Here is a 64,987-nt window from a genome sequence, read left to right as displayed (position 1 = left end):
AAGTCTTCAAGAGTTCTAATTGCAATTCATATTTCTGATATTAAATTTGCCCCATATATTAATACTCTAACATATTTAATTGAAATAGAAAACTTACTTTGTTGGTCTTTATTCCAATTTGCGATGCACTTGATCTGACTATGTTAGGAATCATTGGTCATTATCTATCTATCTATCTATCTATCTATCTATCTATCTATCTATCTATCTATCTATCTATCTATCTATCTATCTATCTATCTATCTATTCACCCACTGCCAGGATTGTTTGGTTCTCTCTCTCTCTCTCCTGCCCCCAACACTGTCGTATTCACCAGCTGTTGTCAGATCCCTTCGCTGGATGTCCTGAGTTGCAGGGGTCTCTCTGCAGTTCCTAGCACAGATGGGCGCTCCCTGCTTCCCTCCTAGGGCAGGCTTGGGTGAAAGGTGATGGACTAAATGGGATCAGGGACTGAAAGACACTCCCAGCTGTTGAGCTGATCCTGGTTTGTGCCAGCTTCAAATAAGGTCACAGCCCAAGATATCCCTGCTCTGGGGCTAAATAGCTGAATCTGGTCTCCAGGGCTGTGAGCCCAGCTCTGCTCTCACCTCAGGAGCAAAGCATCCTGACAACCTGCCCTAGTTGACCCTAACTCCCCAGAGGGGGAACAGCACCTGCCCTGCATCTCACATGATGACAGCATCTCTTGAAGGACCTTTAGCTAAAAACAAGGCAGGGCTGGATCACAAAGGGGGTCCCCACAGGATGGCAAAATAAAACAGATATTTGTAGCACAGACATGGGATCTACAATAGCTAAGAGCCTCTTGGCACCAGAGTCTCAGTTGGCCTGGAATAGCCTGTTCCTTCATTAACTCCACATAGTCACCTCTAGGGGAGCAGAGATGTTTTTCTCCTGCATTGCACCAGCAGCTCTTGGGATGCAGCCACCAGAGGAACCCACAGCTCAGGCTGCCCTGGCTGCTTCAAGTTCCTCACTAAGAGACAAACACTAAAAACTAAGGACCAGGTCCTGGGCTGGTGTAAGTTGATACACTTCCACTGACTTCAGAGTAGTGAGGGCTATTTACACCACTTGGGGATCTGACTCATTGACTTCCAGGGAGCTACATCCATTTACACCAGCTGGGGATCTGGCCCATGACGCAGTTTCCAACCCATATCCTTTGCCTGTGAAACTGAACCAAAGAAGAGTCAAACATTCGTAACCAGGCTCCTCTTTCCTAGCTCTTTGTCCACTGGGATGAATTACAAGTATAACTTGTAAGGGTGACAGAGCGATTCATTCCCACTTGGGACAGAACTGGGGACAGTGTTGTGGAGATTTTCTGCATCTGATCTTCAACTTTTATTGGGATGAATAGCCCAGGTCTTTTTCTTTCTTTCTTTCTTTCTTTCTTTCTTTCTTTCTTTCTTTCTTTCTTTCTTTCTTTCTTTCTTTCTTTCTTTCTTTCTTTCTTTCTTTCTTTCTTTCTTTCTTTCTTTCGCAGTAGTAACATTGTTTTCTTTCCGGCAGACGACATTAAAATAAAAGGCTCCTTTGGCTACAGATGCACTGTTTAAAAATGTGTAATTTACACGAGACATTCATGTCAGAGAAACTGATGAAATACAAAGAGCCAGAGAGTAGAAATCAGCCCGAGACCGATTGGAATCAGTGGTTCCGATCCTCAGCAAGTTCAAATCAGGGTAGCTCCACTGAAGTGAATGGGTCAGTGCCCCAGTTTCTGTAAATCACCTCTAGCTGCCTTGGACTCAAAGGGTCCAGATCCCCAAACAGCTGTTGTGTAAATCAGCCCCAGCCCCACTGAAGTCAATTAGACCAGTTCCTCAGTGAATGTAAATTGGCAGAGTGCTATGGAACTCGGCCAGGTTACATGAGCTAAATATCAGTGCCGTGATGTTGAGTCTTTTGTTTGTTCCTGTCTCTGAGATTCTCATTGCTGAACATCACAATCCCATCTCAATGCTCCTGGAATATTCCAATAGCAGGGTTCATAGAAACCTGCAAGATGGGTACCCAACCAGTAAGTGAACTGATGAATATTATTACCATCACAGCAACGCCCTTCTAGTTGAGGTTGCAGCATGACTTCTGTTTAAAGGTCCTCCTTTCTTAAAAAAAAAGAAAAGGAAAAAACAGAAGACATGCTTAGTCAGATTCTTTTGAAATTTAATGTGCCTTAGGAGGGTGCAGGGTAGGATTAGTGACCTTAATATGGGGTCATTTGAGCCAAGGGTTGTGGAGATATGAGCCCCGTTACAAGTTTCTAGGTTTTGTTTATTTTGCTCAAAGCTAGAGATCAAACTATTGATGTGAGGCAGGTCAAACTGGTCTCAATCTGTCTCATTTTACCCAAGGTAGTGCACGGCCCCCACTAAATCTTGGGGGACCCGAAATGAGAATGGAATTTAAGAAAGTCTGCGTGTTGGATTGTGCGCTTGTGCCAATGCAGAAGGAGGGCTAGAGGATTTCCAGTCCCGCCATTTAGTATGGTTTAAAGCTCAGTTTCTGGAAGTGCACTAGAAGCTGAATGGTTACTCGGATAGCTTTGAAATTTGGGTGCCTCCTGGTTTCCCTGGGGGGAGCGTATCAGCACCAATGACCAGTGGGGGAATACACAGGGATGCCATTAACGTCTCTCTGTTTGAACTGGGGTAAGACAGCTTGGAAGCCCCAGCCCATGTTTGTAGCTCTCTCCGTTCCTAACTGTGCAACACTGGACTTCATTTCCTTCCCCACCTACATTTCCATCCATACAAATGTCCTTTGCTTGATGTGGCCACCTCTCCATGGAATGGGGAAAAAATGAAACAAAAACCTGTGAAGTGAAGAAATTTCCTTGGAGAAATTTGCTCTGCTGAACACACGGCGTGCACCTCTATGATCAACCCCTGGAACTGCTGCAGTCAGCGGGATTATTGCTAGTGACGGCAGTGGGATCAGGACTGGGCCTTCCCTGCTATGTAAGAGCTGAGGGTTGTGTGGCTGACAGAAGAAGACTATTTCTATCAGGAAATTGCAAATTAATTTGAGATGGGCCCAGCTCACCCTCCGTCGCCCCCCCCCCCCCAAACTCACTCTCCTGCTGGTAATAGCCCATCCAAAGTGACCACTCTCTTTAAAATGTGTATGAGAGCAGGAGAGTGAGTTTGTGTGTGTGGTTTTTGGAGGGGGGTGGGGGGGGGAGAAAACCTGGATTTGTGCTGGAAATGGCCCACCTTGATTATCATACACATTGTAAAGAGAGTGGTCACTTTGGATGGGCTATTACCAGCAGGAGAGTGAGTTTGTGTGGGGGCGGGGGGCGGAGGGTGAGAAAACCTGGATTTGTGCTGGAAATGGCCCAACTTGATGATCACTTTAGATAAGCTATTACCAGCAGGACAGTGGGGTGGGAGGAGGTATTGTTTCATGGTCTCTGTGTGTATATAATGTCTTCTGCAGTTTCCACGGTATGCATCCGATGAAGTGAGCTGTAGCTCACGAAAGCTCATGCTCAAATAAATTGGTTAGTCTCTAAGGTGCCACAAGTACTCCTTTTCTTTTTAGTAATAGGATGAAATTTCACAGTGAGAAGTGTAAGGTTATGTATTTAGGGATTAATAACAAGAATTTTAGTTATAAGCTGGGGACGCATCAATTAGAAGTAACGGAGGAGGAGAAGGACCTTGGAGTATTGGTTGATCATAGGATGACTATGAGCCGCCAATGTGATATGGCCATGAAAAAAGCTAATGCGGTCTTGGGATGCACCAGGCGAGGTATTTCCAGTAGAGATAAGGAGGTTTTAGTACCATTATACAAGGCACTGGTGAGACCTCACCTGGAATACTGTGTGCAGTTCTGGTCTCCCATGTTTAAGAAGGATGAATTCAAACTGGAACAGGTACAGAGAAGGGCTACTAGGGTGATCTGAGGAATGGAAAACCTGTCTTATGAAAGGAGACTCAAGGAGCTTGGCATGTTTAGCTTAACTAAAAGAAGGTTGAGGGGAGATATGATTGCTCTCTATAAATATATCAGAGGGATAAATACCGGAGAGAGAGAGGAATTATTTAAGCTCAGTAGCAATGTGGACACAAGAACAAATGGATATAAACTGGTCATCGGGGAGTTTAGACTTGAAATTAGACGAAGGTTTCTAACCATCAGAGGAGTGAAGTTTTGGAATAGCCTTCCAAGGGAAGCAGTGGGGGCAAAAGACCTATCTGGCGTTAAGATTAAACTCGATAAGTTTATGGAGGAGATGGTATGATGGGATAACATGATTTTGGTAATTAATTGATCTTTAACTATTCATGGTAAATAGGCCCAATGGCCTGTGATGGGATGTTAGATGGGGTGGGATCTGAGTTACTACAGAAAATCTTTCTTGGGTATCTGGCTGGTGAATCTTGCCCAAATGCTCAGGGTTTAGCTGATCGCCATATTTGGAGTTGGAAAGGAATTTTCCTCCAGGGCAGATTGGAAGAGGCCCTGGAGGTTTTTCGTCTTCCTCTGGAGCATGGGGCACGGGTCACTTGCTGGGGGATTCTCTGCTCCTTGAAGTCTTTAAACCACAATTTGAGGACTTCAATAGCTCAGACACAGGGGAGAGATTTTTCGCAGGAGTGGGTGGGTGAGATTCTGTGGCCTGTGTTGTGCAGGAGGTCGGACTGGATGATCATAATGGTCCCTTCTGACCTTAGTATCTATGAATCTGTGAATCTATAAGAATGGATTCTCCTGTCACCCACAAAAGGGGTTCCTGCAGGGCAGGACTGGTGCACATTGGCAAGGGGCAGGATGTGGAGGAAGTGTATCTAGCCACAATCTCTGCTTCTACATGTTCTTTTGAAAAATAGACTTCAGGCTGAGGTTTTCAAAGGAGCCTAAGGGATTTAGGCACCCAAGTCCCACAGTGTTTCAGCTGGAGTTGTGCACTCCTGACTCCTTTAGGCACCTTTGAAAATTACAGCTTTCAGCCTCTTTCTGCCTCTGATCTGGCTGTTTGATGAAGAAGGAAAACAGAACAGGCAGGGGAGGGGACAAGGAAGAAAGCCCTTTGTCCAAAAAGCAGGTCATTCAGTGTTATCAGTGTATAGTCTTCAGCCAATAAAACATCTTGTTTCAGCCCTGAGTGTTCAACATGTTGCATACAATTTCCTCCATAAGCCCACAGAGCGAAATCCATTCCTGGTGTAACTCCCTGGAATCCAGTGGGCTCTCACCAGATGAATTTGACCCAATCTCAAGTGTTTTACTACTGAATCCTCTGCAATGCCCACTGAGGATAATCACAGCTCTGCGCTCCCAGTCGGCGTTGTGCCCAGGGAATTCTCCACATGGCCTGCGTCCTCTATTCTATTGACACCTGAATCCCTGAGCCTTTACACACTCTGCAGAATTTAAACACGGAGACATGAATGGGAAGAGATTGTGCCTGATAAAGTGTCCTGAGGAATGATGACACGTCCTGATATAAACCTCCACTGGGTCAATGGAGGAGATGAGGAGTCAGATGTGGAAAACTATCTAAAGTTTTAGGTATTTAGAAACCTAAATACTCAGCTGGGTTCCTACTGGGGTCCTCAGATGTGCCTAACTCCCATTGATTTCATGATTTCCACTCATCTGAGCTGTCACTAATTATCTCCAACTGGGCAGTCTTCTGAAGGACCAGTAAGCCAGCTCGGACTTTTGAAGCCCATCTGGACAGTGCAAAGGGGAGTTCAGTCTCCAGAACACACTCATGACCTGCATCTTCAAAGAGATTGTGCCAACCTGCAATGGGGACATTGTCTGTCCATCCAGCTAGTGGCGGGTTTTGTAGTGACAGGGCAGATCCATGACCTCAGATCCAAAAGCTCCTCTCTTGAATGTTGAGGAATTTGGGATCCCAGCGTGGATTAGAGTCTTGATTTGGACCCATCTCTGCTTTTCTGTCATGTGAATGCATTCTTGCTTAGGGGAATATTTCTTCTTTCAGCCTGAGTAAGCCTAGATGCTATACCCCAGCAATGTCCCAATCTTCTTCCCACTGGAGTCCATAGGCTCTCCATGAGTTCTGGGTACAGCTGGTTGGGAATTTTCCACTGGAACAATTTTCTAATGTGAAATTCTCTTTCACAAAATCAAAATTTTCCATGAGAATATTCTCTAGTGTCACCTTGGTCACTCCTGTTCTCTGCCTGTGGAACACAATGGTTTAGTCTCCCAAAGACTGCAATGCTGAGTTTAACTAAGTCATTTGACTCAATGCAGGGGTATGTGGGTGAAGATTAGTGGGCTATGGCATACAGGAGGTCAAAGTGGATTATCTGTCAGTCCATTCTGGCCTTCATGAAGTTATGAACACTGGATCATTGCTTTCAGAGATGACTTAAGGTTGCCTGGGGCCCTGGGCCGGAGCAAGTGGGGGGCCCTGGAGCTGGAACCATGGCCCTGTTCCGCCCCTTCAACCCATGGCCCCACCCTGTTCCACCCCTTCCCCCATGGCTACAACCCCTGCTTGCTCCTTTTCGGGGGCTCCCCCACTGCAGCCACGAGACTGGAGAAGCTCTATGCCAGTGCCAAGATGGGGAGCGAGAGCTCCCAGGGGCCACAGTGGGGGAGATTTTTCCATGGGCTCCAAATTGGCCGTGGGCCAGGGCACAGGCCACGTTGGCCCGTGAGGTAATCTGCCACTGATTGCTTTCACAATATATTTAAATTGCATCCAAAACCCTGTTATTATACATATATATATATATGGTGAAAGTTGGAATATGCCCGATTTGTGGTTGCTTACACAATCCCCCATGCATCAATGTTGTGCCCTGCATGAGGGAGGGGTCCTGGCAAATCGTGCTTTAATGGAAATGGCACAATACAAACTACCCGCATTGCTCAAGTGTAATTGAAGATGCAATTTACAACTGGCATTAGATCATAGTTGACAGAACTGCAGTTGACTCTCCAGGGTGGTGTTGTCTCTGCAGGAGTAAGGGAAATTAAATTCAATAGATATGACTGACACTGAGTATACACTTTGGGACAGATTTTACCACCTTTCTTCATGTTGAGTAGCTCTATGGATTTTAATGGGACTGCCCATGGAAAAGGGAATTCTCAGTGTGAATAATGGTGTCAGACTCTGTTGGTTAGTAGATAAAGAGATACATATTCACAGCATCACAGCACTGTACGCTGTACACCATTCACACTCAGTGCTCAGTAAAGAGAACAGTCAGTACCTGAAAACCAGTAGCACCTATGGCTGGTTAAACATTTTCCATCAAAAGATTTATGGTGGAAAATTGGACTTTTTACTAAATGATTTTTTTTTCAGAAAGTGTCTAATTTTCTCTTGAGAATTGATTTTTCACTGGAAAACTGAAATCCTAAAAACCAAAAATTTTGAGCAAAAAAAGAGAGAGTTTTTCTAAAGTTTTTGGCAGACTTTGACCCCAAAAAATTGGGTTTGGGATTTCAAACAAGCAAACAAACAAAACTGTTATGAGGTTTTCTTTGAAAAGTCTAAATTTTTCATGAGAAAATTGTACACACACACACACTCAGAGATGACAATTTGTGACTAGTGCTGGTATCAGAGAAAGGAGACAAAACTGGTATGTGCCAACACAAGGAGAGGAATATGAGTTTTGATACATCCTGAAACTACCAATCGGTCCCCATTCACATCTAGCTATTTATATATACTAACCACCTGGCTGAAGAGTTATTCTTTCCTCTCTCGCTTGCTCTCTCACCCAGTGACTCCTTATCTATTTATCCAAAGTGTAACAGGTTCAATGGAAGAGACTGGGGAAGCTCCACATCAGAATACCCCACAGCTCAGGGGTTAGACACTCAGTGGTTAGGACACAACCCACATTTTGAATGGGAATAGATCCAATGGGTGGTCTCTGAGTACACGTACCAATTGGGCCCCACACATGAGTTAGCAGACAAAACCCTATCTTCCCTCCAGATGGTGAATTGCTCCGGGACTGAGGTGGGAGACAGGTGTCTGGACACCTGGGGTGTGGCTGTAGTTTTATTTTAGCTTTAATATAATTAAAAGACACCTATCCGAGGCCCTAGGTGCCCTAACGTGTCATTACTAATACAATACAATCCCAGCTGCCTTAAAATAGTAATTTCAGCAGAAACTCAGTCATCCAGAGAGCTACAGAACTCTTTCTCACCCCTTCATCATTGTGGGAAGCAAACTGTCAGATCTGTCAGAAAACCCAGTCAAAGAGAGAACACATTGGCCTCCCAAATACATGACAAACTGCTGAAACAGCCATGTAACCAATCATTTCCCTTCCCCCAAAGAAGGGGGGAAAAAACAACCCTGAAGCCAAACTGACCAACTGATAAAACCAAACAAAAGCCAGACGAGATAGCTTTTACAACCTGGCCCGGTACCCACTTATACAGTCACCCATCTCGTGAAAGCGGACCCAATCTCTGGGTGCCACATACTTCCAAGGTAATTGCGTCTGGGTAGAGTCTCATCGTCACTAGCTCTGGGGCTCTAGGAAACACTGCCAAACTCAGACCTCTGGTCTGACGCCCTTCCCTTGGCCATTGGAGCCCACTGTCCAGCTGCCTTACAACTCAAAACCAGTGTCTGAGTTCTCCCAAGCCCCCAGACACCTACACACACTCTGCCAGAGCTTCACCTAGGTTGTGCTCATGCTAGGCTTCTAGTTGAACCCCTTTAAGAAGAATATGATAGGAAGGCGAGGAACATGTGTTGAGCCAAGGGATTTCTTAACCACAGAAACTTTATTCATTAAGCCCTCAAGAGTTACAGATCTTCAAAAACAAGATGGTCCTGAGACATGCCCTCCCCTCGTTTGATCTCATCCATTCTGTAAGTCCGAGGTTGCAGGCTGAATCCAAGCAGAGTTTATGCCCCCAAAAGGAGAAGACACAGCGACCTCATGAAGTCCACTAGGGACTTGATTATGGCTATTCATTTGAGGTGGAAGGTGCTCAGAGAGTGTGGTGATGGGTGGCTGTACAAAAAACTTGATAGATAGATAGAGTCTGATCTTATCTACACTGGTGTAAATCTACAGTAACTCCCCTGACTTGAGTTGTGTTTGTCTGCATTTTTACCAGTCTAAATACAGCTTTCTGCATAAGCAAATGGCAAAGCATGTTCTCATGGAGATAATAATGTCATCAGAGGATTACATGTATAAAGAAACATGGAATGAAATCACAACCAAAGGGAAAAAATGGACAGATTATTTCTGGTGAATAACCTCCACCCTATCAGTTTCCTCAATGCAGCTTTGATCTCCTTGTTCCTCATGCTGTAGATGATCGGATTCATCACTGCTGGCAGCACGGAATAGAGAACAGCCACCACGAGATCCAGAACTGAGGCTGAGCTGGAGGTGGGATGACTGTAGGCAAAGGTGGCAGTGCAAAAGAACAAGGACACCACAGTGAGGTGAGGGAGGCAGGTGAGGAAGGCTTTATGCCGGCGCTGCTCAGCGGGGATTCTCAGCACTGTTTTGAAGATCTGAACATACGACACAATTATAAAAACAAAGCAGCTTAAGCCTAAACACACACTAAAGGCAATAGTACCAGTTTCACTGAGGTACAAGTCAGAGCCGGTGAGCTTGAGGAGCTGGGGGATTTCACAGAAGAACTGACCCACCACGTTGCCTCCACAGAAGGAAACTGCAAACGTGATCCCAGTGTGCAGTGCAGCGTAGAGAAAAACACTGATCCAGACACCAGCTGCCATTTGGACACAAGCTCTCCTCTTCATCACTCTCTCATAGTGCAGTGGTTGGCAGATGGTGACGTATCGGTCATACGCCATGACGGTCAATAAAACAAGATCTGCTGAAACAAAAAAGACAAAGAGAAAAACTTGGGCAACGCATCCAGAATAAGAAATTGACCTGGTGTTCATGAGGGAATTGACCATGGATTTGGGGACAATGATAGAGATGGAGCCGAGGTCTAGGATGGACAAATTCATCAGGAAGAAGTACATGGGGGTGTGAAGATGGTGGTCGAGGACAACAACTGTGATGATGAGAAGATTCCCTATCAGGGCTGCCAGGTAAATCACTAGAAACATGATGAAATGTAAAATCTGCAGCTCCCGAACATCAGAGAATCCCAGGAGAAGGAACTCGGTCACAGTGGTTCGGTTGGACATTTTCTTCCTCAGTGTGATGTCTGGGGAGGGAAGGAGAAGGGCAATGGTCAGGATTAGAGTGCCAGAGGAATTGATCCTGATTCTCTCTCTGCAGTATCTCATGATGTGAATACCAAGGGTGCACCGCACCATCACTTCCATCAGCCAGAGCACTAATCAGGTGCACTACCACATTAGTGAAAACTGGATTATTTCACTTAAAGTCAATGGAGCTGGGTCAGTTTATGCCTTCTGAGGCTCTGGCCTTAGATAAAATGCAGTATGAAGGATGGGACAAAGTACAATCCAAATCCAACAATTCTAGCCCAGATGGTTTCCTAGTGTGACAAACAGCAAGCCCACAACTTGGGCATGAAACTAACATACTAAAATGACAACAGCCTGATTCCCACTTTCCAGAGAAATACAACATTAACTCACTCAGCTTCCTATGTGGCAGCTCGTCTGTGATGATTCCTCCACACAGACGGCCTGCTACCTCTTTCCAGATTGATTCATGGTACCAATTCTAGCTGTACTTCCATCTCAGTGTGATGATGGGCTAGGAGCATCGCTCAGTTACTGCTAGGTTGAATTGTTTCCCTCTGTGACTTTGTGTCTGTGCTGTGCAGGTCAGTAGCAGTCAGGAGACTTGGGTTCCAGTTCTTCTGACTGGAAGCTCTTAGAGGGGTGGACCGTGCCATACTATGTGTATGTTCTGTGCACCGCTCAACAGCACTGCCATTTAGGTGGCAGCAATATCGGACAGCAGATATGGTGCTAGAGCAGGAGATCTAGGTTCTAATCCCATTGACCTTCTGTCTCTCCTTGGGCAGTGTCAAGATAGAACGGTTTTGTCTGCGGGCTTCAACTCCGTCTTTTAGCTTCACAGTGCTTAAAATATATTCTGTGGGCTATCGACTTTGCTTTATTCAGTTTAACCATCCTGGAGCTATCCCTTTGAAACAGTTGCAATAGAGCGAATGGGTTTGAAATTGTGGTTATTAGTGGAAAATCTTAATGTTTCCCACCTTGGTGCAAAACTAAGTTTCCAGTTGTGGGTAGACAGACATTTTCTGCTTTAATTATTTCAAAGGCAAATTGGGTTTTCAATTGAACACATTTTCATGGAAAGTCTCTGCTATCCTCAATATATATTTTGTTTTTCCAAAGATAGCAGAGGTTAATTTTTTTCAGTTTTCAGTTAAAATTGTTTTCTTCTCAGTTGCCACGATGAAACAAACGTTTGAGTTTTCACAATTTCTATGGACAATCCATTTTTGCTGCTGAAAAATAAGCAAATAAAAAAGTCTGACTGGTGCTCGGTATTTGATTAAATTGATAGTAAAACTCTTCAAGAGTTCCTCTTGTCATGCATATTTATGTTCTCACATGTGCCTTGTATATTAATACCCTCACATATTTAATTGAAATAGGAAACTTACCGTGCTGGTCTTTGTGGATTTTTTCCCAACTTGTGATGCATTTGATCCTCCTCTGTCAGAGAGATAATGTTCAGATAATCCCATCTGTCTATCATGCCCCCATCACTATATTATCCAGAAGCTGTTTCCTGAGTTGCCGGGTCTCTCTGCAGTTCCTAGCAGACAGCAGACTCCACAGATGTGTGCTCCCTGCTTCCCTCCTTGGATAGGCTTGGCTGAGAGGTGATGGACTAAATGGGATTAGAGACTGAAAGCCCCTCTCAGCTCTCGAGCTGATCCTGGTTTGTGCAGGCACCAGGCATGGTCACAACCTGGGATGTCCCTGTTCTGGGGCTAAATAGCTGAATCTGGTCTCCAGGGCTGTGAGCCCAGCTATCATCTCACCTCTGGAGCAAACCACCCTAACAACCTTCCCTAGATGAACCTAAACTCAGGGAACAGCACCCTCCCTCGATCTCACACAATGGCAGCATCCCTGGAAGGACCCTTGACTAAAATTAAGGCAGGGCTGAGCCTCAAAGGGTATCCCAAAGGGATTGCAGAATAAAAGATATATTTATAGAACAAACATGTGACCTACAATCGCTAAGCCTAGTGGCACCAGAACCTCAGCTGGCCTGAAATAGCCTGTTCCTTCATTAATTCCACATAATTACCTCTGGGTGAGCAGAGATTGTTGTTGTTTTTGTTCCCCCCCATCCCCTTTCTCCTGCATTGCATCAGCAGCTCTTGGAGTACAGCCACCAGAGGAACCCACAGCTCAGGCTGGCTGGGCTGATTGAAGTAGGTCATGAAGAGCAAACACTAAACACGAAGGACCAGATCCTCAGCTTGTGTAGCTAGGGCTATTTTTGCCAACTGGGGATCTGGCCCTTTGATTTCAATGGAGCAATGGCTGATTTACACCATCTGGGGATCTAGCCTGTTATATAGTTTCAAATCCATATTCTTTGCCTGTGAGTTTTTAAACCAAAGGCGAGACAAAAGTTCTGAACCCGTCTGCACTTTCTTAGTTCTTTGTTCCATGGGATTAATTACAAATGTGTAACTTTTAATGTTAAGGAGTGATTCATTCCCACTAGGGACAGAACTTTGGAGGAACTCAGGGTTGCTAAGATTTTCTGTATCTGAACTTTCACTTCTATTAGGATGAATGGCCGAACTTTCTTTCTTTCTTTCTTTCTTTCTTTCTTTCTTTCTTTCTTTCTTTCTTTCTTTCTTTCTTTCTTTCTTTCTTTCTTTCTTTCTTTCTTTCTTTCTCAGCAATTACACTTTTTTTCTTACTGCATTCAACACTATACTGAAAGGCTCATTCGACTGCAGGTGCAAAGCTGCATGGCATTTTAACAATGTTTAATTCACACTGGTTGTGGGTATATCAGGGAGATTGAACAAATATGAAGGGCCAGGTCCCCAGCTGGTGTAAATTGGCATAGTGCTGTGGAGCTGTTCCAGTTTACACGAGGTGAATGTCTGTACTGTGGTGCCTAGTTTGATGTGTATTCCTCTATCAGTGTTCTCATTGTGTAACAGCACAGCCCCGTTTTAATGCTCATGGAGCATTCCAAGGTCATAGTTTGTAGACAGAAATCTGAAAGGCGGGTACGCAGCCAGTAAACGACCTGACCAATATCAGAGTGATGCAGCAGAACTAGTATTGTATAGTACAGTATTGTATAGGGTTGTGACTACCATTTAAAAGTCGGCTTTCTAAGACCTCTAACATTGACATGCTTAGTCAGATTCCTTTGAAAATCGGTGTGCTTCCGGAGGGTGCAGGGTAGGGTTAGTAAATTGAATGGTCGGTCATTTGAGCAAGGGATTATGGAGATATAAGCCATGAAAAAATAGATTTTTTTTTTCGAAAAGTCATTTGAGCTAGGGGTTGCAGAGATAAAATGTGCTTTTCTAGGTGGGTTTTTTTGTGCAATGCTAGAGCTCAAACTTTTGATGGGTTGAGGGTCAAAAGCGTCTCAGTCTGTCAAGTTTATTCACTCTATCTTCAGGGGATGCAGGCTGAATTTAAGAAAATGTTCACTTTTTACAGTGTGCATGCCCCAATATGGAAAAACAGCCAGAGGGTTTCCATTGCAGCCATTTTATATGCTTTAAAGCTGAAACTTTGTAAGTGCTCTAAAATCCGAACAGTCACTCAGATTGCTTTGAAGTTCGGTGTGCCTCAAGGGGTCTCAGGGTAGTGTTAGTGATCCAAAACTGGGGTCATTTGACCAAGGGGTTTCCTGGTTTATAGCCAGTGGTGTAAGTAGAAATCATTCCTTGACGGTACTGCACTCATGGGAGGGACAGAAGGGGAGGGGGGGCATGTGACCTCCTCATGTGACCCCTCCCCACCCTCAGCCCAGGGCCCCCATGCTCTTCCCGTCTCCTGCAACACCTCCCCTTTGTATATACAAACATCAACATGCTTAACTTCTCACTTTCCACCTACATATGTAGTATTCAGTCTGTTTATATGGAATATGGGAGTTGGGTGAGGAGCCATTTCAGCATATGTAGGACTTATTAAAAGACAAATTTTAAGTAGAACTGTATCCTAAACTGCTTTATGGTTTTGTACCCAAAAATTGCATTTCAATAGGGATTCAACTTTCTTTATAGGAACAGAACAGACTCCTGAAACTCTTAGCAGTCCACAGAAGTGGTCCATAGTCATGCAAATAGTCCCATTGTCTTCAATGGGATTGATCAAATGATTAAGGGTTTACAGGATTAGGTTCCAAGTTTGTAAATTGTTCTGGATGAAAACTGACAATGCCTGAGCTGTCAGATCAGAAGGAGCTTCATCCGAATAAAGGTGGGCAGATGTGTGATAAGTCTTAGCTCCGTTGCAAAGATGAGGAACATCTTTTCAGCAAAGTTCTTGGCAGATTCCTGAGGCAGCTGGCTTAAGGCTGTCAGTGTTCAGCATTATAATCTTCACTTATAGTTCTCTCACCCACAAAGCTGGCAATGAGTCATTTGTTTTCTTTGTTTGCTGCTCCAGTTCCAGTTAACAAAATCCATGTTAGACTAGTTTGGCTGCAAAGAAGAATTCTAGGTACACTGGGGGCAACACATGTTTCCCATCAGGTGGCAGAACTGGGCTGGCATCAGAATCCAAACATCCTCTGGTCAGTGCAAGCAGAGGCATTCCTCTGATGATTTGGACTCAATGTGATGCAGTATGGATGTCATGGATAATTCAGACCAATGGGGAGAAACAGAATAAAAAACACTGTTTAAATACCTTCCATCCCTCCCCTCTTGAGGACTCCTGACCAATGTTACCACATAAAACTTATGATAACAAACTTAAGCAAAGCCTTTGTTTGTTAGCATATGTATTGTGCTGTTGAAGCCATTTAAATAATGAATGTCCTCCCTAGCTGCATTCTGCCCCTTTCAGGAGCAGAGTGCAGCCCCATGCCTGCTCCAGAGGCAGGGGCAAGCCCCAAGTCTTTCCGGTACCTGTACCTGCTAAAAATCTCTTGCCGGTACTGCGTACCAGCGAGTACCACCCTACTTGCACTCCTGGTTATAATCCCCCCAAACAGTTTCCTGTTGCTGCCTTATAGGTATTATACGGAGAAGGACTAATGACCTCGTTGAGATTGATGGCTGTGAATTCACCCTTCAGTTAACGTAACCAAGGATAAGTTAATCACAGGCTCTCCTTAAGACAAAAGGAGTGCTAGAGCTCATGGCAGGATGATAGCTGGCTCTTCAATCCTTGCCCTTAGCAGTCCCCTGCCGCACCCAGGCACCAAAGTGCACAGTGTGGAGGGAAGGAAGGGCTCCCCCGTGGAGGGGCCATGGACTCTCCTCTGAAAGGAAGGGGCCCTCACTGCCATTCTATTATGTCCCCAGCTCATTCTCATCTCTTCTCATCCCACCCTGATTTCAGCAGCTCCATCAAGCCAAGGGATCTGAGCCAGGGGCCACTCCTGCTCCTGGCACTGAGGAGTGGGATGCTGAGGTACATGGATATGGGTGTTCCCCTTTCCTTCTCTTATCAGGTTGAGGTCCTGGCTCCTCATTGAAGGCCTGGTTTACAGAGGTGTTGAGGGCATGCAAACTGCTCTGACTGGAACTAGAGTTTTGATGGTTGTGGCATCTCTGCAATTCAAGCCCTTAATCCATCCTGGTCATGGAGTTGAATTCACCTCTAGCAAGGCACCTGCTCTGACTCATTCACCTTGCTGCTTCCCAGACATCGAATGGTGATGGGACAGGAGTGACTTTTTGGGGCCTAGAGGCGACAGCACCTGGGTCCCACCCCCAATCACCTGAGCCTAATCCAGCCTCTCGCTTTATTCCCATCAGCTGGGCAGCTTCCCCAAAGATGGAGAAGGCTAGGACCAGCCCAGCCGGGCTGAGGTGCAGCAGGGGGTCATAGATGGCCAGCAGCGCCACCTGCAGGAAGGATCTTCTCTGCCTTTCAGAGAATATCTCTCCAAAGACCTAAAAGCAACAGGGCACATTGCACAAAGCCAGGCTCCAAATTGGGGGGCTGGGGCAGTATCGCCCTATAGTGGCCCCAGTGGAGGTCTCAGGTAGCACTCCCCACCCCACTGATGTTGCCCCCAGCCTTTTATAGGGTGAAGTAATGAAGCCCAGGAGCTCACCGTGTCCTCGACCCAAGGCAGGGCTCTTCTGCTTCCTGACTCGCGATGGTGCTGGGAAACCCCCACTCCCACTCTGTGCTCCCACAGGGAGCTAGGAATCCATCTGCAATCATGCAATAGCTGAGCGAGTCTTTCCCAGCTCATTGACCCAGTGGCTCCCCTCTCAGAAACTCGGCGATCAGTCAGGGAGATCCCTTGAGACACAATTGTCCATTGACTCACCCACCCAGGGGATTCCCTTGGTGCTACGTAGCGATAGATCCCTGTAACACACACAAGCCATGGCCACTAGTGAGGCTCCAACCCCGGCCCCTCGCGTTCTGTTAAGCACCAACCACAGGGCATCAGGCTGCATTGGGGATCAAGAACCTCTAACCCCTGTGAGACCCAGGAGATGGCCCTGAGAAGAGCCACTGGCTCCTCCCAATGGAGGAGGGCCCTTGGGGAATCAACCCTTCTCTCCCACGGGCACAGATTGTTGGAGAGGGGGAGGGAATTGTCATGAATCCTCCCTGCACCCCAGAGAACTGCAGACACGGGCAGGGATTCTGAACCCCTGAATGATGAACAGAACGTCAGGAAGGAGACAGGTCAGCCGTGACTGACCACCTATCACCACAACCTCTGATCTAGTGAGACAGTTATGGGGCATAACCCAAAGTACATGGACATGAGAGCACAAAGTACATGAGAGCAGCAAAAGCCCTTCTACAGCTCTAAAATCAGGGAGTCACATACTCCCCCACGTCATTGAGTCTCAGCCCCATGGGGAGGAGAAGGGGCTCATTTTTACAGAACATTCACCTATCGACGGACTGTCACCTGCCTCCTTCTACCACAGCACATCGGCTTTAGTCTGACTTCCTGCACATTGCAGGCCACAGAATCTCACCCACCCACTCCTGAAATAGACCCCTAACTTCTGGCTGAGTTTCTGAAGTCCTCAAATCATGATTTAAAGACTTCAAGTTACAGAGAATCCACCATTTACACTATTTTAAACCTGCAAGTGACCTGTGCCTCATGCTGCAGAGGAAGGAGAAAACCCCCCCAGGGTCTCTGCCAATCTGACCTGGGGGAAAATTCCTTCTCCACCTCAAATATGGTAATCAATTAGACCCTGAGTATGTGGGCAAGACCCACTAGCCTGACACTTGGGAAAAAATTCTCTGTAGTAACTCAGAGCCCTCCCCATCTAGTGTCCCATCACCAGCCACTGGAGATATTTGCTGCCAGCAGCCACAGATCGGCTACATGCCATTGTGGGCAGTCTCCTCATACCATCCCCTCCATACACTTATCAAGCTCAGTCTTGAAGCCAGTTAGGTTTTTTTACCCCCACTGCTCCCCTGGAAGGCTATTCCAGAACTTCACTCCTCCTCCGATGGTTAGAAATGTTGGCCAATATTTGAGCCTAAACTTGATGGCCAGTTTATATCCATTTATTCTTGTTTCCACCTTGGAGCTTAACTTAAAGAACTCCTCTCCCTCCCTGCTATTTGTCCCTCTGATGTATTTATAGAGGGCAATCATATCTCCCCTCAGCCTTCTTTTGGTTAGACTAAACAAGCCAAGTTCTTTGCGTCTCCCCTCATCAGGTAGGTTTCCCATCCCTCGGATCATCCTAGTAGCCCTTCTCTGCACCTGTTCCAGTTTGAATTCATCTTTCTTAAACATGGGAGACCAGAACTGCACACAGTATTCCAGATCAGGTCTCACCATTATCAGTGAGATGTGAGTCCAGCCAAAGATATCCCTCAGCTCTAAGGGTATTTCATTGCAGCAAATGCGGAAGGTTTAATGTCTGAAGAGAGAATTCTTAAAAGCCAAATGCAGGTGAGACAATGAAAATCAGATGACCCAGGTCGCCTCTCAGCTCTGTTCAGAAAACGGGGCTGAGCTAGGGTAGCTGGCAGGAGAACGTCACTCAGTGTTTATGTTTTCACATTAATTTTGTATTTGGTGGCTGGCCTGGGAGATGAACTTTTTCCATCTCTGACCCTGATTCTGAGCCCTGCAGGGCTCCAGGGTACCTACCTAAAATGCCCTTTGGAGAACATAATTCAATAAATTCCCTTGGCAAAGCTTCAGTGACTCAAAGGAGTCACTTTAAAAAAATCTTTAAAAAAGAGAAGAAAGAGGATCCTGGGAACTACAGGCCAGTCAGCCTCACCTCAATCCCTGGAAAAATCATGGAGCAGGTCCTCAAAGAATCAATCCTGAAGCACTTGCATGAGAGGAAAGTGATCAGGAACAGCCAGCATGGATTCACCAAGGGAAGGTCATGCCTGACTAATCTAATCGCCTTTTATGATGAGATTACTGGTTCTGTGGATGAAGGGAAAGCAGTGGATGTATTGTTTCTTGACTTTAGCAAAGCTTTTGACATGGTCTCCCACAGTATTCTTGTCAGCAAGTTAAGGAAGTATGGGCTGGATGAATGCACTATAAGGTGGGTAGAAAGCTGGCTAGATTGTCAGGCTCAACGGGTAGTGATCAATGGCTCCATGTCTAGTTGGCAGCCGGTATCAAGTGGAGTGCCTCAAGGGTCGGTCCTGGGGCCGGTTTTGTTCAATATCTTCATAAATGATCTGGAGGATGGTGTGGATTGCACTCTCAGCAAATTTGCGGATGATACTAAACTGGGAGGAGTGGTAGATACGCTGGAGGGGAGGGATAGGATACAGAAGGACCTAGACAAATTGGAGGATTGGGCCAAAAGAAATCTGATGAGGTTCAATAAGGATAAGTGCAGGGTCCTGCACTTAGGACGGAAGAACCCAATGCACAGCTACAGACTAGGGACCGAATGGCTAGGCAGCAGTTCTGCGGAAAAGGCCCTAGGGGTGACAGTGGACGAGAAGCTGGATATGAGTCAGCAGTGTGCCCTTGTTGCCAAGAAGGCCAATGGCATTTTGGGATGTATAAGTAGGGGCATAGCGAGCAGATCGAGGGACATGATCGTTCCCCTCTATTCGACATTGGTGAGGCCTCATCTGGAGTACTGTGTCCAGTTTTGGGCCCCACTCTTCAAGAAGGATGTGGATAAATTGGAGAGAGTCCAGCGAAGGGCAACAAAAATGATTAGGGGACTGGAACACGAGTTATGAGGAGAGGCTGAGGGAACTGGGATTGTTTAGCCTGCAGAAGAGAAGAATGAGGGGGGATTTGATAGCTGCTTTCAACTACCTGAAAGGGGGTTCCAAAGAGGATGGCTCTAGACTGTTCTCAATGGTAGCAGATGACAGAACGAGGAGTAATGGTCTCAAGTTGCAGTGGGGGAGGTTTAGATTGGATATTAGGAAAAACTTTTTCACTAAGAGGGTGGTGAAACACTGGAATGCATTACCTAGGGAGGTGGTAGAATCTCCTTCCTTAGAGGTTTTTAAGGTCAGGCTTGACAAAGCCCTGGCTGGGATGATTTAACTGGGAATTGGTCCTGCTTCGAGCAGGGGGTTGGACTAGATGACCTTCTGGGGTCCCTTCCAACCCTGATATTCTATGATTCTATGAAAGGCTTGGTATTCGGTGGGCCCCCTGTGTAAGCAGCTAGATCGGGTCTCAACCCATTTGCATACCCAGTAGCTGCAGCTCTGGCAGGGTGGGAAGAGCCTATTTTCATCTAGATGCGGTATGAACTTTATTCACAGCTCTTAATGAGCTCTGAAAGCCCTTTGTCATAAGTCGTTGTCCCCTCCATGTTCTCAGATAGTATCAGCTCCCACTGATGCTCTCAGAAAAAAAGTCACAGGGTTAACTGGGATGCCCATGCATTTCAGCACAAGAGATTTTTACCACACCATAAGGATCAGAGGACATCTTGACTCAAGAGACACCAACTGACTGCTACAGGCATGTTTACTAATGTGTAACTGACCAAGGGCTGGGTTCTGAGCTCAGTGGCATCAGTGTGAGCTCTGATTATGTTCTCCCAGATCTCTTTCCACTCTAAAGCATCCTGGAATCTGGTCAGGGCTGGTAGTTTGTCCCTTGTCCAGAAGGGGCTACGTATTCTGATGTATTGCTGGGGGTTGGGGGAAAGTAGGAATGGTCAGGACACATTTTTATTTATTTATTTATATTGTTTTTTTCATGGAAAATTTTGACCAGAATGAAGAGAGACAAGGTGGGCGAGGTAATATCTTTTAAGTGACCAACTTCTGCGGGTGAAAGAGACAAGCTTTAGAGCTACACTGAGCTCTTCTTCAGTTCTCTGAGTAAACTTGAAAGCTTGTCGCTTTCACCAACAGTAGTTGGTTCAATAAAAGCTATCACCACACCCACCTCGTCTCGCTACTATCCTGGGACCACCACGGCTACAACAACACTGCCAACGACAAGGATGGAAACATTTTTGTTTCTGTCGAATTTTTGGGTGGAAAATTTCGATTTTTGTAGGAAAAACCAAAACACTGAAAATGTCCGGCCAAGCCTGGAAAAAAAAAATTGCTTTGGGGCCACAAAAATTTGGTGTTGGGGGTTTTCGGTTTTCTGACAACAAGTCTTTGAAGAAAAGCCGACACTTTTAGTGAAAAGTTTAATTTAACAAAAAACCCAGGTTTCTGCTGGAAATGAGTTTCCACGGAAAATTGTTGACCAGCCTCAGTGAAGATCCCAGAAGCTGACAGAGATGGTGCCGGGTGCATCTGGGCAGCACCGTGTCTCTTCCTGTGTGTGCAGTGGCTGAGGCAGGGAAGCAGCTCGGAAGAAGTAGCTGCCGGGTCTCTCTCTCCCTCACACCCCCTGCCCTGCTGCTGTGGCTATAATGGGAGAACACTATGAGAGGATGCTTAATGATAGAAACATGCCATATCTTCCAGGCAGAGACTCCAGAACAGTAACACGTAGCTCTTACTTAGCACGTTTCATCAGTAGAATTCAAAGCACGTCACAACTTTCCAAGTATTTCTTCTCCCAGCACCGCTGTGCAGCAGGGAAGTGCTATTTGTCCCCATTTCAGAGACGGGGAACTGAAGCCCAAAAAGGCTAAGTGATTAAAAGTTTGGTCAGTAGAGGTAATATACTTTGACATCTGTAAGGCTTTTGACTTGGTACCATGTGACATTTTGCCTAAAAAAACTAGATTGATAGAAAATTGACATGGCACATGTTAAATAATTGAAAAACTGGCTAATGGATAGACTGCAAAATGTAATGCTACACGAGGAATCATCACAGAGTGTGTGTGTGTCTAGTGGCATCCCACAGGGACTGGTTCTCTGCCCTACACTATTGAACACCTTTATCAGTGACCTGCAAGAAAATATAAAATCATCAGTGGCAAAAAGCTTGCAGATGACACAAAAATTGGGGTAGTGATAAATAATGAAGAGGATAGGACAACTGATTCAGACAGATCTGCATCATTTGGTAAGCTGGGCTCAAGCAAACAATGTGTGTTTTAATACCGCTAAATGTAAATGTATACATTCAGGAACAAAGAACGTGGGTCAAACTTCCAGAAGTTACTGCAGAGAATTCTTTCCCAGGTGTCAGGCTGGTGGGTCTTGCTCACATGTGCAGGGTCTAACTGATCACCATATTTGGGGTGGGGGAAGGAATTTTCCTTCGGTTCAGATTGGCAGAGACCCTGGGGAGGGGGGGTTTGTCTTCCTCTGCAGCATGGGGCACAGGTCACTTGCAAGTTCAAACTAGTGTAAAAGGTGGATTCTCTATCACTTGAAGTCTTTAAAACATGATTTCAGGACTTCAGTAACTCAGCCAGAGGTTAGGGGTTGTCATAAATATAAAGGGAAGGGTAAACCCCTGTAAAATCCCTCCTGGCCAGAGGAAAAATCCTCTCACCTGTAAAGGGTTAAGAAGCTAAAGGTAACCTCGCTGGCACCTGACCAAAATGACCAATGAGGAGACAAGATACTTTCAAAAGCTGGGAGGAGGGAGAGAAACAAACGGTCTGTGTCTGTCTGTATGCCGCTTTTGCTGGGGATAGAACAGAAATGGAGTCTTAGAACTTTTAGTAAGTAATCTAGCTAGGTATGTGTTAGATTATGATTTCTTTAAATGGCTGAGAAAAGAACTGTGCTGAATAGAATGACTATTCCTGTCTGTGTGTCTTTTTTGTAACTTAAGGTTTTGCCTAGAGGGGTTCTCTATGATTTGAATCTAATTACCCTGTAAGCTATCTACCATCCTGATTTTACAGAGGTGATTCCTTTACTTCTATTTCTATTAAAAGTCTTCTTGTAAGAAAACTGAATGCTTTTTCAATGTTCTCAGATCCAAGGGTTTGTGTCTGTGGTCACCTATGCAAATTAGTGAGGATTTTTACCAAACCTTTCCCAGGAAGTGGGGTGCAAGGGTTGGGAGGATTTTGGGGGGAAAGACGTGTCCAAACTACGTTTCCCAGTAAACCCAGTTAGAGTTTGGTGGTGGCAGTGGATATTCCAAGGACAAAGGATAAAATTAATTTGTACCTTGGGGAAGTTTTAACCTAAGCTGGTAAAAGTAAGCTTAGGAGGTTTTCATGCAGGTCCCCACATCTGTACCCTAGAGTTCAGAGTGGGGGAGGAACTTTGACAGGGGTCTATTACAGGAGTGGGTGGGTGAGATTCTGTGGCCTGCAACGTGCAGGAGGTCAGACTGTATGGGGAGATGTTGGCAAACCAGTAAAGTGCCTGAAACCAGTATTGCTTATTGCTAAAAGCAGCCTCAGCTTGACCAAGGCAGGAGGAGAGGGGGTTTTGGTGCCACAGAAAGGGCAGCTTGACCCCCCCCCCCGTCCTTCCTGATAAGAATTGTGTTGAAGTGGCTGATACATGCATTTTAGAAGAGCAGGATGTGCCCCAGGAATGTGTCTAACAGGGTTTCCAGGCTGCAAACTCTGGGGAAAAAACACACCTGGTTAATCAATAATCAGAAGAAAACCTCTTGTTTGACTATTGAAACTGTTTGCTTAACAAGTTTTCTTTAAGGGACATGTCATTGTGTTACTAATGTATAAAATAAGGGAGAAAGTTTGAGGTAGTGGGACTCTTCGGGTCTGTACTCTCCCTCTGGATACATCTTGTGTTTCCCACCGGCAGCCGCTGTGCCACTCAAGAGCCACACTCAGCTTCGGTAATTATCGAGGATTGGGGGTGTTTGACTAACCTGTTGTGGACGTGTGTAAGTGCTTGAGACTAAGTAAAGTTTAAGTGAAAGCACTCTTGTGTTGTCCTGTTTGTGCCAGCCATCTATCGGTCGGAGGGCCGTGTCTCCCCTGATTTATTTCCTGACACCACCTTGCACAGAGTAAAAGTTACCAAGAGCTTTGAGTTGAAAGAACCCCGGCTAACAAGACAAGATGATCGTGATGGTTCCTTCTGACCTTAAAGTCTACGAGACTCTGAAAAAGATTTGGGGGCCATGGTGAAAGTCAACAGTGCGATGCTTTGGCCAATCCTTTGATGTATAAACAGAGGAATCTTGAGTAGGAGTGAGAGATTATTTTACCTCTGCACTGGTCACTGGTGCAACCGCTGCCAGAATACTGTGTCCAGTTCTGGTGCCCACAGTTTAGGAAAGATGTTGATAAACTGAAGAGGGTTCAGAGAAGAGTCACGAGAAGGATTAATGATTGGAAAACAAGCCTTATAGTGATAGACTCATGGAGCTCAATCTATTTAGTTTAATAAAGAGAAAGTTAAGCAGGTCACAGTCTGTAAGTACCTACATGGGGAACAGATACTTAATAATGGGCTCTTCAGTCTAGCAGACAAAGGTATAACATGATCCAATGGCTGGACATTGAAGCAAGACAAAACCTGACTGGAAATAAAGTGTACATTTTTAACAGTGAGGGTAATTAACCATTGGAAAAAATTACCAAGGGTCATGGTGAATTCTCCATCACTGTCAATTTTAAAATCAAGACTGGATGTTTTTTTCCCAAAAGGTCTGATGCAGGAATTATTTTCATGCAGTTCTCTAGCCTGTGTTATGCAGGAGGTTACAGTAGACGATCACAATTGTCCCTTCTGGCCTTGGAATATATGGCTTGCCCAAGGTCACATAAGCCGTCTGTTGCAGAGGAAGGAAATTTTACTCAGGTCTTCCAAGCCCCCAGTAAGCACCCAAACCATTGACCATTCTTCCTGGCCATGTGGGCTATTACATTATGTGTGTGTGGTATTATTGTGTGACAAACACCAGCCCCACAGATGCTCAAACAGGCATAGGAATTGCTCAGATTCCTGAATGGTGTTTTAAATAATGAATAGCTGTTTAACCTGACCAGAATCAAAAGGTGCCAAATTGACTGTTGGGTCTAAGCATGTCTAGAACTTCCTGGCCACTGCATACCTCAGAGCTGAATCTGACCAGTGAGTTGATTCACCCCTAAATTAGAGTGTGGAGAACTGTTTCTTTCCCAGCTTGTACCTTCCCCTGAACAATCTGCTTTGGACCCTGTCTGGAGACCAGGCAGACCATGTCTCTGATCCACAATGGCAAGTCTCGTGTTCTTCTTAAACCACAAACTGCAGAGACACAAGCAAAACTATTTGGCCAAAATTCAGCCCTAGCACAAGTAAGGTGATTGCCTTTGGCTTCAGTGGGACTGCATCCACTTCTTCTATGGGTGCAGCAGCCCCCCATATTCCATGTAACTGTGGAAAATCTTCTGCTAGAGTTCCAGCGTTTAGTCCAGATTACATTTAAACAACCCAAGGTATGCTCTGCTATTACGTAGAATACAGGGCATAAGCCAGAGGCTCATGCAGCTAACGCTCATGGATTTCATTGAGATATTCATCCTAAATGTTCCCTTTCTGAATTCCATTTTGATAAGGGGTTGGCACTACACAGCGGTCACTGGGGCAGGCTGTGAAGGGGACAGGGCTGCATAGGGGTAAGTGAGGTAGGGTGTGAGTGGGACGGGTCTCCAGAGGGGTCATTGAAGGCAGGGCGTGAAGGAGACGGGGCTGTGCAAGAGCCACGGCGTCAGAATTCAGAAATGCCGTGACTGTTGTTAGGATATAGATATTCAGGCCTGTCTGCAAAGGCCTGTACTCTAAGAATTTAGGTGTATTCTTATCACTTGGCTAGTTAGAGGTATAAAAGAAAGAATCAAGATCACTGTCTGCTGGTGTAAGGGCCTTCTCTTACTGTGACAGTCTGAGGCCCTGTTCTTAGGCTAAGGCCTTTGGCTAAGCAGCAGAGGCAGCCATAAGCTGGGAAGCGAAGGGTCACATCCTCACATTCCAAACTAGTCACATTGAAATAAGGTGCTATTGGGCTGTTAGGCACTATCAGGACAGGATTGTATTCCTATCACCTCCAGAGAAAGGGAAGTGCCTAGAAAACGTAAAAGGAAACTTAGTTTGATAGCATCCTGTCTGGCAAGAACTCACTTATCAATAGCTGGGATGTGAAATCCTCCCTTCTGTATTGTTTTGTCATTATAGTTCCCACTTTGCTGTTGTTTGTCTGTATAATCTCTGTCTGGTTCTGTGATTGTTCCTGTCTGCTGTATAATTAATTTTGCTGGGTGTAAACTAATTGAGGTGGTGGGATATAATTGGTTACATAATCATGTTACAATATGTTAGGATTGGTTAGTTAAATTTCAGGAAAATGATTGGTTAAGGTATACCTAAGCAGAACTCAAGTTTTACTATATAATCTGTAGTCAATGAGGAAGTGACTGGGTGTGGGTGGGGGTGGGCATGTGGGTGTGTGAGATGGGAACAGGGAATGGGGGTAAGAAAATTGGAATCATGTTTTGCTAAAGGGGGAAATGGGAACAGGGAATGGGAGTAAGGAAGTTGGAATCATGTTTGGCTAAGGGCAGGAATGGGAACAGGGACACAGGTGTAAGGCTTTGTGGTGTTAGAGCTGGGAAGGAGGATACTAAGGAAGGAAACTGGAATCATGCTTGCTGGAAGTTCACCCCAATAAACATTGAATTGTTTGCACCTTTGGACTTCGGGTATTGTTGCTCTCTGTTCATGCGAGAAGGACCAGGGAAGTAAGTGGGTGAAGGAATAAGCCCCCTAACAACTGTAGAAACGCTATTTATACTGCATATAGAAATTATGAAGCTCATTTCTGTGTCTTTCGTCTTGAAATATAAGGGCTGATTCTGCCATAAATGAAGGTGTGAGTTCAAGACAGTGGGTTTGCCCAGGGTTAATTAATATGGATGAATGATTCCGAATAGCAAATACATTTGAAAAAATAGTTGGCTGTGATGGACACATCATCCAGACATGGAGGCAACATTGATCACTGGTAATGACTGCCGGAAAACAATTCCCACAGCTCTAACAGTAAGACAACGATAGTTAGGGAGATTTATAAAAAAATACACAGTCACTTTCACCTTTCAAAGTCCAATATTATTCTTTTTTCCTGCAGAGCAATAACTTTAATCATATTTATTTCTCTCGTCTTCCCTTCATAACCCCACCCCCTTTGTAGAGCATCTCCCAGGCAGGAAATGTCCAACCAAACCACGAGGTCTGAGTTCCTCCTCCTGGGATGCTCTGATGTTCGGGAGCTGCAGATTTTCCATTTCACAGTGCTTTTAGTCATTTACCTGGCAACCCTGATGGGGAAATCTTCTCATTGTCACAATCATAACCCTTGACCGCCACCTTCACACCCCCATGTACTTCTTTCTGGACAACTTATCCATCCTAGACCTCCGTTACATCTCAGTAACCGTCCCTAAATCAATGGCCAGCTCCCTAACCAACACCAGACGGATCTCTTTCTCTGGATGTGTCTGTCACCCTAGTATTTTGGTTGTGTGCTTTGCTGCTACAGAGATGGCCTTCCTCACGGTGATGGCATATGACCGCTCTGTAGCCATCTGCCTTCCTCTGCCTTACAGAGAAATCATGAACAGAAGTGCATGTATCCAGATGGCAGCTGGTTGCTGGGTCAGCAACACAATCTATTCATTGTTTCTTAATCATAGAATCATAGAATCATAGAATATCAGGGTTGGAAGGGACCCCAGAAGGTCATCTAGTCCAACCCCCTGCTCAAAGCAGGACCAATTCCCAGTTACTGTTGATACCTTCAGGCTGCACTTCTGTGAGTCCAGTGCGATCAGTCAGTTCTTCTGTGACATAGCACAGCTGCTAAAGGTCTCCTGTACTAATATACATGACCATGAAATTTTGCTTCTTGTCTGTTGATCAGTCTTTGGCTCCATGTTCATTATTTCCATGTTTGTGTCCTACATTCACATTTTCTCCACTGCGCTGAGAATCCCTTCTGCACAGGACAGGTACAAAGCCCTTTCCACCGGCCTGCCCCACCTGATTGTGTGTTTTCTTTATTTATGAGCACCACCATGAGTGCAAAAATCAATGTCCTCACTGTATCTGGACCTGTTGGCGGCTGTGTTCTATTCCGTGATGCCACCACGATTGAATCCCATGATTTACCACCTCAGAAACAAGGTGATAAAACATGCTTTGGGGGAAATGATAGGAAGGATATTTGTCATGAAGAAAAATTAATCCCTTCCCCCTTGCTCCTAGAGATTGTCCAGATAACTCACATGATGGAATAAAGCCATTCCCATGTTTCACCAGGACTGATTGACCATTTCAGACCCTCATAGATTGCAAGGGACTATTTTGATCATCTAATCTGACCTGTTGCAGAACACAGGACAGAGAATTTCCCCCAGTGATTCCTGCATCTAGCCAGTATTTTGTGGTTGAGGTAGAACATATATATATATATATATATATATAGATGTAAGCAGTGTCAGGATGAGCTCCACCCTGACATCTGGTGGTGAGGTGTGGCAAGTTGTGGAAAAGAACTTCAGGGGCCAATCTCATTTGCATAGGCACACCCACCCCGCCTAGAATGAGGCCATAGCTGCCCAAATGGTCACTTTGGCTGCTGTGGGATCCCCAGTGTCTCTGTTATTGGGGCAGGAAGAATAAATAGTTATTACCCTGATTATGGGAACTGTGCCTGGAACTGTACTTGGCCTTTTGTTAAGATGGAGGGACTCACCATCAACTAAGTGGCACTCGCTAGGCAAGGGTCATGGGTTCCAAAATTCTGTGAATTGGGAGAGGCTGGGGACAAGTATTAATACTTGGTGGTATGGCCCCCTTGGTTAGGGCTTTACATGCTAATTGCACTTCCTCCTCTCTCCACTGTGGACTATCAGAGCTAATTTTGATTTCATTAGAAGTCTAGTTACAGGCTGCTGAGCTCTCTTTGGGCTAACAGTGCACCAGCATTGAGGCTCCCCTACTACAAGCTGAAGTCACCAAAGAGCTGAACTGACTAAGAGTGTTGTGTTAAGTAGTGGGGGAGCCTGAAGATATATTGCAGAGCAGATTGTGAGAGGGCTGGAGTGCCTTGTGGACAGGCTGGTGGAGCAGTTCGTGGGACGGCGGGAGCTGCTGCTGGGACGCGGAGCAGTTCGTGGGACAGCGGGAGCTGCTCGTGGGCCGCGGAGTGGAGCTGAGCGAAGGAGTTCGTGGGGCGGCTGGCAGAGCGGAGCGGAGCAAAGCGAAGGCCTATGGAGCTGTGGGGTGGTCAGCTTCAGATCATGTAAGGTGCCTCTTACCCCCGTCCCATCTCCACCCAGGTTGGGAGGTAAAGCTCTGCAGATCAACTTTCGAACTCTGGGGCTGCCCTGACCCGGGACAGAGACTTTTGGGTCATTGGACTTTTGGGACTTTGGGTGATTTGGGGTTGCTGGACTCAAGAACCAAAGGGAAAGGGCATGCCCCAATTTGCTTGGGGTGGGTTTTTTGCTCATGGGTTGTGTTACGAATCCTGTTGGTGGTGTTTCCCCAACATAATGCCACATTGTTTCTCTCTGTTATTAAAAGGCTTTTTGCTACACTCAGACTATGTGCTTGAGAGAGGGGAAGTATTGCCTCTTGGAGGCGCCCAGCGGGGGTGGTATATATTTGTCCCAGGTCACTGGGTGGGGGCTTGAGCTGGTTTGCATTGTGTTATTGGAATGGATCCCCTAGATATTGAACCCGGCCCTTGTTGCTGCCAACTCTGACGGGCAGAAGGGTTACATATATATTTAGAAAGACATCTTTGTTAATCTGTATCCCTACATGTGATTTAGGAGCTGTGTGTGTTGGTCTAAGAGAAGGGATCAGACAGTTCCAACACCTTCCCCCACAAACTAGGTACAGTCACAAAACCAGTGATTGCAAGCCATTAAAGCTGTATGGTGTTAGGGGGCTTATTCCTTCACCCACTTACTTCCCTGGTCCTTCTCGCATGAACAGAGAGCAACAATACCCGAAGTCCAAAGATGCAAACAATTCAATGTTTATTGGGGTGAACTTCCAGCAAGCATGATTCCAGTTTCCTTCCTTAGTATCCTCCTTCCCAGCTCTGACACCACAAAGCCTTACACCTGTGTCCCTGTTCCCATTCCTACCCTTAGCCAAACATGATTCCAACTTCCTTACTCCCATTCCCTGTTCCCATTTCCCCCTTTAGCAAAACATGATTCCAATTTTCTTACCCCCATTCCCTGTTCCCATCTCCCCCTTTAGCAAAACATGATTCCAATTTTCTTACCCCCATTCCCTGTTCCCATCTCACACACCCACATGCCCACCCCCACCCACACCCAGTCACTTCCTCATTGACTACAGATTATATAGTAAAACTTGAGTTCTGCTTAGGTATACCTTAACCAATCATTTTCCTGAAATTTAACTAACCAATCCTAACATATTGTAACATGATTATGTAACCAATTATATCCCACCACCTCAATTAGTTTACACCCAGCAAAATTAATTATACAGCAGACAGGAACAATCACAGAACCAGACAGAGATTATACAGACAAACAACAGCAAAGTGGGAACTATAATGACAAAACAATACAGAAGTGAGGATTTCACATCCCAGCTATTGATAAGTGAGTTCTTGCCAGACAGGATGCTATCAAACTAAGTTTCCTTTTACATTTTCTAGGCACTTCCCTTTCTCTGGAGGTGATAGGAATACAATCCTGTCCTGATAGTGCCTAACAGCCCAATAGCACCTTATTTCAATGTGACTAGTTTGGAATGTGAGGATGTGACCCTTCGCTTCCCAGCTTATGGCTGCCTCTGCTGCTTAGCCAAAGGCCTTAGCCTAAGAACAGGGCCTCAGACTGTCACAGTAAGAGAAGGCCCTTACACCAGCAGACAGTGATTTTGATTCTTTCTTTTATACCTCTATCACTAGCCAAGTGATAAGAATACACCTAAATTCTTAGAGTATAGGCCTTTACAGACAGGCCTGAATATCTATATCCTAACATATGGGTCCAACCACCCAGAGAATGGCACACGCAAGATGGGATATAGATGCCCCGGCTGGATATTCCAGCCTTCAGAGGCAGAAGGAAGCTTCCACACCACTGAGCAATACCGTACGTGGGTCCAGATGCACAGGGAGGATGGGGACTTTCAAAACCCCCAGATTTCTCTGGAAGAGGGAGACCGAATCACAGCGAGAATATGAGACCAGGCTGGGCCTCAGAAGCTTCTTGGCTTCCTAAAAGCATGTGAGTTGGTTCATGTCTTCTCCTGTAACTCAAGAGGGACCCATCACACTCAGCTTGCAGAGAAGCATGCATTTAGATGGGACTAAATATAGTGTCACAGTTCCATAGAGTTTAAGGCCAGAAGGGACCATTAGATCATCTAGTCTGACCTCCTGTATGACACAGGACATAAAATTTCACCCGGCTAATCCCTGTATTGAGCACAATAACATGGGTAAGACTAAAGCATTTCCGTCCTCAGCAGACTGACCTTGTGTGAGCCAGTGATGAAGTCGGAATTTTTGCAATGTTTTTATGAATTCTGTGGGTGCCTCAGTTTCCCCTATGTGCAGCACTGTAACCCAGTGGGGGGAAAAGCGTTGGCTGCTGGGAGAAGTCAGGGCTGTCATCTGGGATCTGACCAAGGAGAGATGGAGAGAGACAAAGAGCTTGAACAATGGGGTTCACTACAGCTTGGCAAGGCTCTGGGGTAACCAGAAGGGACTTGGACCATGTTATAACCTTCAATTCTCTATGCTAACCTAAGGACTTCCTGTGCTGCTTTCCAGTCCTTCCTTTGTTGACAACGATGTTTGAGTGTCACTGCAAATGCTTGGTGAGGCACATTAATCCTTGAAGAGTGGACAAGTCTCTACCAAGAGTCTATCTCCGATGGACTTGCTGAACAGAGCTCACTGTGTGAAGCAGGAGGGCTGAAGCCCCAGAGGTTCATTCAAGGAGGTGGTGAGACTTAGCCTATGCAGGAAGAGCGAGATCTCTCGGGGCTGGAACACTGAAGAGGTTCCTCCTAGAGATTGTTCCCAAGCTGGGGGTGCAGCACCGATCCTGTGGATCTGTGACAGAGCCACAGGCAGAGAACAGGAGAGACTGAGGTGTCACCAATGCCTGAGGCCCCTGCAAGAGCAGGGAATTGATTAGGTGCAATGTGCCCAGATGATCCCAGCAGGTGACCCGGGCCCCATGCTGCATAGGAAAGTGAAAATCCCCAAGGTCCCTGACAATCTGAGCTAGGGCGATTCCTTCCTCACCCCAAATCAGGTGATCAATCAGGCTTGAAGCATGTGAGCCAGACCCACCAGCCAAGGAAAGGATTTGCTGGGCAACCTCAGAGCACTGGTCCACCCCATCCAGTGCCCCAGCTCCAGCTTCAGAGGAAGGTGTGTGTGTATGTGTTGGGAGGCGGGGGGACGGACAAACTCAATCAGACCAATAGTGCATTGCGGGGGAAAATCCTACCTGACCACTGTAGGTAAGCAGCTGAAGCCATGAAGCATGAACTTTGATTAGATGTGCGGAGGCTGTTTGTTCTTTTGAAACCTATTGTTAAAGGTTTGTTCCAATTGCTAAATAAAATACTTTGTTTTAAGATGGGCGTCGGTTAATTTCACTGGCCACAGCTTCCTGGAGTGAGGAAACACAGGTGCCTGAAAGCCAGTTAGACCTGCAGGGTGATAAGCGGTTGGTATGTAGGATAGAGTACCTAGATCCCAGTCTGACAGTGGAAGGAGCGTGAGATTCCACCCTGACTCAGATGAGGGCAAGAGTCTCAACACCTGAGGTGGGTGTTTTCAGAGAGACCAAAAAGCAGACTGAGGTGTCTCTAGCCCAAAACCAGCCCTACTCTTGCCATAGCCATATGACAGTGTCACCTATCAGGAAACTACTGCAGGTCCTAACAACAAGGATCCCAGGGACCAATTTCAAGTCATGAAAGATGAGATGTGGCCTAATACCCCTTGACTTCAAAGGGAGGAGATTAGGCGCCTGAGCAATTGCTCTAGGCACTGCTCAGCTAGGAAATGTCTGGAAAGGAAATGCCCTTCTCATGATGTGGGCTTAGGATGTGGAAGGTTTGATGTCCCAGATTTCTCTCCTCAGTACTGCTTGTAACAGGACAATTCACAGAGTGAAGCACTCAGGGAGAAGCGAATGGGGCCAATTTCATCCAGTGGGTCTGCAGCAGACCCAGGAATTAAACCTACAACTCACAACCTACGCGGTCTGACCAGCATGTCTTCTAACAAATCAGAGAAGCCCAAGTGATTGCCGTGGACACAGGGACTTTAGCTAGCGCATTTGGGGCTCCACCATTTGAGCCCAGCAAATGAGCTTTGTATCATCTGCAAACTTTATTAACACACTCCCACTTTTTGTGCCAAGTTCAGTAATAAAAAGATTAAATAAGATTGGTCCCCAAACTGATCCTTGAGGAACTCCACCGGTAACCTCCCTCCAGCCTGACAGTTCAACTTTCAGTAGGACCCACTGTAGTCTCCCCTTTAACCAATTCCTTATCCACCTTTCAATTTTCATCTTGATCCCCATCTTTTCCAATTTAACTAATCATTCCCCATGTGGCACGATATCAAACGCCTTACAGAAATCTAGGTAAATTAGATCCTCTGCGTTTTCTTTGTTTAAAATATCTGTTACTTTCTCAAAGAAGGAGATCAGGTTGGTTTGGCATGATCTACCTTTTGTAAAACCATGTTGTATTTTGTCCCATTTACCATTGACTTCAATGTCCTTAACTACTTTCTCCTTCAAAATTTTTTCCAAGACGTTGCATACTACAGATGTCAAACTAATAGGCCTGTAGTTACCCGGATCACTTTTTTTCCCTTTCTTAAAAACAGGAACTATGTTAGCAATTCTCCAATCATACGGTACAACCCCTGAGTTTACGGATTCATTAAAAATTCTTGCTAATGGGCTTGCAATTTCAGGTGCCAATTCCTTTAGTATTCTTGGATGACGATTATCTGGGCCCCCCAATTTAATCCCATTAAACTGTTTGAGTTTCGCTTCTACCTCAGATATGGTAAGATTTACCTCCATATCCTCATTCCCATTTTCATGCTACCATTATCCCTAAGATCCTCTTTAGCCTTATTAAAGACTGAGGCAAAGTATTTGTTTAGATATTGGGCCATGCCTAGATTATCCTTGACCTCCACTCCACCCTCAGTGTTTAGCAGTCTCACTTCTTCTTTCTTTGTTTTCTTCTTATTTATATGGCGATAGAACCGTTTACTGTTGGTTTTAATTCCCTTTGCAAGGTCCAACTCTACTTGACTTTTAGCCTGTCTCACTTTATCCTTACATGTTCTGACCTCAATAAGGTAGCTTTCCTTGCTGATCCCTCCCATCTTCCACTCCCTGTATGCTTTCTGCTTTTTCTTAATCACCTCTCTGAGATGCTTGCTAATCCAGCTTGGTCTACAGCTCCTGCCTATGAATCTTTTCCCCTTTCTTGGGATGCAGGCTTCCGATAGCTTCTGCAGCTTTGATTTAAAGTAATCCCAGGCCTCCTCTACCTTTAGATCCATAAATTCTTCAGTCCAATCCACTTCCCTAACTAATTTCCTTAATTTTTGAAAGTCAGCCCTTTTGAAATCAAAAACCCTAATTGCAGATTTATTTTTGTTAATCCTTCCGTTCAATTTGAACTGAATTAGCTCATGATCACTTGAACCAAGATTGTCCCCTACAACCATTTCTTCTAGGAGGTCCTCACTACTCACCAAAACCAAATCTAAAATGGCATCCCCTCTTGTCAGTTCAGCAACTACTTGATGAAGGAATCCATCAGCTATCACATCTAGGAAAATCTGAGCCCGATTATTATTACTCGCACTCGTCCTCCAGTCTATATCTGAGAATTTAAAGTCTCCTGCCCTGTCCTGACTGGCCCTTTGCTCTGTGTGCCCATGTCCCCTCCCATGCACTTGTGCCTCTCCCCTGTTTCAGTTTGAACTCCTGTCTCACTGCACCCCCCCATGCTAGTATAACTCCCCCCCGCTCCCCTAGTGCAGCTAGAGGAGCCGGAATCCCATCCTGTGTCAATGACTGAAACCCACCCCCCCAAGCCCTTGCTTTCATAGGTCGCCCCATCCATGCCCCCCCCCCCCCGCCTCTGGCGCCCTCCTCCCCTGCCTACAGCCTAGTGGGGAGGAGTGGTTGACCTGTTTCCCCTTTCCCCTCCATCCCTGCTCATTATGGTGGGGTATACAAGGTGGGTGGAACCCCTCTGGCAGACCCCGCTGCCCATCCTCCACCTGCCCTCCCCGTCGCACCCTCTGGCCCCCACCTCAACCGCCGCTGCTGAACCATCTGCTCCTGCCCCCGCCCCGGCACTGGCAGTGGTGGGCAATGGAGTGGACTCCACTGCTGCCACGTCCCTTGCCCCCTCCTATTCTGGGGGAGCCCCCCAGCTGGTGGGAAAGGCCAAGGCAAAAAGAAGGGCAAGGGCCCCGCCAGAAAGGCTAGGCCCTCCTTGGTGGGGACTGCTCCCTCTGCCTTGGCCCCACCACTGGCCGTGGCATCCCTCCCCATTGCTTCCTCCACCAGCACGGCGGGTTCCCCTCTCCCGGCCCCCAGGGCGTGCGCCCAGGTAGTGGCGGCTCCCGCGCCTGCCGCTATGTCATCTCTCCCAGCCACCGTCTCTGTTACCATCTCTGGCGGCTGGGGCCCCTTCCCCACGGCACAGCGTCCGTTGCCTCCTGGTGCCCACCTCACCCCATGTGGAGACCTACTTGCGGGCGTTGGCGAGGGTGGTGGGGCCCACGGCCATTGTGGAGGCCTCCAAAATGTACGGGAAGGTCGTCTTCTTCCTAGCATAGGAGGCCGCCACCCAGGAGGTGGTGGAGAAGGGCCTGGTGGAGGCAGAGGGGGGCATGTTCGTCCCTCTGGAGCAGCTGTAGGACGTGGGTGTCCGAGTGGTCCTGACCTCCATCCCTCCCTTCCTTCCCAATGCCACCCTGCTACCGAATCTCTGCCCTGGGGAAACCCCTCTCTGTTGTTAGCCCTCTCTTGCTGGGCTGCAAAGACCCCACCCTCCACCCCGTCCTCTCGTTCCACCGGCAGGTGCAGCTTCAACTGCCACCGGCGGCGCGTGACAGAGAGGTGCTCGAGGGGTCCTTTCTGGTCCCCTCCTAGGGGCTCGCTACTAGGTGCCTTACTCTATGGGGGAGGCCTGGTGCTACCTCTGCCGGGTGATGGGGCATGTCTGGAGGGACTGCCCCTTGGACTGGCATGGAGGAGCATCTGGGACCCCTGAGCCCAGGCAGGGCGCCAGCCCCACCATCACCGGACCCCCAGGCTGCCCGGCGCCCAGAGCCACCCCTCCTCGTCCCCAGCCCACCACTGCTCCCACTCAGGTACTGGGGGCACCTCCCCCAATGCGCGCAGATGAGCAGGAGGGCCCTGCCTCTGCTGTGTGCAGACTGGCAGGGCCTATGGAGGAAGGTGCGGTGGGATTACCACTGGGCATGGGAGAGGGCCCACCCCAGGGGGAATCTTCCCTCACCCATGCCGCCCCAACACTACCTCCCCAAGCTTCCGTGTCCCTCGGCCCAAGCCCTGTCCACCAGCCCACCGATGATACCATGGAGGGCTGGGTCCAAATACAGGGGAAGCAGGGCAAGTGGAAGGCTCGAGCTCTGCTCCTCCCATCTGATGCGGAGGCCCCACAAAAGACCAGGAAGGGGCCACCGACACCGAACCTTCTGCCTTGCACTTAGGTGAATCGCACCTGCTGGAGCCAGCTGGGGACGACGTGGCAGCAATGGAGGGTAGCACCGCCTCTCCTCCAGAGTCCCTCCTCGAGGGGGCCTCCAATGGAGCCCCTCCTGCCCCCTTGCCACCTAAGGCCCCTGCAGGCCCTGAGGTGAGCGTCGCTTCAGGTGCTGGCCAAGAGGTCCCTGGGGTGGTGGATGGTGATTTCCTCTCCATCTTTGAGGAGATTGAGGTCCGAACCCAGTCACCCAGGGGGAGGAGGACCCCTCTGCCAGCAGGCCTCAATCTGGGCTACCTCACACCGGGCCCCCACTCTCCATGCTCCCTCTCCCTGACTGCTGCTTCTGCTCCCACCTCCAAGGAACCCATGGACTCTTCCACCAGCCCGGCCGCAAATGGCACCCCACTAACAGCTGCCAAGCCTATTGAGGTGACAGCCAGTGCCATGTGGCCGGGACCTGAGTCACCAGGGGCATCTCTCATTGATGTGGGGCAGCTGACCTCCTTCCCGGGTGGGGGCCCCACGGCTGCTTCCCCACCTATTGATGCTGTGGCCACAACCGCTGCCTTGGAGCGCCAGACGAGTGTCGTCGAGGATCCCCCTTCCCAATCCACAGACCCCTGAGCCCAGCCAAGAGGTTCCACCCCCAGTTGGCTTGGCTGCTGGGGCCCATTATCCCATGTCCACCCTTCTCCCCGACCCTGCTCCTAACCCCTGATGCTGACCCCGCCCCCCCTCCACCGCCCGTGCTGCTATTGCCACCCCTGGGGCCGTCTCCTTCCCTTTCAGAAGGATGACCCCCAGAGAGCAGCCTTTGTGTTCCCCGTCCCTACCCACTAGGGGCTGCTATTTTCCCTCCGCCACCCCCCAGTGAGCCGGGGTCTGAGGCGGGCTGCGTGGCACCGGCACATCGGGCACCACTACGGGGTTCCCCCCCATGCCAGCCCGTCTCGGTAGGCCACGGGGCTTCGACAGGGGCCCCGCCGGAGGATGGCTGGTGTCCCGTGGCCCTGCCCCCCCATATGCTCTGAGAAGAGCTGCGGGAGTTTCTCAAAGATGTCCATGGGTCCCGCAACAAGGTGCAACTCGCTCTCCAGCGATGGGAGGATTTCCAACAAATCCTCAGGGCCATGAGGGCCCTCATGGGGGAGGGTAAAGGGACTGGGAGGCAGTCCGCTTTGGGGGTCTGCAGCTTCCATGACTCTTTACTCACCTATGGGGTGGGTCCCAGTTTGCTGCATGGCCCAACAGGAGCCATGCGCATTCCCGCCGGCGAGGATCCACCCCAGCCCTCCCCATGGCACCCATCATCTTTGCAACACGAAACACCTGGGGCTGTAGGATGGGTCTCCACAGGTGCTAGGTGCTCTCCTTCCTTTGGGAGGGGGGTACTCTGTGGTTTTCCTGCACAGGAGACCCATATGGATCCAGCTGCCGAAGCAAGTTGGCGGCTGGAGTGGGGGGACAGGGTCTATTTTAGCCACCTCACAGTTCGTACGGCTGGAGTGGCTACCCTATTCTCCCCCAACCTACGGCCGCAGGTGCTGGGGGTCACTGAGGCTGTGCCGGGCCACCTGCTGCACCTCCAGGTCCGCATGGAGGGGCTAGTGGTCAACCTCATTAACGTTTATGCCTTGACATTGGGCCTGGAGTGGCTCCTCTTTTATCAGCATGCGTCCTCCACCTTCCTTGGCTCTTTGGATCCTCGTGAGTGCCTGGTCCTGGGCAGGGACTTTAACACCACCCTCGATGAGTGGGACCACTCGGGGACCGAGCAGTGCCCGGCCGCCACAGACGTCCTGCAGGAGATTGTCGACCGTCACTCCCTGGGGGATGTCTGGCACAACCACCACCTGGATGATGTCTCGACGTTCACCTTGGTCCAGGTGGAGGCCCATTGGTCGCGCCACTCCCGGTTGGACCGCATTTACTTTTCACATTGTCATCTTTCACGGGCCCACTCCTCCAGCATCCGTCCGGCCCCGTTCTCGGATCACCATCTCGTGACTGTGACGGCCTTTCTCAGCGCATAGAGGCTGGGGCCGGCCTATTGGCATTTTAATAACAGCTTGTTGGAGGATGTGGGCTTTGTGGCGTCCTTCCAGGAGTTCTGGCTGGCCTGGCGAGGGCAGAGGCGCACCTTTCCCTTGGCGCAGGGATGGTGGGACGTGGGGAAGGTGCGCGTCTGGCTCTTCTGCCACGACTACACCCGGGGCGCCCGCCGATGGAGGGATGTGGCAATAGAGCAGTTGGAACGGGAGGTCTTAGAGCTAGAGAGCTGTCTGGCCACCAGCCTCGAGGATCTATCCCCCTGCAGAGCATGCCGGGAGAAGAGGGAGGAGCTCCGGGCCCTCGAGGACCATCGGGCTCGGGGCGCCTTTGTCCGATCCTGCCTCCACCTCCTTCGGGAGATGGATCGTGGCTCCCACTTCCTCTACACCCTAGAGAAACAGAGGGGGGCCAAGAAGCACGCCACCTGTCTCCTGGCAGAGGATGGCACCCCCCTCACCGATCCAGCGGAGATGTGCGGGAGGGCCAGGGCCTTCTACGTGGGCCTTTTCTCCCCACGGCCGTGGTGGTGGCCTCTAAGATGTTTGGGAAGGTGGTGTTCTTCCTGGTGTCGGAGGCAGCTGTCCAGGAGGTGGTGAAGAGGGACTTGGTGGTGGGGGGCATTCATGTCCCCCTTGAGCCTTTGGAGGACCTGGGCGTATGGGTGGTGTTCTCCTCTGTTCCTTCCTTCCTCCCCAATGCCACCATTTTGCTCTTCCTCTCCACCCTGTGGAAGCCCCTGTCCGTCCTTATCCCCTTCCATTGGGCTGTAAGGACCCCGCCCTCCACCACGTTGTATCGTTCCGCCGGCAGGTGCAGGTTCACTGGAGGCACATGACAGAGAGGCTCTGGAGGGGTCCTCTCTGGTGCCCCATCGAGAGTCCCAGTACAGGGTCTACTATTGACATTCAAATAACAGCCTGCTGGAGGATGTGGGCTTTGTGGCATCCTTCCAGGAGTTCTGGCTGGCCTGGCGAGGGCAGAGGGGCACCTTTCCCTCAATGCAGCAGTGGTGGGAGGTGGGGAAGGTGAGTGCCCAGCTCTTCTGCCGTAGCCACACTTGGGGAGCCAGCCGGCAGAGGGATGTGGTGATAGAGCAGTGGGAACGGGAGGTTTTAGAGCTGGAGAGGTGTCTGGCTGCCAGCCCCGGGAATCTACCCCTCTGTGGAGAGTACTGGGAGAAGCAGGAGGAACTCTGGGCCCTTGACGATCTTCGGGACCAGGTGCCTTTGTTAGATCCTGCAGGAGATGGATCTTGGCTCCCGCTTCTTCTGAGCCCTGCAGAAGAAGAGGGGGGCTAAAAAGCACGTCATCTGCCTCTTGGCTGCTGATGGCACCCTCCCCCAGATCCAGTGGAGATATGCGAGAGGGCTCGGGCCTTCTATGCTAACCTTTTCTCCCTGGATCCAACTGACGCCGATGCCTGCGGAGTGCTTTGGGATGAAATCCCGACGGTCAGCACTGGCAACTGGAACCGGCTGGAGCTGCCTCTCGCTCTGGCCGAGTTCTCGGAAGCCCTCCGTCTCATGCCCACCAATAAATCTCTGGGCATGGACGGGCCGTGGAGTTCTACTGCATGTTCTGGGACGTCCTCGACCCGGACACTGTCACTGTCTTGGCCGAGACCTTGGAGCGCGGGGTCCTCCCCTTGTTGTGTAGGCGAGCAGTGCTCACCTTGTTGCCAAAGAAGGGGGACGTCCACCATCTCTGGAATTGGCATCCCCTCTCGTTCCTCAGCAGGGACTACAAGGTCATGGCAAAGGCCATCTCGCTGCGGTCCTTGCGGGCAGATGTGGTCCATCCTGACCAGACCTACACCGTCCCAGGCCAGAACAAGTTCAACAATCTTTATCTGGTCTGGGATCTCTTGGAGCTCAGGTGTAGGGATGGTCTGTCGTTCGCCCTCCTGTCACTGGTTCAGGAGAAGGCATTTGACCAGATGGACCACGAGTATCTCTTGAGCACTCTGCGGGCATTCGTCTTTGGGCCCCAGTTTGTGGGGTTTCTTCAGGTGCTGTACGCTTCCGCAGAGTGTTTGGTCAGGCTCAACTGGACCCTGATCATACCTGTCAGCCTCGGGCAAGGAGCGTGTCAAGGCTGTCTGCTGTCAGGTCAGCTGTATGCTCTGGCCATTGAGCCCTTCCTCCGTCTCCTTCGTAAGGGGCTGACGGGGTTGGTGCTGCGTGAGCTGGAGGTGCAGCTGGTCCTGGTGGCGTATGCTGATGACGTGCTCCTCGTGGTCCAGCACCCAGAAGACCTGGTGCGGGTGGAGGCTTGCCAAGCTGTTTATTCAGCAGCCTCCTCCGCCCGGGTCAACTGTGACAAGAGCTCTGGCCTGGTGGTCGGGGCCGAGTGGCGGGCGAGCTCCCTCCCACCCGCGCTTCACGTCATCCAGTGGAGCGCAGGTCCGCTGCTCTATCTTGGTGTTTACTTTTCTGCCCCACATCTTTTGGCCGGGACAGCACTGGGTCTCTGCAGGGGTTCTCCATCTCCCCCTGGAGGAGGGAGGACAGGGCCTGACGTGTATGCACACGCAAATCCATGTCTTCCCCCTCCAGGCCCTGCAGACTCCTTTATAGTGCAGGGGGCTTGGTGTGGAGCACGTTGGCTCATGCCTTCCTCCGCCACCTGCCAGGGCTCCGATATGACTGGCATCTTTTTTCTCCATCTGAGGAGTCTTCCATGAGACCTCTCCAAGCTGCCGGTCTTCTACCAGGACCTCCTCCGGGCCTGGAGGCTGCTTTCAGCGACCAGGTCCTTTCTGGCCACTGAGGGGGTAGATCTCCTCACGGAGTTCCTGCTACACAATCCTCATCTTTGTGTGCAGGCGACGGAGTCCTCCTTGGTGAGCTGGAGGTTGGTCCTGGCGGGAGTCACCAAGATTGGAGACCGCCTGGACTACAGCCTGGGGGGTTGGGTGGACCCCTGGTGCTCAGTCAGCGCATGGGGCTCTCCACCCTTAAACCCCCCCCCAGCGTGTTCTCCAGGAGGTAGAGACAGCCCTGTCCCCTGCAGCTCAGGCTTTCCTTGAGCGGATCCTGTGAGAGGGTGCACCCTGTCCACCCCTCACTCCAGGCCCTCTGGATCTTTCCATTGGCTCCCTGCCCCGTGAGCCTTCCCGGTCTCCCCCTCCTCATACCCTGAGTTGGCTGCGTGTCTTGCAGCCAGTCTGTTTTCAAACCACGCCAAGAGACCATCTATACATGCTTGTGGTGCATATGCTTCATTTTCCCACCCTCGTGTCCCGCCCAGATACCAAGTGGCAGGACCTTTTACCAGCAGTGGAGGGTGGGGAACCCCGGTGGGCCAGTTTATATTCCATCTTAGTCCCGTGGCCTGCTGGGGATATCAGCTAGTGGCTCCTCCATGGAGCTGTGAGCACGGGGGTGTACTTGGCGTGGTTCACTTCTTGTCCCCACACTTGTTTATTTATGCACACCCGATACGAGGCCCCATGAAGTTGTGGGACCACCTCGTCAACCTCCTCCTGGCCAAGGTGGCCATTCAAAACACCAGGGAGAGGAGGTTGGTGGGCGGGGGGGAGGGCTGCAACTGTGGGGCTGTTTTTCATTCCTTTATCCGTTCAAGTATCTGGGCAGAGTTCTTCTGGGCAGTGTTCGCCTGCTCTCTCGATGTCTTCGAGGAGTAACGGGCGCTGTCCGTGGTTCTCTGCTCGGTGTCCCCTTCTGGTTCCCTAGTTTTGGCCCTTTAATCCCCATGCCTGTTCCCGTTATTGCATTTGTTGTCCCCCGAACTCGGTTGGGTTCTGGGTTTAGTAGCCCCTCCCTAGGCTGAAGGAGGGACTTTTAGCTAGAGCTTGCCCACATCCCGATGCTCAAAAGGACTGCTCTCTTATATCCTTCTGGTCTGAGTCTGTCACAGTGGTTACACAAAACAAATTCCTGATTCAAAATGCATTATGTATTGTACACTAATCAATACAATTCCTAATTTTTGCATGAATTTTCTAGTGTGCTTGTCGTGAGTCTAAGCAGTCTGAGATTTCTGTATTCCAAACCCCAAACCATATTTAACTATTTAATGTTGTACAATGACAAGGTCATGTTAACAGCTTTGACTCTGTGGGCTTGTTGATTCCATTAAAATTGACAACATTTCCTAGCAGCTATAATATGGAATAGACCATACATGTTCAAAGGTAAGAAATGAGAGGTTGTCTAGAAGGCAGAGGACGCAAGGAATGGGAAAGATGTGGTGATGCTGTTCAGTGGCCAATGGTAAGCAGCAGAAATGGAAGGGCAAGAAAGGGGAAGTCATATTGCCAAGTGACCAGCAGAGGGAAGTGGAAAGAGGTAAAGCTGTATAATAGAGACTAGAAGGCATCAGTGTAAATGGCAAGAAAAGAACTTTGTGGAGCAATGGACCTCTATGCTATGTAAGGAACTGGAAAAATCTTTAGAAACCAAAGTGAGGAATATGTGAGTGAGCAATATATAAATGAAGATATTGAGGAATGTTAATAAGGGAATCAGAGACAGCCAGCCAAGGCATTCCTAGGATACCAACATTACCTGAAGTTAGGAGAAGTGTACTGTGTTGGAACAAGGAATGTGAAATGGTAGCATATGTTAAGGGACAAGAAATGGGCTGTTCTACTGAATGATGACCAACAGGGACACAAGAGCATCAAGGATGGAAAGCTTTCAGAGTAGCAGCCGTGTTAGTCTGTATTCGCAAAAAGAAAAGGAGGACTTGTGGCACCTTAGAGACTAACAAATTTATTAGAGCATAAGCTTTCATGAGCTACAGCTCACTTCATTGGATGCATTCAGTGGAAAATACAGTGGGGAGATTTATATACACAGAGAACATGAAACAATGGGTGTTACCATACACACTGTGACGAGAGTGATCACTTAAGGTGAGCTATTACCAGCAGAAGAGTGGGGTGGGGGCCGGGGGACCTTTTGTAGTGATAATCAAAGTGGACCATTTCCAGCAGTTGACAAGAACATCTGAGGAAGAATGGGTGGGTTGGTGGGGATAAACATGGGGAAATGGTTTTACATTTTGTAATGACCCATCCACTCCTAGTCTTTATTCAAGCCTAAATTAATTGTATCCAGTTTGCAAATTAATTCCAATTCAGCAGTCTCTTGTTTGAGTCTGTTTTTGAAGTTTTTTTGTTGAAGAATTGCCACTTTTAGGTCTGTAATCGAGTGACCAAAGAGATTGAAGTATTCTCCGACTGGTTTATGAATGTTATAATTCTTGACGTCTGATTTGTGTCCATTTATTCTTTTATGTAGAGACTGTCCAGTTTGGCCAATGATGGCAGAGGGGCATTGCTGGCACATATCACATTGGTAGATGTGCAGGTGAACGAGCCTCTGATAGTGTGGCTGATGTGATTAGGCCCTATGTGATAGTGTGGCTGATGTGATTAGGCTGATGTGATTAGCCCCTCCAAAAACCAGTCAGAGAACACTTAATTCTCTTTGGTCACTCGATTACAGACCTAAAAGTTGCAATTCTTCAACAAAAAAACTTCAAAAACAGACTCCAACAAGAGACTGCTGAATTGGAATTAATTTGCAAACTGGATACAATTAACTTAGGCTTGAATAAAGACTGGGAGTGGATGGGTCATTACACAAAGTAAAACTATTTCCCCATGTTTATTTCCCCTCCCCCCCCCACTGTTCCTCAGATGTTCTTGTCAACTGCTTGAAATGGCCCACCTTGATTATCACTACAAAAGGTTTTTTCCCTTCCACTCTCCTGCTGGTAATAGCTCACCTTAAGTGATTGCTCTCGTTACAGTGTGTATGGTAACACCCACTGTTTCATGTTCTCTATGTATATAAATCTCCCCACTGTATTTTCCACTGAATGCATCCGATGAAGTGAGCGGTAGCTCACGAAAGCTTATGCTCAAATAAATTTGTTAGTCTCTAAGGTGCCACAAGGATGGAAAGAGGCAGCTAACAGTATCCACTGGAGCTAACTCTAGAAGAGAGAAGAGGGTAAGAACAGAGCAATAGACTTTCATGCTGCATAATCGACACTAGGGGCAGCAAATTGGAAGAAATGCAGCACATAATAAAGTTATGTGGAAAGGTCAGTGATGCTGCAAGATGTCCACTAGAGGGCAGCATATTCTAAGCAGGAGAAACAGGCAGCTATTTTGTGAAATGCCCACTAGATGGCAGCAGATATAGGCTTATTTTTAATTATTATAAAGGCAGTACGTTATAACAGGCCACCACCTTGGACAGGTGTCTCTGAAAAATTTAACCTAGAGTTTTGTTATGTGAAGTATTTTCCCCATGGGATTTTTCCTTCATTTTATAAGGAATTAATAAGTCACACTGGACAATGTTTACAAAAAAAAAAAAAGGCTTTGCAGAGAGAAAATTAGTCAGCTGGGAGGTAGGTTAAAGTGAGACCCTTATTACAAAGTTCAGAAACCATTACCATTAAAATGAACAAAGCCTAAAAGGGGTTGAGAATATTGTTTTCCCAATCAATTTTGCAATCAAGCCAATAATAAAATAAATAAATAAATAAAAGTGGTTTGTTGCCCAAAGGCTGAAAGAAACAATTTTGTTTGAGTTCATATGAGAAAACTTTGGTAAAAAATAAAATAAAATAAAAGAATTTTGTGCTTGTATACCAGCTTCTGGAAGGCAGGTGTGTGGATAATTGTATGATGCAGAAATGGAATGGATCTATAGACAATATCAAAATAACGTAAGCAACTCTGTGTGTGGGGCGGGGGGGCTGCGTCTAGTGGATGGAATTAGATCCTGTCAAATGTGCCCTCTTCTGCTAGTGTCTAATTCAAGTAGTCCAGAACTCAGATACTGGTCTGTGGTTTGAGCAGGATGTCATCTCTACAATCTCTCTAGCACTTTTGCAAGTACAGGTTTGAGAACTCCTCAGTGACGCTTGGGATGAACATTAGCCAAAGCAAAGATCAAACCTAAGAAGTTTACTTTAAAACAGGGTTTCATCAAAAAGGGGGCACTGTGCATCACCCCAGTAGACTGAGAAGGCTGGACATTTCCTTTCCCATTTCAAATGATTTATTTTCTGTTCCTTTGGGAGAGGCAGGAATCTCTCAGAAATGAGAATCCAACACACAGAATGATCAGGCAACCCACAGGGCACATCCCAGGAACCACACTGGAACTATAGAGAAGCTATTGCAATAGCTATTCGGGTACAGCCCAGAGGGCTGTTGCATGGAAAATATGTGAAGTTACTTCATGGTGCAACACTGTGACGGGGCGGACCAGCCCCACACTGGGACTGAGAGGGTTAACCCTTCGCTCCTAGCAGAGGAAGCCACGCCCCTGAGGCTCTGCTGGGCATGCTCCAACCGGAAGTCAAGTACAAAAGCCTGCAGGGCGGTTCAGTCAGGGTGGGCGGCCAAGGAGGAAGGATGCCCAGTGGAGGCTCCAGCCCAGGAGCAGCTACAACCCTGACAGGGGAGAGCTGAGAGGTCGGGAACCGGGAACAGAGGCCTACAGCTATTGGAACCCCAGGGAGTGTCGGGTGCCGAGGAACCTGGAGACCCTGACGCCACAGGGACGGCTATTGTTGGAGATCTGGTGGGGAGGGACCCAGGGAAGGTAAGGGAGTGGTACCTCCCACCACAGCGAGGTCAGCGTGTTGCGGTAGGATTCCCTGCTGACCCCGTGGCGGATCAGCCCGCCACTGGCAGGGCCCTGGGTCAGAACCCGGTGAGGACGGGTGGGCCCTGGCTCCCCCACCGGGGGTCACAGCCCCCCTCCCCCTCCACTTTCGACGACATAGTTTCCCGATCCCTGTCTTACTCTAAAGGGGATATATGGACTCTGGCCACACTGCCTTAGGAGCAGACTCTATGGACTCTATGGACTCCGGCCGTGCTATCCCACAGGGGGAAGAGAATTTAGAGGAACTCTGGCCATGGGGCCACCCTGCTCTAGGAGCACACTCTTTGGACTCCAGCCGCTAGTCTGTGCTATCCCACCAGGGGAAGTGGAGTTATATGGACTTTGGCTATTAGGCCACACAGTACTGACTACCAGAAGGGTAGTAAAACCAACGTAGACGCAGAGAGGTGGGGGTCACACCTCGCCCCCCCCCCAGATCAAAGAGGTTCATGAGGTACAAAACCCCCCACAAGTGGTGGAGAATGCAGGCAATTGCCCAGGCCTGCTAGGAGGACCCACATGTACAGAATGGAGAGCGACAAGCTCTTGAAATGGCTGCTGGAAAACCAGAAGCAACAGGCCATACAACAGCAGCAACAGCAGATGCAGCTGTTACAGCAACTAGCTACCCAGCAGCAACTGCAGGCAGCAAAGCAACAAGAGTCCCAGCAACAGTTGGTTTGGGAGTTGGCCGCTCAGCAGCAAGTGAGTCAAGATTGACTCTTTCAACAGGTGGCGACCTTGTTGAAGACGGCAGCCAGTCCCCCGTGTCTTCTCAGACGGAGGAGGGCCAGGGGAGGGCTTTGGGGGACTACCGATGCGGCTGACAAAGATGGGGCCTGGGAACGACCACGAGGCCTTCTTAGTAACTTTTGAACGGGTAGCGACGGCCACTCAGTGGCCCCCTGAGCATTGGGCCACTATTCTAGCCCTGTATTTAACGGCACCAGGGCAGGCCGTCTACCGTAGTCTCGACCCTCAGGAGGCACTGCAATATGAGGAGGTTAACGCTGCCATCCTAGACCAGATGGGTATCAATTTGGAGACGTACCGGCAGAGGTTAAGTCGAGAGAAATATCCGCCAGGAGCTAGACCGCAGGCAATAGCCCAGAAGGTCCTCGACCTCTGTTGGAGGTGGCTAGAGCCTGAACACTGTACTAGTTGCCAGGTGGCCGAGGCTGTGGTGCTGGAGCAGTTCCTCTGGATCCTGCCCACCGGAGGGAAGGAGTGGGTGCAGTGACACCGGCCGAAGATCCTCGCAGAGGCCACGTCCCTTGCCAAAGACTACATGGCTGCAGAGCCGGAGGAGCGAGTGGGTCTTAAGATGAGAACTTCAGGAGGCAGAGACTGACTCCCAGAAGGAGCGGTGCATAAGACTGGTGGAAAAAGCTCCCGTTTCCCCACCTGACAGACGAGGTCTCCCACAACCCTCAGGGGTGCGCCTGTCCCGTGGCCAAGAGGAACCGTCAGGTGAATCAAGCCTACCACAAGGGACCCTACCCATGGAGGGGAATTGGGATAGATACTACCAGTGTGGACAAATGGGGCACTTCAGGAGAGAGTGCCCCTACATGAACCTTAATTATGGACAGGTTGTGACGGTGGACCGACAAGCCCGGAAGGAGGAGTCACCGAAGATTGTGATCCCGGTGCGAGTGGAAGGAACCCTGACCTTAGCACTGGTGGACTCGGGATGCAGCCAGACCGTCATCCACATGGCACTGGTAGAGTACTCCCATCCCACTGGGGCACTGATCCAGTTCCAATGTATACATGTTTCAGAGTAACAGCCGTGTTAGTCTGTATTCGCAAAAAGAAAAGGAGTACTTGTGGCACTAAAGGAAAGGAGTACTAGTTACTTAGAGACTAACTAATTTATTTGAGCATAAGCTTTCGTGAGCTACAGCTCACTTCATCAGATGCAAACTGTGGAAAGTGTAGAAGACATGAAGTCTTACCCCACTGTCTGGATACGACTGGAGGTTGCCCAACAGGAGGTGTGTTGCTTAGTGGGGGTGGCTCCTTGATTAATGTATCCTGTGGTGTTGGGACACGACTGGCCAGAGTTCACCGACCTCATACGGGGGTGGAGTGGGCAGCCCGAGAAGAGGTACAGAACAAGCTATGGGAGGCAGGGCTTGTTAGGCCAACCCGGGCCAGAGAACCCCTTGGAGGGGACGTTGAGAGGTCCCAAAGTAACAGAAGGGAGTCAGGCCCTAAACGACCGTTCAACAGTGGAAGGGACGAGGGGGCTGGATATTGATGGAGATTTCCTGGAAGAACAGAGAGGGGACCCCAGTCTAAATCGAGCCTGGGACCAGGCGGCCAGCTGGGACGGAGAGGCCCATCCTCAGCAGTATCAGCCCCAAGGCCCCCATTTTGAGATCCACAAGGACCTGCTTTATCGGGTGACCCAGGAGCCAGAGATACGAGCTGAGGTGCGCCAATTGCTGGTCCCACAGAGGTTCCAAAGAGGACTACTCTGCCTGGCTCACGCTGTCCCCTGGGTGGGGAATTTGGGGCGAGAAAAGACCTTCCTAAGGGCATATACCAGAAGGTCCAGAATTACTGTGCCTCTTGCCCGAAGTGCCAGAAGGCTGGCCCGAAGGGGGTACTGAGGGCCCCCCTAGTACCCTTGCCTGTGACTGGTACTCCATTCAAGCAGATTGACCTCGGCCTGGTGGGGTCCCTGGAGAGAAGTAGCACGGGCCATAGATACATCTTGGTCATAGTAGACTATGCAACCTGGTATCCTTAGGCCGTACCATTATGAACATCCATGGCCCCTGTCATCGCCAATGAACTATTGCAGATATTTTCCCGCATGGGGTTGCCATGAGAGATATTGACCTTCCAGGGGACTAATGTAACCTCCAAATTGATGGCAGAATTCTGCCAACTATTGAACATCCGTGCCCTCAAGACTTCCGTCTACCATCCCCAGACGGACGGGTTGGTGGAATGCTTTAATGGAACCCTGAAGGCGATGCTACAGAAATTCATGGCGGACAACCCCCGCCACTGGGACAAGTTCCTACCAGCATTCCTCTTCGCCATACGCAAGGTGCCTCAAGCTTCCACCAGGTTCTCCCTATTCAAGCTCCTCTACGGGAGACAACCCCGGGGGATTTTAGACCTCTTGAAAGAAACCTGGGAGGAGCAAGAGACCCGGGTCAAAAGTACAGTCCAGTATATCCTCCATTTGAGGGACTGGCTTTGGGAACTAGGCACCCTGGCCCTGGAGAACCTGTTACAGGCACAGCGCAACCAGGAGGTCCAGTATAATCGGGGGACAAAGATGAGGAACTTTCAGCTGGAGGACTGCGTTCTGCTGTTACTGCCCTCCTCCGAGTCTAAACTATTAGCCAAGTGGCAGAGGCCGTTCAAGGTGGTCCGGAGGATGGGGTTTGTTGATTACGAGATTCAACTGTCCAGACGACGAAGGGACACCCGAGTGTACCACATAAACCTGCTGAAGGTGTGGAAGGACCGCAAGGGTTTTATGAGTTCCCCCTACCCCCCAGAACATGAACTTGGGCCATTATCCGGCAAGTACGAGGAGTCAAGCACGGTAGCCATTAGCTGAGAACTCAACCCTACCCAGCAAGAACAGGTGCGGCAGATAGTAGCAGCTTTCCCCACAGTCTTGTCTGTTCAACCAGGAAGAACAACGGTGATCAGCCACCACATTGCCACCATTCCCAGCCAAAAGGTGAGAGAGAACCATCGCCTGCTCCCAAAGAAAATGTGGGAGACCGTGTGGAAGGAGTTGGAGTTGATGTTAACCTTTGGGGTAGTGGAAGAATCGAAGAGTGAGTGGAGGAGTCCCATAGTGCTGGTCCCCAAGCCAAATGGCTCAGTGAGGTTTTGAATCGACTTTCACAATGTGAATGCCATGTCTCACTTTGATGCCTACCACATGCCACCGGTGGATGAGTTACTGGAAAGACTAGACAACACAGAATTTATCTCCACCCTGGATTTAACCAAGGAGTATTGGCAGATTCCCCTGACACCTACCTCACAAGCGAAGTCAGCCTTTCCCACGCCATTCGGCCTTTTTCAATTTACAGTAATGCCCTTCGGGTTACATGGTGCTGCGGCTACATTCCAAGGGCTTGTAAACCAGGTACTGAGCCCCCACAGTTTATAGTCTCCAGCATACGTTGATGACATTGTCATTTATAGCTCCCGCTGGGGAGACCATATTCGGCACCTAACCAATATACTACAAGCCTTGGGCGTCGCGGGGTCTCACGGCAAATCCGGCCACTTGCCATTTAGGACAGCGGGAGGTGACTTATTTAGGCTATATGGTAGAGTGAGGGAAATTATGGTGGATAAGGTACAGGCTTTGAGGGACTACCTTACCCCTAAATCCAAAAAACAGGTATGGCAGTTTTTAGGATTGACGGGGTATTATCCGCAGTTTGTCCCTAATTTCTCGACACTGGCCACCCCCTTGATGGACCTAAGAAAGAAAACACAGCCCCAGAAGGTCCAATGGATGAAGAAATGTGAGGATGCTTTTCACGCACTCCGAGAACAACTGACCCAGGAGCCTGTGTTGACCCAACCTGACTTTATGAAGCCCTTCATTCTCCAGACGGACACATCCAGGTAGGCATAGGAGCTCTCTTGTCGCAAGAGATAAAGGGGGAAGACCACCCCGTTTTGTATCTCATCTGGAAGCTCTTCCCACGTGAAACGCACTACTCCACCATAGAACAGGAGGCCCTAGTGGTTAAGTGGCAGTCGACACAATGCGGTACTACTTATTGGGATACCACTTCTTCTTAGTGACTGATCATGCCCCCCTTCGCTGGATCAACAGTATGAAAGAGACAAATGATCAAATTATGCAGTGGTATTTGTGCCTTCAGCCCTATTCCTTTCAAGTGCTGCATAGGCCAGGTAAGGCCCACGGAAACGCAGACCTTTTTTCCATGGTGGGAGAAGAGGAAGGCGGGGAGGGGGACAAGGCAGGGGAAACCCCAACCACCGTTCTAAAGGGGAGGGTGTGTGACATGGTGGACCGGCCCCACACTGGGACTGAGAGGGTTAACCCGTCCCTCCTAGCAGAGGAAGCGATGCCCCGGAGGCTCTGCTGGGCATGGTCCAACTGGAGGTCAAGTATAAAAGCCTGCAGGGCGGTTCAGTCAGGGTGTGCGGCCAAGGAGGAAGGATGCCCAATGGAGGCTCCAGCCCAGGAGCAGCTACAACCCTTACAGGGGAGAGCTGAGGAGTCAGGAACCAGGAACAGAGACTTACAGCTATTGGAACCCTAGGGAGTGTCGGGTGCCAAGGAACCTGGAGACCCTGATACCACAAGGACTACTATTGTTGGAGAACTGGTGGGGAGTGACCCAGGGAAGGTAAGGGAGTGGTACCTCCCACCACAGCAAGGTCAGCGTGTTGCGGTAGGATTCCCTGCTGACCCCGTGGAAGATCATCCTGCAACTGGCAGGGCCCTGGGTCAGAGCCCGGTGAGGACGGGTGGGCCAGGGCTCCCCCACCGGGGATCACAGCCCCCACCTTTTGACGACATAGTTCCCTGACCGCTTTCTTACCCTAAAAGGGATATATGGACTCAGGCCATTGGGCCACGCTGCCTTAGGAGCGTACTCTTTGGACTCCGGCCACCAGGCCACGCTATCCCACAGGGGAAAAAGAATTTAGAGGAACTCTGGTCTTTGGACCACCCTGCTCTAGGAGCACACTCTATGGACTCTGGCCACTAGGCCGCGCTATCCCACCAGGGCAAGTGGAGTTATATGGACTTTGGCTATTAGGCCACACAGTACTGACTACCAGAAGGGTAGTAAAACCAACATAGACGCAGAGAGGTGCGGTCACGCCTCGCCCCCCCCACCCCCGAATCAAAGGGCTTGATGAGGTACAACCCCCCCCCAAACACCATTAGACAGAATCACAGCTACATTTATTAGAGAGGTCATACAGACAAGTACCCTGCCTTGCCCAGCTCCCACTCACTGGTGATGACCCAGCTTTCACCCTTAGGGTATATCTGCACGACAAAATTAGGTCGAATTCATAGAAGTCGATTTTTTAGAAAGCGATTTTATATAGTTGATTGTGTGTCCCCACTAAGTGCATTAAGTCGGTGGAGTGCGTCCACATACTGAGGTTAGCGTCAACTTTCGGAGCGTTGCACTGTGGGTGGCTATCCCACAGTTCCTGCAGTCTCCGCTGCCCACTGGAATTCTCGGTTGAGCTCCCAATGCCTGATGGGGCAAAAACAATGTTGCGGGTGGTTTTGAGTACGTCATCAGTCCCCCTCCCTCCGTGAAAGCAACGGCAGACAATCATTTCACGCCTTTTTTCCATGTGGGCGCCATACTGCTTTCAGCAGACAGTGTAGTAGGGCTGCAAACTGTCGTCATCAAATGACCATTTCTGCTGCCACTCTGCTCTCCTGGTCGTCTCACAGGTCCTCTATATGACCACTTCCGCTGCAACTCTGCTCAGCTGCTCTTGTCTCGCCATACCTTGGCAAGCGTGCAGACGATGCAGTAGGTCTGCAAAACTGGTCATCCAACCACCACTTCCCCTGCAGCTGTGCTCTCCTGCAGACGCCATACTATTGAAAGCATGGAGCCCGCACAGATCACTGCGGCAGTTATGAGCATGGTAAACACCTCGAGCATTATCAGGTAGTATATGCAGAACCAGAACCTGCCAAAGCAGGCGAGGAGGCTACGGCAGCGCGGTGATGAGAGTGATGAGGACATGGACACAGACTTCTCTCAAAGTACGGGCTCTGGCAATTTGACCATCCTGGTGGCAATGTGGCAGGCTCATGCCATGGAATGCCGATTCTGGGCCTGGGAAACAAGCACAGACTGGTGGGACCGCATAGTGTTGCAGGTCTGGGATGATTCCCAGTGGCTGTGAAACTTTCACATGCATAAGGGGACTTACATGGAACTTTGTGGCTTGCTTTCCCCTGCCCTGAAGCACAAGAATACCAAGATGAGAGCAGCCCTCACAGTTCACAAGCGAGTGGCGATAGCCCCCTGGAAGCTTGCAACGCCAGACAGCTACCGGTCAGTCAGGAACCAATTTGGAGTGGGCAAATCTACTGTGGGGGCTGCTGTGATCCAAACAGCCAACGCAATCACTGAGCTGCTGCTATCAAGGGTAGTGACTCTGGGAAATGTGCAGGTCACAGTGGATGGCTTTGCTGCAATGGGATTCCCTAACTGTGGTGGGGCCATAGACGGAACCCATCTCCCTATCTTGGCACCGGAGCACCAAGGCAGCCAGTACATAAACCGCAAGGGGTACTTTTCTGTGGTGCTGCAAGCACTGGTGGATCACAAGGGACGTTTCACCAACGTCAGCATGGGATGGCCGGGAAAGGTACATGACGCTCGCATCTTCAGGAACTCTGGTCTGTATGAACAGCTTCAGCAAGGGACTTACTTTCCAGACCAGAAAATAACCATTGGGGATGTTGAAATGCCTATAGTTCTCCTTGGGGACCCAGCCAACTCCTTAATGCCCTGGCTCATGAAGCCGTACACAGGCAGCCTGGACAGTAGACAGAAGCTGTTCAACTATAGGCTGAGCAAGTGCAGAATGGTGGTAGAATGTGCATTTGGATGTTTAAAAGTGCACTGGCGCAGTTTACTGACTCGGTTAGATCTCAGCAAAACCAGTATTCCCATTGTTATTACTGCTTGCTGTGTGCTCCGCAATCTCTGTGAGAGTAAGGGGGAGACGTTTATGGCGGGGTGGGAGGCTGAGGCAAAGTGCCTGGCAGCTGATTACGCGCAGCCAGACACCAGGGTGATTAGAATAGCATAGCAGGGCATGCTGTGCAACAGAGAAGCTTTGAAAACCAGTTTCATGGCTGACCAGGCTACGGTGTGACAGTTCTGTTTGCTTCTCCTTGATGAAAACCCGCCCCCTTGGTTCACTCTACTTCCCTGTGAGCCAACCGCCCTCCCCTCCCCCCCTCGATCACGGCTTGCAGAGGCAATAAAGTTGTTGTTTCAAATTCATGCATTCTTTATTAATTCGTCACACAAACAGGGGGATAACTGCCAAGGTAGCCTGGGAGGGGTGGGAGAGGAGGTAAGGACAAGGCCACACTACACTTCAAAACGTATGGAATGCCAGCCTTCTGCTGCTTGGGCAGTCCTCTGGGGTGGCGTGCCTGGGTGCACGGACGGCCCCCCGACCCGCGTTCTTGGGCGTCTGGGTGAGGAGGCTATGGAACTTGGGGAAGAGGGTGGCTGATTACACAGGGGATTCAGTGGCAGTCTGGGCCTTTCCTGCACCTCAAACATACGCCGGAGCATGTCAGTTTGATCCTCCAGTAGCCTCAGCACTGCCTCCTGCCTGCTCTCATCATGCTGACGCCGCCTCTCCTGTTGCTCCCGCCATCTATCCCCTTGTGCGTCCCTCCTGTCCTCGCGTTCATTTTGTGCTTTCCTGGACTCCTCCATTGCCTGCCTCCATGCATCCTGCTGGGCTCTTTCAGTGCAGGAGGACTGCATGAGCTCAGAGAACATTTCATCGCGTGCGGGTTTTTCGCCTTCTCACCTGCGCTAGCCTCTGGGAGGGAGATGTTAGTGGCAGCTTTGAAACATTTGCAGCTGCGGGAGGAACAAAAGGGAGAGTAAAAGGGAAAAAGACGCACTGGCCATTTAAAAGGAGGGGCTGATGTGTTCGGGTTAACGTGCAGCACAAACCCAGCTAACCCCCCCGCCGCCCAATTCTCTGGGATGATGGCTTCACCCCTCCCCCCACTGTGTGGCTAGCAGCGGGGAAGATTTCTGTTCCGCCACAGGCAAACAGCCCAGCAGGAATGGCCACCTCTGAATGTCCCCTAAATACAATTCTCTTATTTCAACCAGGTGACCATGGGGATGCAAGAGTGTGAGTGCCAAACTCAGGGCAGACAGTTACAACCCAGGGCACAAACCCCCTCATTGCTTGTCAGTTCTAAACTTAGATTTCACCAACCAACTGCACCGAGTGCAAACTCCTCAGGCACTTTAACAGCCTTGATAGAGTCCCCTACACTCCCCTCCTTGGCTGCGCCGGTCTGTCCTGCCACCCAGGTGAGCGTATCTGTGGTACACGACCCCTTACACGGCCAAGAATCACAGCGATATTCAGGTTACTCCGGACTTCCCCCAGGTCATTTGCACTTTAGGTCTCACACCAAAGACAATGCTTGTAGCCAATCCTATAGTGAACTACTGTATAGGAAGATTTGTTAAATAGGAAAAGGAAATGAGAGTTATTTACAAGGTTAAAGCAAGAAAACAGACCCATGAATGAGTCACAGTCTTAGTTTTCAAAAGGCGATACAGGCTTCTCTCAGCAGCAAGCTGTATTTGACCTTTAGGGCTACCCCAGGCTAAGCAGCTGGGGATCTCTTGCTAATGCCTAGAAACACCCTGCCCCAAGTGTGCAAGCAGCACAGAGATCCCTAGTTCCTTTTGTTTGAGGTTTTTATCCCCCTCCTGCCATCTTTGCTCTGAGTTGCAAACTCAGTCCATTTGCATGACTCATCTTCATCGGGAGGAGAGCAGAACAATAAGAGTCTCTAGTCCTTTTGTTGATGGTTTCTCAATCCAGTTGTCAGGAGTTTCCACTTGCAATATGCACCCATAGCCCACCCAGTATTAGGGTGACCAGATGTCCTGATTTTATAGGGACAGTCCCATTATTTGGGGCTTTGTCTTGTATAAGTGTCTGTTACCCCTCCCCACCCCACATCCCCTGTGCTGATTTTTCACACGTGCCATCTGGTCACCCTATCTGGTACTGATGGGTCTCCTTTTTCAGGAGAGGCTTAATGTCTGTGGGAGAGCAACTCTTCACACTCATGATCGTCCCTCTCCTGTGTGGTGATTCATACTCACAGAAGCTCACTACAACCACTCAAATGTTAAATTACAATATGGAACAGACATTGCAGGGGAGATTAATGCAGGCAGCAACTGACAAGCATTCAGAGTCAAACATTAAACACTTCCATATAATTCTAGTACCCATTTTATCAATATTAACCTAGAAGGGAGCCAGACTGATTCCAGCTGTGTATGTTAGTGTCCTACTGAGACAGGGGGGACCTTGGCATGAGCTAGCACTTGGTCTGCCAGCATCACAGTGAGTGCCACAGTTTACTTACACAGTGGGTTAACAAGAATTTCATTTGCTAGATTTTAAGTTGCCCACCTTTAAATTTTGTTGTATGTCCCCCTTGTTCTTGGAGTAATGGGCAGGGAAAACAGAAGTTCCCCATTCTACCATCTCCGAGTTTCTGCAGAAAGAGGAGTGACAAGAACCTCAGCTGAGGATCCTGAGTCCTGGCCACTGAACCCTCAGAAACAAGAGCTCATCACTTCCCGTTTGGGTTGTCCTGTGGTCTCAGGTGAGCACCATCTTCCTGACTGCATTTCTATACCACCTTCCAAACAGGGGCATGAATGTGATTTGTGAATATTAGAGGGTCAAGGTGGGTGAGGTAATATCTTTTATTGGACCAACTTCTGGTGGTGAATGAGAGAAGCTTTTGAGCAACACAGAGCTCTTTGACAGGTGAATATTAACAGTTTTAACCTCACTTTCCCACTGTAGTGCCAGTCAGCATTCATAGCACAATTTCACAGAGATGGAGCATGAGATCCATGTCTTGTGACAGGTCCTCAGTGGAGGATCTGCCCCACTGACACAAAAGAAGCTACTTTGATTTACACCAGCTGAGGATTCAGCTCAGTGTGAGCCCCAAGCATAGAGTCATAGAACTGGAAGGGACCTCGAGAGGTCATCTAGTCCATTCCCCTGCACTCAAAACAGGACTACGTATTATGTACACCATCCCTGACAGATGCTTGTCCAACCTGCTCTTAAAACTCTCCAATGATGGAGATTCCACAACCTTGCAAGGCAATTTATTCCAGTGCTTAACCACCCTGACAGTTAGGAAGTTTTTCCTAATGTCCAACCTAAACCGCTCTTGCTGCAATTTAAGCCCATTGCTTCTTGTCCTATCCTCAGAGGTTAAGGAGAACAATTTTTCTCCCTCCTCCTTCTAACAACCTTTTATGTACTTGAAAACTCTTATGTCCCCTCTCAGTCTTCTCTTCTCCAGACTAAACAAACCCAGTTTTTTTCAATCTTCCCTCATAGTTCACGCTTTCTAGACTGTGTATCATTTTTCTTGCTCTTCTCTGGACTTTCTCCAATTTGTCCACATCTTTCCTGAAATGTGGCACCCAGAACCTGACACAATACTCCAGTTGAGTCCTAATCAGCACGGAGTAGAGCGGAAGAATTACTTCTCGTGTCTTGCTTACAACACTCCTGCTAATATATCACAGAATTATGTTTGCTTTTTTTGCAACAGTGTTACACTGTTGACTCATATTTAGCTTGTGATCCACTATGACCCCCCAGATCTCTTTCTGCAGTACTCCTTCCTAGGCAGTTATTTCCCATTTTGTATGTGTGCAACTGATTGTTCTTTCTTAAGTGGAGTACTTTGCATTTGTCCTCATTGAATTTCATCCAATTTACTTCAGATCATTTCTCCAGTTTGTCCAGATCATTTTGAATTTTAATCCTATCTTCCAAAGCACTTGCAAACCCTCCCAGCTTGGTATCATCTGCAAACTTTATAAGTGTACTCTCTATGCCATTATCTAAATCGTTGATGACGATATTGAACAGAACCAGACCCAGGACCTATCCCTGCAAGACCCCACTTGTTATGCCCTTCCAGCATGTCTGTGAACCACTGATAACTACTCTCTGGGAATGGTTTTCCAACCAGTTATGCACCCACCTTATAGTAGCTCCATCTAGGTTGTATTTCCCTAGTTTGTTTATGAGAAGGTCATGAGAGACAGTCTCAAAAGCCTTACTAAAGCCAAGATATACCACAGCTACTGCTTCCCCCCTATCCACAAGGCTTGTTACCCTGTCAAAGAAAGCTATCAGGTTGGTTTGACATGATTTGTTCTTGACAAATCCATGCTGACTGTTACTTATCACCTCATTATCTTCTAGGTGTTTGCAAATTGATTGCTTAATTATTTGCTCCATTAACTTTCCGGGTACAAAAGTTAAGCTGACTGGTCTGTAATTCCCCAGGTTGTCCTTATTTCCCTTTTTAAAGATGGGCACTATATTTTCCCTTTTCCAGTCTTCTGGAATGTCTCCGGCCTTCCATGACTTTTAATGGGGTGGCGAGTGGTGATACAGTCTTACTAACCCGGATCACACATGCCAGATTGTTTCTAGACTCTGAGTTCAGGGACAGCATATCCCCCACCCTCACCACCCCAGTGCCTTTCTTGCTCCTGTATTATCATCCCACATTCATTATAGATGTGGAAGGTCACTCCACCAGTTAGGGTTGCACATCAGTCTGGTTTTACCCCTTCCTAAGCTCCACCCTCCAAAGAGCTGTATTTTTTTACTGCTACATAGCTAATGTCAGGAAACAGAAAAGGCACTGTCAGTCCCTCACCACATCACCATCACCACCACAGGAACTAAGGGAGAATTTACTTCACTTCATAAATTATGCTAAACTGATCTCTTGTGTGGGGGTGAAAATTGTTCCTTTTCCTACAGGGAAATGAAAGGCTGAATATACCAGGATATATTGTTAGATTTATTTCCATTAATTAGAACACAAGACTGGTGCCTAAGGACACTAGACTGCATTGGAGATCTCAGTACAAGATTTCAGTTGATGTATTTACTGATTTTGACTCCTAAGGCATGGCATGATTCTGGCCATTGTCAGAAGTGAAATACAGCATTTAAGTATCATTGTTAAGCTCTGGTATGTCACTAGATGGGATTTGATATGACAGAACAGATCATTTCTCTATCAGTAATTGGCCACCGTGGAAACGGGCTGTTATAGCAGTCATTGGTATCCATGTAGACCACCCTCTTCCCCATCAGAGTGAAGTTCTGTCCTCAGATTGAGACTCATAGAATCATAGAATACCAGGGTTGGAAGGGACTTCAGGTGGTCATCTAGTCCAACCCCCTGCTCAAAGCAGGACCAATCTCCAACTAAATCATCTACTTTTTTTTTAATGTTTGCCCCAGATCCCTAAATGGCCTCTTCAAGGATTGAACTCACAACCCAGGGTTTAGCAGGCCAATGCTCAAACCACTGAGCTATCCTTCCCCCCGCAAAAGGAATAGTGACGAAGTGAGCTGTAGCTCACGAAAGCTTATGCTCAAATAAATTTGTTCGTTTCTAAGGTGCCACAAGTACTCCTTTTCTTTTTGCAAATACAGACTAACACGGCTGCTACTCTGAAACCTGTTTCCACCCTGCTTCCACTCCTGGCACTTTCCTCTGAAATCTATATTTAGTCTTAACATTTCAGCCTTTAACCAGGAGAGGAAGGGGAGTTTCTGAATATTTATGGAATTAATTCATGAGATTTGATTAACTTTGAACTCCATGTCCTTCTGATTCAATCACACAGATTTATTGTTCCTAGACTCAACCCATGGCAGACTGGAGAAACCAAACAGCCATCACAGAATTCTTCCTCCTGGGATTTGGGGAGCTCCCTGACCTACAAATTCTTCTCTTCCTGATATTCCTAGTGATGTATATGGCAACCGTGTCCGGGAACACCCTTATCATGGCGGTATTGTGGCTGATCAGCACCTTCACACCCCCATGTACTTCTTCCTGGGGAATTTGTCCTGCATAGAGACCTGCTACACCACAAGCATCCTGCCCCGGATGCTGGCCAGTCTTCTGACTGGGGACAGAACCATCTCAGTCAGTGGCTGCATCACACAACTGTATTTCTTTGGGTCTCTGGCAGGTACGGAATTCTGTCTCCTAGCAGCTATGTCTTATGATCGCTATTTAGCGATATGTAAACCCCTCCACTATTCAACTCTTATGAATACCAGGTTTTGCCTCCATTTGGCTGCTGGCTCCTGGTTAAATGGTTTTTTTGGATCTTACCATCTTGGTCTTATTCCTATCACAGTTAATATTCTGTGGCCCAAATGAAATTGACCATTTCTATTGTGATGCCATTCCACTGATAGAGCTCTCCTGCAGTGACACCCACCAGGTCATATTGATGGATTTCATACTAGCCTGTGTATTCACCCTGCCTCCATTCCTATTAACCCTGATGTCCTACATGTGCATCATCGCCACCATCCTGAGAATCCCTTCCACCACCAGGAGGCAAAAGGCCTTTTCCACCTGCTCCTCTCACCTCATTGTGGTGACAATTTTCTATGGAACCCTAATGATTGTGTACCTGCTACCGAAACATGAGACCCTGAGAGACCTGAACAAAGTGCTCTCTCTTTGCTACACGGTCCTAACTCCCCTGGTAAACCCCCTCATCTACAGCCTGAGAAACAGAGAGGTCAAGGAAGCCTTGAGCAAAGCAGTCAGTAAATGTGGCTTTCACAGAAATGTGCAGATACACCTAGATAATAACATAGCCTGAGGTTTTCAAAGCTGCCTGGGTGATTTCAGGAATCAGCCCCCATTAAAATTAAGTTGAAAAGTCCCAGTTAAAATCTCAGCACTCAGTGTTGTCCATTTTAGTGGAAGAACCAGGGAGGGAAAACTATGTTTCGATCAATCACAGCTCAGTGGACCCTTAGCTGAGGTGGTGGCTGAAATGCCTAAGGAACACATGAACAAGTATGAACTGTTTAAAACCAAGGCGAGAGTCAGAATGTGGCTAACACCCGAGCATTCAGAGCCCTAAGGCAGAAACCAGACGTGTCATTTACCTGTGTCAAGGTTCCTCCCCCACTCTGAATTCTAGGGTACAGATGTGGGGACCTGCATGAAAAACCTCCTAAGCTTATCTTTACCAGCTTAGGTCAAAACTTCCCCAAGGTACAAAATATTCCACCCTTTGTCCTTGGACTGGCCGCTACCACCACCAAACTAATACTGATTACTGGGGAAGAGCTTTTTGGATGCATCTTTCCCCCCAAAATACTTCCCAAAACCTTGCACCCCACTTCCTGGACAAGGTTTGGTAAAAAGCCTCACCAATTTGCCTAGGTGACTACAGACCCAGACCCTTGGATCTGAGAACAATGAAAAAGCATTCAGTTTTCTTACAAGAAGACTTTTAATAAAAATAGAAGTAAATAGAAATAAAGAAATCCCCCCTGTAAAATCAGGATGGTAGATACCTTACAGGGTAATTAGATTCAAAAACATAGAGAACCCCTCTAGGCAAAACCTTAAGTTACAAAAAAGATACACAGACAGAAATAGTTATTCTATTCAGCACAGTTCTTTTCTCAGCCATTTAAAGAAATCATAATCTAACACGTACCTAGCTAGATTACTTACTAAAAGTTCTAAGACTCCATTCCTGGTCTATCCCCGGCCAAGACAGACTATAGACAGACACACAGACCCTTTGTTTCTCTCCCTCCTCCCAGCTTTTGAAAGTATCTTGTCTCCTCATTGGTCATTTTTGTCAGGTGCCAGCGAGTTTACCTTTAGCTTCTTAACCCTTTACAGGTGAGAGGAGCTTTCCCCTGGCCAGGAGGGATTTCAAAGGGGTTTACCCTTCCCTTTATATTTATGACAACCTGACATGCCTACCACATTGTGAAACATTGGGATGCTTGGATACGAGGAGCAAGTGTTAAATCTCCAGAAGATTTGCCCTTCCTAATGCAAATGGAGCAGTTCTTAGAGGGTGTTCCTGAGGAAATAGAAAGATACATCCTGGATGGGAATCCCAAAACTGTAATCGAGGTGGGGGAGATTGGAGCCAAATGGGTGGAGGTAGCAGAAAAGAAAAAAACTGGTCGCAGTTGGAGCAGAGACCAGAAAGGACAACCTCAGACCACACCCTACAACCGGGGGCAGCCCAAGGCCCCAACAACCCCCCAAAGAACCCTCCAGACACCTTATTGTCCCGCCACAACGTTCTTCAGCAACCCGCCTCGCCCCAGTGATCCGTCAGCTGGACGATGTTTTAAATGTAACGAGCCGGGGAATGTGAAGGCCAACTGCCCCAAGAACCCCAACAGATTACAGTTCATTGCACCGGAATTACACCAGAGGTCCTCAGGCCCAGATACCTCCCAGATACCCTTGGAGTGGAGGAAAACTGTGAGTGTGGGTGGGAAGAAGGTCACTGCGTGGAGGGACACCGGTGCACAAGTGTCAGCTATCCATGCTTCCTTAGTGGACCCCAATTTAATCAACCCAGAGATCCAAGTGACGATTCAACCCTTCAAGTCCAACTCTTTCAATTTGCCTACAGCCAAGTTGCCTGTCCAGTACAAGGGCTGGTTAGGAACGTGGACTTTTGCAGTCTGTGATGATTATCCCATCCCCATGCTGTTGGGGAAAGACTTGGCCAATCATGTGAAGCTAGCCAAGAGGGTGGGAACGGTCACCCGCAGCCAGTCTAAACAAGCCGTGAGGCCTAGCTCTGTTCCGGAAACTTCTATCAGGACCCGGTCAGAGGTGATGGACCCGGACCCCAGGCCAATGTCTGCAACAGAAGTGGTGGATCCAGTCCCACAGACCCAGACAGAGCCAGTCCCAGAACCGGAACCAGCGGAACAACCAGCACCAGACCGATTGCCAGCACTGAATCCAGTACTTGCAACCCCAACACCAGAGGGCCCCACCAAACCTGAACTGGCAGCAGCCGATAACCCACCAGAGGCTCAGCTGGAGCCTGAACCCCAACATAGTGCACCAGCGGAGAGCGGTTCACAGTCAACAGAAACAGCTCCATCCCCTATATCGCTTCCAGAGGGACCAAGCCTATGTCTCCAATCCAATGAGGAACTGATGTCTCCAGCATCAAGGGAACAGTTCCAGACCGAACAGGAAGCAGATGAAAGCCTCCAGAGAGCGTGGACGGCGGCACGGAGCAACCCACCGCCTCTCAGCTCTCCTAATCGATCCAGGTTTGTTGTAGAAAGAGGACGTTTATACAAGGAAACTCTTTCTGGGGGACACCAGGAAGACTGGCATCCTCAGAGACAGTTGGTAGTTCCAACTAAATACCGGGCCAAGCTCTTGAGCTTAGCCCATGATCACCCTAGTGGCCATGCTGGGGTGAACAGGACCAAAGACCGTTTGGGGGGGTCATTCCACTGGGAGGGAATGGGCAAGGATGTTTCTACCTATGTCCAGTCTTGTGAGGTGTGCCAAAGAGTGGGAAAACCCCAAGACCAGGTCAAAGCTCCTCTCCAGCCACTCCCCATCATTGAAGTTCCATTTCAGCGAGTAGCTGTGGATATTCTGGGTCCTTTTCCGAAAAAGACACCCAGAGGAAAGCAGTACATACTCCAGGCCCATAAAATGGAAGCATCGTGGGAAGGGCCATTCACGGTCCAGGAGCACCTGGGAACTGTTAATTATCTCATAGAATTCCCCATCTCCAGCCGAAAGCCTAAGGTATACCATATTAATTCTCTAAAGCCCTTTTATTCCAGAGAATTAAAGGTTTGTCAGTTTACAGCCCAGGGAGGAGATGACGCTGAGTGGCCTGAAGGTGTCTACTACGAAGGGGAAAGTGCTAGTGGCGTGGAAGAGGTGAACCTCTCCATGACCCTTGGGCGTATGCAGCGACAGCAGATCCAGGAGCTGTGCACTAGTTACACACCAACATTCTCAGCCATCCCAGGACTGACTGAACGGGCATACCACTCCATTGACACAGGTAATGCTCACCCAATTAAAGTCCAACCTTACCAGGTGTCTCCTCAAGCTAAAACTGCTATAGAATGGGAGATCCAGGATATGCTACAGATGGGTATAATCCGCCCCTCTGGGAGTGTATGGGCAACTCCAGTGGTTCTAATTCCCAAAGCAGATGGGGAGATACGTTTTTGAGTGGACTACCATAAGCTAAATGCTGTAACTCGCCCAGACAACTATCCAATGCCACGCACAGATGAACTATTAGAGAAACTGGGATGGGCCCAGTTCATCTCTACCATGGACTTAACCAAGGGGTACTGGCAGGTACCGCTAGATGAATCTGCCAAGGAAAGGTCAGCCTTCACCACACATGTTGGGCTGTATGAATTTAATGTACTCCCTTTCGGGCTGCGGAATGCAACTGCCACCTTCCAAAGACTTGTAGATGGTCTCCTAGCGGGATTAGGAGAATATGCAATCGCCTACCTTGACAATGTGGCCATATTTTCCGATTCGTGGGCAGAACACCTGGAACATCTACAAAAAGTCTTTGAGCACATAACGGAGGCAGGACTAACTGTTAAGGCTAAGAAGTGTTAAATAGGCCTAAACAGAGTGACTCACCTTGGACACCAGGTGGGTCAAGGAACTATCAACCCCCTGCAGGCCAAAGTGGATGCTATCCAAAAATGGCCTGTTCCAAAGTCAAAGAAACAGTTCCAATCCTTCTTAGGTTTGGCCGGATATTACAGGTGATTTGTACCGCACTACAGCCAAATTGCCGCCCCACTGACAGACCTAACCAAAAAGAAACAGCCAAATGCTGTTCAGTGGACCGAAAAATGTCAGAAGGCCTTTAACCAGCTTAAAGCGACACTCATGTCTGACCCTGTACTAAGGGCCCCAGACTTTGACAAACCATTCCTAGTAACCACAGATGCATCCGAGCGTGGTGTGGGAGCAGTTTTAATGCAGGAAGGACTGGATCAAGAATTCCACTCTGTAGTGTTTCTCAGCAAGAAGCTGTCAGAGAGGGAAAGCAACTGGTCAGTCAGTGAAAAATTATGTTACGCCATTGTCTACTCTCTGGAAAAGCTACACCCATATGTTTGGGGACGGCGCTTCCACCTGCAAACCGACCATGCTGCGCTACAGTGGTTTCATACCACCACGGGAAATAACAAAAAACTTCTTCGGTGGAATTTAACTCTCCAAGATTTTGATTTCGACATCCAACACATCTTAGGAGCTTCTAACCAAGTGGCTGATGTGCTGTCCCATGAAAGTTTCCCAGAATCAACTGGTTAAAATCGTCCTTGAGATGTGGAAAATATTGTTAG

The 64,987-nt window shown here is 48.5% G+C and overlaps 1 protein-coding gene and 2 pseudogenes across 1 annotated transcript; 2 read left to right on the top strand and 1 right to left on the bottom strand.

Annotated features, from left to right (window-relative positions):
- Positions 1 to 9,200: 9,200 nt before the first annotated feature.
- LOC140904857 (olfactory receptor 14I1) lies at positions 9,201 to 10,163 on the bottom strand. Its single transcript, XM_073327168.1, has one exon. The coding sequence runs from the start codon at positions 10,161 to 10,163 to the stop codon at positions 9,201 to 9,203; it is 963 nt and encodes a 320-aa protein (XP_073183269.1).
- Positions 10,164 to 26,650: 16,487 nt separating this feature from the next.
- On the top strand, positions 26,651 to 27,683 carry LOC144930004 (olfactory receptor 14I1-like; annotated as a pseudogene).
- Positions 27,684 to 59,478: 31,795 nt separating this feature from the next.
- On the top strand, positions 59,479 to 60,453 carry LOC140904853 (olfactory receptor 6C75-like; annotated as a pseudogene).
- Positions 60,454 to 64,987: the final 4,534 nt, after the last annotated feature.

The sequence above is a fragment of the Lepidochelys kempii genome, unplaced genomic scaffold, assembly GCF_965140285.1.
Source record: "Lepidochelys kempii isolate rLepKem1 unplaced genomic scaffold, rLepKem1.hap1 scaffold_134, whole genome shotgun sequence".
Lineage (NCBI taxonomy): Eukaryota > Metazoa > Chordata > Testudines > Cheloniidae > Lepidochelys > Lepidochelys kempii.
Note: the sequence above shows the minus strand (reverse complement) of the source record. Positions and strands in the feature narration are given on the sequence as shown.

What these genes read in the sequence shown, in the direction of transcription:
- LOC140904857 (XM_073327168.1), bottom strand. Translation starts at nt 10,163, where the DNA reads ATGTCCAACCGAACCACTGTGACCGAGTTCCTTCTCCTGGGATTCTCT.